Here is a 72,089-nt window from a genome sequence, read left to right as displayed (position 1 = left end):
GGAGGTCTTAATTAAGACTATAGCTCATAAGAATAAATTGTTATTTTTATTTTATTTAAAAAAAATATATATTTCTATCAACAAGTAAATATAACATTTATGAAAGTATAAAAATTGTAAAACCCATACACATTAGAGAAAAATTGTAAAAAGAAGTCTTAAGACCGATGTGGCACAATAAAACTTATAAAAATTAAATTAAAAGCTTATAAGATGAAGAAAAATATTTTAAAAAAAAGTATCTTCAATTTAACTCCTCTTAATTAGCTCATTTATGACATGCAAATCCACACACAGAAGCAATGCCAAAAACATTCATATTCAACTCGATATACCTTTAACTATTTTTCAATCCTTATAAAAATTAGGATGAATCTAATTTAGTCTACCAAAATTTTAAAAAAAATGCGTTTTAATCTCTTAAATTTCAAAAAGAAAATATTTAACATTAAATTTGATCAACTAAAATGGTTTTTCAAAACTAGTTCCAAAACGGTAAATATGAGGATTTTAAAAATCTAAAAAATGTTTTTTTTTTCAAAATTTTAAAAATTAAAACCCAATTACTTCAACATAAGGGTGTTTATGTTTAGAATAAAATATTTTCATAACATAAAGTTATTGTTCTTATAAGGGTCTAGAAACAAAACTTCTTTCTTTAAAATGTGTTGACTTCCCGATCTTCCTGATCTTTTCAGTCTTCTCTCTCGAGTTGGGCTTTCAGTCCACTGTTCCTTTAACTTGAGATTGGGCTTAGATAACTAGTTAACTTACTTAACTGGGCTGGATCGACTGGGTCTCTCGGTTTTTCATCTCGGTCTCTCGGTTTTTCATCTCGGTCTCCTCTCACGGGTTGGTGTGTACCTGCAAGGCGCTCTGATGTCAAAGTCATAATCAATTTGTATAATTATGAGATAAATTTGCTCTACTTACCTCTTAGGTTGAACATCTATTTATAAGGCTCTTTTATTGAGCTTAGAAGTTGCTTGGGTCTTTTCTTTTTGCACCTATATATTTGGGCATGTTTTATGGGCTTTGCTATAGTAACTAATTTAATTTAATTTATTTATTTTTTGTATTTAACCTTTCGGTACAACTTTTTCGTGACCTTTTGGCCTAGACAGTACACTAGCCCCCAGGCATAAGGATTTGAAAAAGACGTTATGCATATTAAGAAGGAAAAAATTGCATTTAAGACATGTCAGTAGGAATATTTTTTGGAAATGATTTTGATTTAAGACATGCCCCTATTCAACTTCATCCCAACGGTTGAGCTTCTATGCAAGCTTTAAGCATTTTGTGTAAATTTCTTTCATTGTCTCCTAGTTTGAAAGCTTTCTTGTATTATTATAGTTTTTTATCTGGCAAGCGACCTAGTTGGTTGTCCTTGATTAGTAAGTCAAAAATTTGTTTTCTTAAACCATTTACTTCTTCGTATAAGAACTTCAAAGGTGGTTTTTTCAAAATTTTGATCGAAGATAATGGCAGAAACTATTTCTTTGATGGTGATGTTCCAAATTTCCTTTCTACTGGACCAGCTCTCCTTTGAAGTTCAATTCATGTTTGTATCATTCGATGAATACCGAAGATCGTCATGCTCTTGAAGTACTCGGTCACTTATCCCATAAGATTCCTACTCGCGCTTTATTACGGTTATGTACTTCTAAAAGACCACGAAAAGATTTTCTTAGGTAGGTATTTTTCAAGTTCTTTCTTTATAACAAGAGATTTTTAACTTTGTTAAATATTTTGTTGGCATTCAGGTTTGGTGACAACAACTCATATGAAAGGACGTTCTTATTTTTCAAAAATTGTGAGCAAAGTTAGAGGTTTATCTCCTCGACCAGAAAGAGAAGTTAATCTGAAGTAGAAGTGGAGGTTGTCGAACCCATTTTCCGAGTAGAGGTTCTCGCTGGACCTGATTGTTGGGTTTAATAGTGTCAAAGTTCAAGAGGGGGGGGGGGGGGTGAATTGATCTTTTAAATCTTTCTCGCAGAATCAGTATTTATCACAGTGTACATAAAATAAATCGATTTATTTGAAATTGAACAGATTTATTTTGGCACTGTTTGTGTTTGAAAAACGTTTATACAGTCAAGTTGATACAAGATTATGCAGATCGATTTTCCAGATTCACACACACTGATATAATGAAGAAAACAGTGAATCACAAAACAACAAGCTTCAATTTTAAGCAAGTGATTAAGGTTCAATTGATAGCTTGACAATTACTTGAGTAACCTATTACAATCAACCTGTTCTAGTGGCTTTTAACAGATTATAGATGTTCTTCTCAAGATCAAACAGTTTTCCAGAAATTAAGAACAGTATGAACCGAGCCCAGAAAGAACAGATTTATTTCTTGGCAGTTTTAACAGATATGTAGAAATTTAAGTGTAGAGATTGAGGAAGAATGAACACGAGGCAATTATACTGGTTCACTCAACTGAGCTACATCCAGTCTTCACCTAAACCAAGGTGAAATTCACTAAATCACAATTCAAACAAACACAAATCCCACTGTTCTTGAACCCTACCAGAACTTAGATACACTAGCTGAAAAACCATATTTCAGCACACACACACACTCTTCAAGAAACCCTATCAAGAAGAGTGTACAACCAAACTTTTACAAGAAAAGAAATGTGAAACGACTACACCTGATTGAGGATGCAGAAATCTGCCTTAAACCAGTAGAACATATTGCTAGAACAGTAGCAACACCTCTCACCAAGATTTTGGAACCAAACAAGAACAAGCACTTTGTGATTTTCGAAATCTTTGAGGAACAAATGCTAATTCCTTGTAATCCTCAATTCTCTGATGCAAAACTTGTTTTTACAATTGTATGATCGATTGTTAAACTCATAAACAAGTTTTCATTTTATAGAAAACCAACTTATAACATACTTTTGAAAAACAGTTAAAGCTGTTATAAAATGAACAGATTGAAAATAAAATGAACAAATTTATTTTCAAAAACAGTTAGAGAATTTGTTATGTGAGGAGACTTAGTCAGCCATTCTGGTGCAGGGACAAAACTGAAAACCGTTTAAGATAGTCATTGCACCAGAGTCAAAAAGAATCTATTCATTTACAGATGAACAGATTTATTTTTCAAAACGAAAACAGAGAAAGCTTAATTATTTAAAACACAGTCGTTTTGAAAGGTAGAAGACTTAGTCAAAATACTTGATGCACAAAATATAATTTTCACAAGACTTAGCCAAGGCATGAGTTTAAAAATGAATCTGTTTATTTAGAAAAGAACAGATTTATTTTTATGCAGTAAACGTGTTTTTTGTAAAACATGTGAAAAACAGTTTAAGAAACCTTATGCTTGTTTTTATCACATGGCCAGGGTAGGAGGTGAGTTACTCAGCAAAAAGCCCACTCTTAAACAACCTCAAAACACTACCTAAGACACACTTAAAGGAAAAGGAAATATACATGAATTGTACATAGAAGTCTTCATCAAACACATGTCTTGAAGGGGCAGCAACCATCTTCAACAATCTCCCCCTTTTTGATGGAGACAAATCCCCATAGCTCTATTGCTTTAAGAACCTGCACTGCACCAAAATTAAACCAGAAAAACAGAAGCATTGCATAACAAGTGAAATTGTTTAAAGGTGCAGAATTCAACTCCCTGTTTTAGCTAGCTTCACCTAGCATGGTGAGCTATTTTTCTCCCCCTTTGGATTCATCAAACAGCATGTAATCATAGGGAAAAAAACAGAAGCATAACCAGAATAGTCCAAAAGATAAAGACAAATTGTTCATCATTACAGAATTTTAAACTGATAAAGAAAGCATGAAAAACAAGAGACTACTGATCCTTGTAGTATAACTCTGCAAGTTGTGCCTGTACCCCTTCAATCTGATCACCAAGGTGTTGAAACCTTGCTTGAGTAGTCTCAAAGTAAGCCCTTTGTTCTGCAGTCATTACATCAAGGCGATACAACACTTGCCTTTCAAACATGGACATTGGTTCTCCTCGGTATTCTGGAGCTTGATAGGCAACTATGGCATTTGCAGCAACTTCCTCATGCACAGATTGGGGAGCAGGTGAGTCTCCTCTGGCTTCTGCAGATGGAGAACTTGTCCTTTGATTTCCAGCATGTTCAGCAGATTGTTCTCGTCCATAGGAATGATGGATAACATAACGCGGACGTTCTGCAGCTTGAACTGTGTCATCCTCCATGGGAACAGCTTCATCCTCTTCCTCATTGTTGAGGTTTGAGGCTCCATGTTCTGCTTGAGGGTTATTGCCTTTGAGAACCACCCAATTGTCCTCTACTTTGTGAAATCCCATCTTTGTGAGAGTTGAATTGTCAATCTCACTTACAGCCTTGATGGGGTCGTTTCTCTCATTTGTAGCATCAATACCAAAGAAATCAATCAATTTTGAAACAAGTATAGCATAAGGAAAGCGATAATCAGCCAACCTTTTGGATTTCAACATGTGTTCATTGATAATGAAAATCCAGTTTACCTTAATCTGGTTCATGATGCAATATAGAAGGATTAAATCCTCTTCATGTAAAACAACATGATTTGTACCTCTTGGGATAAGTTGTCATGCTATGATGTAGGCAACAAGACGTGGAGTGAGGTTCAAATGGCCTGCATGGAACCTGTTTATACTCTCTGTAGGATTCCTCATACAGCTTTTATAATATTGCAGCTTGTTGAATTCTTGAATTCCACTGGTGTTTCCTTTTCCCACTTTCAGTCCAGCATACTTGATTCCAGCGATAGAATTCCACACCTCACTTGTGATCTTCATCTTGATCCCTTTTACATAAGAGACAATGTTCTTTCCATCCAATGTTAGGTTAGTGTAAAACACCTTAACCAAGTCAGGATATACATCTTGATCCCTTGTTTCTGTCAATTTTTCTGATTTCAGCCAGTTGAAATCCAGCACCTTGGGTATATTAATTTGCTTTCTGCTTGTCTCGTGGATGTAGGCATTGATTGCTTCTTCATTTCCAGCGAACCAACCTTCTAGCACACCTTGAAAGGTGCTTTGCTTGCCCTTATTTTTCTGTTTCTGTCTTGAAGAAGAAGCCATGGTTGAACCAGAATTTTTCTCTTGGTTTCAAATGGTGAGAACCGAAAATGGATAGCCAATGTGGGTAGCAGATATTCACACAGATTTATATAGAAATGAATAGGTTGATATGGCAGTTATGAGTGGATATGCATGAAGATTTTATGCTCTGAATTTGTGCAGAGAATTTTTGAAAATATGCAACAAATATTTAGGGTCACGATGCACACAACTCATACCTTCATTGAGCACCCAAACCATCAAATTGGTTACATAACCATGACCAAAACCGTCAAAGGTACAGAGGTTAATGCCCACTAGGTCAGTCAAGCAGTCAAAGATCATAATTTCTCTTTCCTAGTCATCAATGCATATCAGTACAGAAAATAAACACATTCAATTACGAATAAACAGATTTAATTTTTCACTGCTAGGCACAATTGACATTTATAATTCCCAATTCATTGAGCAGAAAATTAAACCTATCTTTAGCCAATGGTTTTGTGAACAAATCAGCAAGTTGTAAATCTGTACCAATGAACTTAATCTCACATGTTCCATTTGAAATGTGTTCTCTTAGGAAATGATGCCTAATTTCAATGTGTTTGGTTCTTGAATGCATGACAGGATTTTTGGTTAAGTTGATTGCACTTGTGTTATCACACAGCAGAGGTATATGGTTATGTAAGATACCAAAATCATTTAATTGTTGTCTTAGCCATATAGTTTGAGCACAGCAACTCCCTGCTGCAATGTATTCTGCTTCAGCAGTGGAGAGAGCTACAGAAGCCTGCTTTTTGCATTGCCATGAAATCAAGCTTGATCCAAGCAAGTGACAGGTTCCACTGGTGCTCTTCCTATCAATTTTGCAACCTGCAAAATCTGAATCAGAATATCCAGTTAAACTTAATGAAATGTTACCTGGATACCACAAGCCAACTTCTTTAGTTCCTTGTAAATACTTCAAAATCCTTTTGGCAGCATTGTAGTGTGATTCTTTAGGAGCAGATTGAAACCTTGCACACATGCACACTACAAACATTATGTCTGGCTTGCTGGCAGTGAGATACAGTAGTGATCCTATGAGTCCTCTGTATTTGGTTTCATCAACAGCAATTCCAGCTTCATCATGATCCAAGTGACAGCTTGTTGAGAAGGGTGTGTTGATTGGTTTGCCCCTTGTCCATTTCAAATTTCTTCAGCAGATCCTTGCAATACTTAGCTTGATTTAAGAAAATGTCATCCTTGAGTTGTTTGACCTGTAAGCCTAGAAAATAGTTCAACTCACCCATCATTGACATTTCAAACTCACTCTTCATGACTTTCACGAAAGCTTCACACAATTCTCCATTGTTTGATCCAAAAATGATGTCATCCACATATACTTGTACTAGAATTGAGTCATCTCCTTTCTTCTTGATGAACAAGGTCTTATCTGATGTGCCTCTGTCATAGCCTTGTGAGGTGAGAAAATCACTTAGTCTCTCATACCATTACCTAGGAGCTTGCTTGAGTCCATAGAGAGCCTTTTTGAGTTTGAACACGTATTCTGGATGTTGATGGTCTTCAAAACCTGGTGGTTGTGCAACAAATACCTCTTCATTTATATAACCATTCAAGAAGGCACTTTTCACATCCATTTGAAATAGCTTGAACCCTTTGATGCAGGAGAAGGCAAGTAGCAATCTAACAGCTTCTAGCCGAGCCACTGGTGCATAGGTCTCATCATAGTCTATCCCTTCTTCTTGATTGTACCCTTTAGCTACTAGCCTAGCCTTATTTCTGGTAATCACCCCATGCTCATCCATTTTGTTTCTGAATACCCATTTTGTCCCAATTATATTCATCTCAGGTATTCTAGGAACAAGAGTCCATACCTCATTAAGAGCAAATTGATTTAGTTCCTCTTGCATAGCTAAAATCCAGTTGCTGTCCTTGAGAGCTTCATTCAAATTCTTGGGTTCCACTTGAGATACAAAGGCCATTGCTTCACAGAAGTCGTTCAAGGATTTCCTAGTTGATACTCCTTTCTCAATGTTCCCAATGACATTATCAAGGGTTAGGTCTCTAGGGGTTTTCCACTCTTTTGGCAAACCTGCAGGCACAGTAGATTCTTGCATAGCATGTGTATCAGCAGTATCAAAATGAATCGATTCATTTTGATTTAAAACAGATTTAAATTCATTACTGTCAAGGTCATCAGTAGCAGTTTTAGATATGCTATGATCAGTTTCATCAAAAACAACATGCATTGATTCTTCTACTATGAGCAACCTTTTATTGAAGACTCTATATGCATGACCATTCAAAGCATAACCAATGTGCACACCTTCATCAGATTTAGCATCAAACTTACCAAGATTTTCTTTGCCATTATTCAATACAAAGCATTTACACCCAAATACCCTAAGGTGGCTTACACTAGGTTTTCTGCCCTTATACAATTCATATGGGGTTTTCTTAAGAATAGGTCTTATTAAGGTCCTATTTAACACATAAGTTGCAGTATAGACTGCATCAACCCAAAAATACTTAGGAAGTTTAGATTCATTTAACATAGTTCTAGCTAGTTCCTCTAATGATCTGTTTTTCCTTTCAACTACACCATTTTGTTGGGGTGTCCTAAGGGCTAAAAAGGTGTGTGATATCCCATGCTTCTCACAGAACCTCTCAAATCTAGCATTCTGAAACTCTCCCCCATGATCACTTCGAATTGATTTAATGCAGCAACCATTTTCATTTTGCATAATCTTTGCTAATTTCTTAAAGGCAGTGTAAGCATCATGTTTATGTGCAAGAAATAAATTCCATGTAAATCTAGAGTAATCATCCACAACAACTAAGGCATACAAATTTCCAGCCAAGCTATATGGTCCAAATAAGTCCATATGCAGTACATCCAAAAGCTTTTTTGTAGAGACAATATCTTTTAAATTGAAAGAAGATCTGATTTGTTTACCTTTCACACAAGCATCACAGAGCCTGTTATCCTGAAATTTAATGTTAGGTAAACCAGAAACTAAATCTTTAGATTTCAGTTTATTTAAGTGATTAGTGTGTATGTGAGCTAACCTCTTGTGCTACAGCCAAGACTCATCACTTCTAGACAGCAAACACTCATTTGAAGAGTTAGTTTCCATGATATTCAACAAATAGATGTTATTCACTCTCTTACCAGTAAACAACACTTTACCAGATGAATCACTTGAGATTGTGCAGCCATTTGACTCAAAATTCACCTTGTATCCTTTGTCACAAAGCTGACTTATGCTGAGAAGACTATGCTTGAGTCCTTCTACATAAAGTACATTCTCAATGGTTGTTGAGTTCCCTGTTCCAACAGTGCCTCTGCCCAAAATTCTTCCTCGGTTATTATCACCATAGGTTACATGTCCTTCTGCTTTGAGCTTTAAGCTAGTGAATTTTGTAACATCTCCAGTCATATGCTTGGAGCAGCCACTATCCAAGTACCACTAATTCTTCTTATTGCTCATCTGCAAAATAGAGTAAAAATAATACAAATGGTACCCTTTTCAGTATAAGGTCCAACACAGATTAAAACCTTCTCTTTGGTAGCCATTTTGCTAGATTCTTAGGAACAAGATGTTTTCTAGCAATGCAGGACCTAGAGGTATGACCAGATTTCATGCAGTAAAAACAGGTTACATGAGATGCCTTTTTGCCACTGTTAAAAGCTGAAAAACCTGATTTTGCTAGAACAAAAAAACTTGAAAGCTTTTTGACATTGGTTACATTTCCAGGGGTATAACCAAGTCCATTTTTATTGAAAGCAGCATTCTGTGAGCCAAGAAGAGACTCAAGGTTCTCTCTTCCCTTGGTGAAATTGGAAAGGGTTTTTAGCAAATACTCCACTTGTTTTTCCAATTTTTTGCAGTTTTCACAGGTTTTAATAGAGGCATGCAAGCATGTTAGTTCAAGGCTTACCAAATTTGTTTTGGCCTTATGCAATTCTTCTTCAAGAGTTTTTACTTTAGGTGCAAGCACATTATTTACCTTTTGCAGCTTATTGCATATTACAGCTAGCCTATTTGCTTCATCATGTGTTTCCTTGAAAGCAGCAAACAATTGATCATAGTTATCTGAATCCACAGAAAAATCACTTACTGAATCAAAGATTGACTCATCATCCTTCATCATGAAGCATAGATTGTTTTCCTCATCTTCAGTTGAAGAGCTGCTGGTTGAAGACTCTTCATTTTCCTCCCATGAAATGTAAGCTCTTCTTCCTTTGCTCCTTTCAACTCTCTTGCTGGCAGATTTGTCCTTTGCTTGATTGTCTGGACAATCCATTTTGATGTGCCCTGTTTTGCCACAGCCAAAGCAAGTATATTTAGAGGAATTTGAATAATTGGGTTTAAGATACCTTCTTTTCTGCTGGTTCCTATCTCTGCTTTTCTTCTTCAGGAATTTGCTGAATCTTTTTGTAAGAAGATTGATTGTTTCATCATCTTCAGCATCTTCTTTTTCCTCCTTGATCTTATTCTGTTCACTTGCTTTCAGTGCAAGACCTTTGGGTTTTCTCTCTGTTGTTTCCTGCTCTTTAAGTCTCTTGAGCTCTAGCTCATGCTCCATTAACTTTCCAAAGAGTGCAGCAGTTCCCAGCTTTGACAGATCACGACTTTCAGATATGGCAGTCACCTTTGGTTGCCAGCTTCTGGCGAGGCACTTCAATATCTTTTTGTTGAGTTCCTCTCTGTCAAATTCTTTTCCCAAACCAGTAAGGTGATTCACAATATGAGTGAACCTTTTCTGCACATCAGCAATGCTCTCCTCGGGTTGCATTTTAAACAATTCATATTCTTGGATGAGAGCATGTTTTCTTGACCTCTTCACATCTTCAGTACCCTCATGAGTGACTTCTAAGACTTCCCACATCTCCTTAGCTGACTTACATTGGGATATCCTGAAGAACTCATCCATTGTTAATGCAGAGGTTATGATGTTCTTGGCCACAAGATCATGTTGAGCCTTCCTCCTTTCGGTCTCATTCCATTCAGATCTTGGCTTTACCACTTCTTCATCCTTGACAACCTGCATTGGCACATAAGGTCCATGGACAACAGCTTCCCAGATTAATGCATCAATAGATTCCATGAAAATTTGCATTCTAATTTTCCAAAACACATAATTCATTCCATTGAACATAGGTGGTCTATTAACAGCAGATCCCTCAGCAAAAAGCACTTTAAACTCAGACATTATTACAAACAAACTTTATTAACATACAAGTCCTAACTCTTGATACCAATTGTTGAGTTTAATAGTGTCAAAGTTCAAGAGGGGGGGTGAATTGATCTTTTAAGTCTTTCTCACAGAATCAGTATTTATCACAGTGTACATAAAATAAATCGATTTATTTGAAATTGAACAGATTTATTTTGGCACTGTTTGTGTTTGAAAAACGTTTATACAGTCAAGTTGATCACAAGATTATGCAGATCGATTTTCCAGATTCACACACACTGATATAATGAAGAAAACAGTGAATCACAAAACAGCAAGCTTCAATTTTAAGCAAGTGATTAAGGTTCAATTGATAGCTTGACAATTACTTGAGTAACCTATTACAATCAACCTGTTCTAGTGGCTTTTAACAGATTATAGATGTTCTTCTCAAGATCAAACAGTTTTCCAGAAATTAAGAACAGTATGAACCGAGCCCAGAAAGAACAGATTTATTATTGATTGAACAGATTTATTTCTTGGCAGTTTTAACAGATATGCATAAATTTAATTGTAGAGATTGAGGGAGAATGAACACAAGGCAATTATACTGGTTCACTCAACTGAGCTACATCCAGTCTTCACCTAAACCAAGGTGAAATACACTAAATCACAATTCAAACAAACACAAATCCCACTGTTCTTGAACCCTACAAGAACTTAGGTACACTAGCTGAAAAACCCTATTTCAGCACACACACACACTCTTCAAGAAACCCTATCAAGAAGAGTGTACAACCAAACTTTTACAAGAAAAGAAATGTGAAACGACTACACCTGATTGAGGATGCAGAAATCTGCCTTAAACCAGTAGAAAAGATTGTTAGAACAGTAGCAGCACCTCTCACCAAGCTTTTGGAACCAAACAAGAACAAGCACTTTGTGATTTTTGAAATCTTTGAAGAACAAATGCTAATTCCTTGTAATCCTCAATTCTCTGATGCAAAACTTGTTTTTACAATTGTATGATCGATTGTTAAACTCAGAAACAAGTTTTCATTTTATAGAAAACCAACTTATAACATACTTTTGAAAAACAGTTAAAGCTGTTATAAAATGAACAGATTGAAAATAAAATGAACAAATTTATTTTCAAAAACAGTTAGAGAATTTGTTATGTGAGGAGACTTAGTCAGCCATTCTGGTGCAGGGACAAAACTGAAAACCGTTTAAGATAGCCATGGCACCAGAGTCAAAAAGAATCTATTCATTTATAGATGAACAGATTTATTTTTCAAAACGAAAACAGAGAAAGCTTAACTATTTAAAACACAGTTGTTTTGAAAGGTAGAACACTTAGTCAAAATACTTAATGCACAAAATCTAATTTTCACAAGACTTAGCCAAGGCATCAGTTTAAAAATGAATTTGTTTATTTAGAAAAGAACAGATTTATTTTTATGCAGTAAACGTGTTTTTTGTAAAACATGTGAAAAACAGTTTAAGAAACCTTATGCTTGTTCTTATCACATGGCCAGGGTAGGAGGTGAGTTACTCAGCAAAAAGCCCACTCTTAAACAACCTCAAAACACTACCTAAGACACACTTAAAGGAAAAGGAAATATACATGAATTGTACATAGAAGTCTTCATCAAACACATGTCTTGAAGGGGCAGCAACCTTCTTCAACACTGATAACATTGAAAATGTTAATGTTGGTCCTTCGAAGAGGAGCAAGAAACAAGATCGAAGTGTTAGAAGATCACATTCATCTTCTAGACATCATCGTCATGCTACCGGGAGTTCTTCTCGGCCTCTTCCAGACACAATTTTTGCTGCATCAACACGTTTCTCAAAGTTTGTTCAAACTAATCTTGATGGGCCTTCTCATCATATGCTTAAGATATCTGATATTCCTTCCTTAGCGGATTCAGTTGTTGAACTTGCAAATCGCGCTTTATTAATCGACAAGATTATCAAAGAAGAAAGTGCAAATGGTATTTCTTCTTCTGAGTTTGAGAGACTGAAAACAAAGTTGTCTAAGTTGGGTAAAAAGCTTGATTCTTTAACTTCTCAAGTCCAATGTGAATGTCCAACATGAAACCGAAAAGGAATCACTCAAAGATGAGATTGCTTATTTGACTGCCGAAAGATTAAAATTTCATGATGAAAACCGACAACTGAAGGAAAATTTATCTGACTTGTTTGTTGCAAAACAAATTGATGCCAAAATTATTCATCATTTATAAATGGAGATAAGTCAACTGAAATTAAATGTGGTTGTGGCCTGCTGAAGGGATTTATCAAAACCTAGCTTATGTTGCTCGATAACACAGCCTTTGGCCAGTTGCAGGTATAACTTTTCGATTGACTTTTCATCATAACTTTTCAACCTAGACAATACAATTATGATATGAGATTAACTTTTAAGAGATGAAATAATTACATATGTTTTCTTTAACAAAGTCTTTTTATATGCATAATAAAATATTTAAGAAATATTTTAATGCATGTATAAACAATATCTATTAATTTCTTGTATTAAACCCACTAAATCACAACATAACAAAAAAATCTCAACTTACAAATATAAGAGAATAATCTAAACTTTTTTTCTTCTCTCAATTTAAACCTCATAATTTTACAAAAATAAATTATTAAACATAATATCAATATTCTCTTACACCAACCGAATTACAAAATTACAAGGTGATTTTACAATAAGATATAATGAAAGCCAAAGTAACATAAATTAGTTTGATTGGTACTTATTCAATTGTGTTAAAGTTAGTTTATTATTATATCAAGATATTTTAGTTTATTTAATCTTACGTCTTACCTTTCCAAATTATTGGCAAGAATAAAAAGAAAAAAAATGGTCAAAAGGATACAAAGTGGAAGAAGATTAAATATGTGTCCCTATCGCATATAAATTATAGATTGTAAAAAGGTTGATGGACATGCTTTTATAATATGAACAACCACTCACTCGACAATTTTGTCGTTTCTATAGTTAAAGCATAAAACATTATACAATTCTGATCATTTTCAAGGTTTCAGAATACTGTTCTAAATAATTGATTTCGTATTTTTATTTTATTTTATTCAAATTACGTATTATAATATAAAAAAAATACTATAAGTGAAGTTATGGTATTAGTCAAGGTTTTAAAATTATCAAATAACATATTTGTTTTTCTATTTTTTGTTTATATAAATTTCCTAAAAACAAAATTCGTGAAACAAGCTGAATCAAACATGAATATAGTATATTATTGTATTAGGGCTCAAAAAGGAAATTTTAAAGCTTTAACAAAGAAAAAGAAAAGGAAATTTAAAGTTTTATTAGACAATTGCATCATTTTGAGTGATTGTCTCTATCATAAAAAAATTTCTAGGACCATCCATCATTTAGGAAACACATTAAGAATCTAATAAATTTAAATTCAATTAAATAAATAAATAAATTGTTAAAAATTGTAAAAAGTATTTTAAATGCAATTAATTTGGTTTCGTAAATTAAAACTTTACGTAGTTAACGTTTATTTTATTTTATTTTCATTATGTGATTCCATTGCTTAAAGTTTCCATATTATAACATACGTGTCTGATCAATATAACGTGAATGTGTTGTTTTCTTTATAGCTTTTTATTATTATTCCCAACAATGAGAAAAAAAAAAGATGATAACCATTTCTTCAAAAGTTAACTCCCACTTACTCAAGAAATTGGGTTCAAATTTAATATAACAAAGATTACATATAAAATTTGAATTTTATTTTCACATCAACTTTTTATTACAATCAAAATGACTTTATTTATGGGTTTAACTTTTCACATTAGTTAAATAACTTTATTAGAAAGTTTTGCTTTTAATATAAAGAATCGTCTTAGAAAGTTCTTTGAAAAAGTCATATTTTACCATTCTTACATCACTTTTTGTGATAATTATAAAAGAACCATCCTAGAAAATAAGTGTAATTGTTTTAAAAAAAGTTGTTTATTTTAATTATTTCCGTAATTAATAATATATTCCTTACATAACAAACAAAATTCTCAAAAAAAATATCAAGTAAAAGCTTAATAATTTAGATATACCTAAAGAATTCTAAATTTTACTTGAATTTAATGGTGTATTTAAGTACATAATAAATTGTTAACTATACTTAATCCTAACATAATATGTTATAGTAAATAGTTAGAAGAAATTGTTCCCATATTCTTGATCCTCTTGTAAGACTTTATGTTTTATTAGGAATGAATCACTAAATATTCATATAATTAAACATTTAATTTATTAATATTGAAATTTACTTTTAAATATTTAAATAATTGTATATTACCTCTCTCGGTAAATCACTAATATTTGTATATAGAATGGTATGCATAATTTTCGTTATACAGTACTCGCACCCAATTCTTTAATTGATTCAAGTACAATAAATTAAATATAAATAATGATAATGTACTTTATATATTACAAAACAAATAACTTACATTAGTTGAAATATATTGTAGATTTAGATAGATACATGTGTGAGTGGGAAACTCTAATAATTTTAAAATAAATTAATATCAAAAGAAATTTGAAAGTAATGTGCTCCATAGTAAATAACCAAGACTTTATTAGGAGGATATTTATGTGGGTCGTTAAGTCACCATTTTGACTTCTTTATTATTATTATTTTTTATTTATCCTAGTTACTATATTCCCCTATTATAAAAAAAATTGTATATATACACCACATTTACTCCTTATTCAAACAAATATTTATATATATATATATATAATAATAATAATCAATTACCACTATTGAAGGTTAAAATTTTTGTTAAGTTTTTTTAAACACCAAGAAAAGTTAGTATGTAACGAGGGTTTCAAAACCCCTAGTTAACTACCATGGATTTTAAAACCTTCATAAAATGTCATGGTTTCAAATCTCGTAAAGTATCATATTCGCAAAATATCATAGGTTTTATAATCTCCATAAAATATCATATGGGTTTCAGTACCTCAGTAAAATATCATAAGTTTCATAATCTTTGTAAAATATCATAGGTTTTATAACTGTGAACATTTGTTTTTTTTTTTTTACTCATTTATCATTAAGTATTCATGTGTTTTTACAACCACAACTATTTACATTGATATGCAAATTGAGGTGTTATGGTAGATTGTGGTGCAAATGGAAGTTGAGTATGCACTTGAGGTGGATTATTAAGTCTAGGAGGATGAGTATGTATTTCAGATGCTTTTAATAATAAAAATATGATATGCATTAGTTAAGTAAGTATCATTTTCAAAATTAGAAAGCAGACTAAACATTTTTAATTTAACTTTGTTGTACAAATGGCTCATATTCATGAAAATTGGCATCATTATTTTCATCCATGTCATGTTAAATAGAAACCAATTTTAGAGACAAAAAATAATTAGTTATTATATTGACTAAATTAGTTTAAGTTACCAACTATTTAAGATGTAACGGCACTTTTTTTAAAGAAACAGAAACAGCATGCCACATTCTTCTTCACACCACAGTACCATCTTTTCTTCTTTCTCTCTCTCTCTCCAATTCTCTTCTCTCCCTCTCTCTTAATTTCTCTCCCAATCTTCATCTATTTTAGAATCTGATCATACCACGCTGTAGCAGAGGAGTTAAGGAACATTTCTACCCGATCAGATTTTCAAACAGAGTAAGTTCATTTTTACTCTAAATATCCTTTGTTCTCTGTTTTCCTTAGGATTTAATTATCAATCTTGGTGGGGTCAGTTGAGAAGTTTAATCCTCTCAACTTATTCTATTATATACTGAAATTTTGTTCTGTTTGGATAATTTGCATTAGGCCCGTAAATCTTGAAGCTTATCCAAACGGTGGGGGAATAAAATTCTAAAAGTTGCTTGAAAAGCAAGCAATTGAGGTAAGGGAAGCTAAATTTAATTTTTAATAGTACCATAGGATAGAAGATCTGAATGCGAAAGGGACGTGGTCCCAATATTGAATTTCTCTTATAGGGGTGTTATTTGTTTATATATTGTGTGTTTGTTTATATATTATTTAAATTTGTGGAAATATTGGGTTTTGATGATTTAGTATTAAAGTGTATTTTTTTTATGTCAAATAAACTTTTGAATATTGTGGATAACTTTTGAAATAATATTGTATGAAGAAAGGGTATGAAATTGAATTCATACATTTGGGATAATGTATGAACTGATGTTTGTTGTGTATTAAGTATTGATGTTGAGATAATGTATGGACTGATGTTTGTTGTGTATTAAGTATTGATGCCTATGTGGTAACAGAGATCTCCGAGCTTCACTGATGATCTAAGTCACATAGACTAAGATATCAGGTGGTGAGAAGCTGATGGGGGAGTTCATGCACACCGTGACATATGAGATACACGGCTTGGGTTGTATTGAACTTACCCTGATCCTTTCTGTTGGATTCGCTGGTAATCTTTAGATCAGGTGTTAGTCTCTGGTAGGACTTACTTAATACGGGTCTTCCGGAAGACGTTGTTTGTTGAATATTCTGGATGTGTAGATCCATGTGAGATCTATGTGATTGTTTTAATGTTGGGAATTGAAGAAGATTGTGTAATTTGAGAAATTGATCATGTAACTTGGTTTTCTCTTTGGATATAAGTGTGTATATTATAAAATTCTATTTTCAGTAGCTTACCCTTGCTTTTCTTGCTGTGTTTGAACTGCGATGACTGTACTATGTACATGAGCAGATGACCATACAGGTGCAGGAGAGCCTTAGAGGTTACAGAGTTTTATTTTGAGCTGTGGATATGTAAATATCTGTATTTCTATAAATCCTAATCATGTATTAGGAATGTTATGAAAAACTCCAAGTTTGTATAGAAACTGGTAGAACTTTTATTGTAATAGTTATATGTAAATTATGGGGTGTTACATAAGATTCTAAAGTTGACAGTTAAAATCTTGGTAGCTAATTAGACATCAATTTAAAAACTAGTTTATAATTTTTTTTAATAATAGAAATTACTTAGATACCAATAAATTTTTTAGTCTATAAAATAACATTTAATTTAGTCAATATAATAATCAATTATTTTTTGTCTCTAAAATTAATTTTTATTTAATTATTTTCTTGTAGTGCGAAAAAAAAAAAGGTAACAAGGCAATCATAGAGGAACCAAACTACAAAATTCCAAGTCCAAGCATCAACCAATATTGTGTCTTTATTTTTATTTTATTTTTTCTCAACAAAAAATAAAATTAATAAATGAGACATTTAAGGAATGTCTCAATCCCTGTACACAAAAAAAGATGGTGTTTGATAATTAAGATTCTTCATTACATAAATCTTTTAAAAAAACTACACATGTACCTAATAATTTGGCTTATAACCCCACTACAGACTATTCCTATAGGCCCAGATATAATTATACCAGAAGAAGCAACACCAAGTGCATGTCATGTATTTCATTTAACTGGACCTGGAAAAGGCCAAAAGACTCAATGAGATTCTTACTTATTTCAGCAAGCATCCTTTCATATTATTACATGCTTATTTCTTCTCTATGTCAACCTTGTTTGTCTCTGGTTCTTTCTTGAATATTTACTCTGAAAAAATTATTAGCAGTGTTTCGTCTACCAAAAATCCAAATTTGTTCCCTACCCTCATTTCCTTTATATCCAATGTTCAATTTGCTTTCTTCCATGATTAAGGCTACATGTTTGACAATAACCCCTATGACAATGTTGTTATTGTTGTTGTTTAAATCCCATGTTCTTCCAAGCTCCAAATCCTACCAGATTTCAAAAACATTTCCTAGTTTGACCAAGGAGTTAATACTATTATATCTTGTTGAATAGTAACCACATCCAATATTTTCATTATATATGATTCCAAATAATAAAAGCAGATAAATTGAGAACCATGATACATACCTTCTCATGAAAACTTCCTACACCATGATACTTACCTTCACATAAAACTACTTGATTGATATAAGACATTGATTTGGACACAAAAGCCAATCAGAAAAGGAAAATTTGACAACAAAGAATTTATTTTTCATCCACATTCAGACCTTCAGTTGAGTCATATGGAACAAGTTTTCCTTGTCCATTGTTCCATCTTTAAACACTACGGAATACCTATGGGTTCCATATGCTCCAAATCATTTCTATCCACACAACTTTTCATGCCTTATTTTTTGTGTTCAAATACAGAAGCTGAAATTGTATAAAATGGTTCCCCATATTTATATGTTGAACTAATTGGATTCCCATCTAGTTGCATAAAGTGTTCTAGACCGAATAAGCTACTTTGCAAGTTAAAAATATATGATGCACAGATTCTTGGGACAGATGGCGAAAAGGACATAAGGTATTATTAATGTGAACCCTTCTTCTAACTAAATTAAGTCTAGTCTTGAGGGTCATTGGGTAAAGCATTCACCTTCGAAAAGACCTTAAACAAATTATTGTTTATAATAGGAGTTGTGTTATGTAGTACAACATATGATGAACTCACATAAAAAGCGTCATCTTCTTCACCTAACCATCTCCATTTGTCAATTTTTGTCATGTACAAGTGTATTGAATTTAATTAACTCATTAATTGTTGTTCTTGTTCTCTTTCCCATTCAAACATATACCTTTTTCACTGCAAATTTCACTTTCAACCAAAATCTGACCAATAACTAGCGTCCTCCATTGATCTTCCATAACCGTCTGAGATAGAATATTCAAAATGTAATCATATTACATGACCCAAGTTCGCAATGTGTAGTTCTATAGGACGAACTATCATTGTCTCCTTCTTCACATACTCTGCCCAAGTCTCTCCACCTTCTTGATTAGTACTTTAATGCACACCTCTTATGCCCTTAATCATCTATCACATATAACAAGACATCTCTTCATTTTCCTTTTGTTTAATTCAACATTCTCCACTTCTAGAACCTTATTAAATTTACCTGTCTTTAATTTTCAAATCTCTTTCCTCTTTAGTTCTACACAAACTTTCTCAACTAAAATTCATGATATTTTAGAATTCTTATTCCACCAATCCCACATTTTTTTTAACAGACCGTTGACTTAAAAAGGAAAGAAAGTATATTGTAAATACAAATTTAACAAGACAAATCCTCCATATATCTACCTTTCCACTTAGACAATGTGCTCCTTATCTTTATTTTTTGTGTTGCCTTTTTAGATCGACCTTATTGTATATTAAACGAAGGTTTTGGTTATTTCTTACAAACACAAATAATATCATATGATAAATATAAGGTTGTGTATAAATTTTCTAACCCATCTCACATATAGGTATTAAATAAATGAAATTTCTAATAAAATTATTGAAAAAATAAAAAACACATATAGTACCTATCATTTGAGAGAAAAAATTTGCCCAGAAGAGTTAGCTTCCAAAAAAGAAAGTCCTTATCGTGCAAACACGTATTTCATATTTGGCTTGCGTGCATCCCTTTCATGATAAGCCTCATGCAAACAATCACAACCCTATATGCTGCTTTTTATTTTATTTTTTGAAAGCAAAATGCACCAAAATTCTACCATATTTGTACCATAAAAATGATGCTTCACATCAAATTGCCTCATCAGAAACCACGTTCCTAGCATTTGGTGAGTTTCTTTTTAATGACAATAACTTTTGCAATACATGCATTTGTTCAAATCTCACTCAAAGGGAACAAGAAAAAGAAATGAAATATCAACAAGCCATGTATCATGCATGAAAATCATAGCAGGTCTGGTCCTACATTTTAAAGGCATTCCTATCATGTAAACACGTAAATATTTCTAATATTAAAATTAATTTTTTTCTTTAACTTTTTAATAATATACACTACAAATAGAAATCAAATTTAGAGAAAAAACAATTACTTACTATAGTGATTAAATTAGATACTAGTTTAGAAATAAAATAAAAAAATTAAATTAGTTTTTATTATCGTTAAATTGGTATCTAATTAGCAATTAAGGTTTTTCTACTAAATTTAGAATTTAAATAATTGGTAGCTAATTAGATACCAATTTAGAAACTATTTAACAATAATATAAACTAATTTAGAAATTAATTTTTTTTAGTTTTTAAAATAGTCTAATTTAGTCACTATAGCAACTAATTATTTTTTATCCCTAAAATTAGTTTCTATTTATAATTTTCTTGTAGTGATATAGTGGAGATCCATATCCATTAAAAATTAAAATATTTTATAATATATAGATAAGTAGAAATCTTATTTTATAGTTGATTTTATAAAGTAGAAATTCATTTTTAAAAGTATAATAATATAAACATTGTGTGTGCATATAACTTTTAGCTTTAATGAAATAAAATTAAAAAGATTTTTCTTAAAATATCAAAGTTAATGTTTACTGGAATCTTCTCCCTAAAAAAAGAGTGTCATGACACCTCTAAATTATCTTCAAAAAATTTATTATAGGAAATATCAAAACCCAATAAAAGTTAATCTCGTGTTAACATTTATAGGTGAACATTTTTCATCAATTTTTTTTTCATTTTCTAAGTTTCCTCTTACTTTATTAATTTTCATTTATTATATTCGTTTCATTTTATATTTTTCTATTGTTGTTATGTTTTTATAAAACAATCATTAAAATTGCATTACTTATGCCTTTTTTATCGAGAGAAAAAAAAAGATTCAAAGGGGTCAGGGTTTCAAATTTGGGAGAAGGCTGTAAGAGTATTTGGTATGGAAAAATAGAAATATGTGAGAAATATTTTTTATGGAAATAAAAATAAATAAAACGAGTGAAAAAAACATATGGATTTTAGACTAGTCCTCATATTTTTGTATTTTCTTTTTTTTTAATAATATTTTTTTTATGTGATAGTAAATTATTGTTATTTTTGATATGTTAGTTTAAGTGGGATGTCAAGTAGAACAATGATGTCTAACATAAAAGCTTTTTAATAAAAAAGAGTGAAAAACATAAAAAAAAAAATGAAAGTTAAAATATGAATGCTTGATTTAAGAAATTGTCAAAAGAATGATAATGAGATTACTATTATAAAAAAATAACCTTTAGATATAAAGTTCACCCTTTTTTGGTATCAACTTCAACAATCACACAAATTATTATAATTGAAGTACCCTTAAATAGTTCTATTAATTTTATTCATTTTGACCAAGTGAACCAAAATTGAACCACACCTTCCATTCAATTAATTTTGCTCTATTAGTTTTGAGTTTTAATTTTTTTTTACTTCATACAAAAAGAAAATGGCAATTGCTTCCTGCACCATCAGTGCATCCGATTCTAGCGGGAAAGACGAAACTGTTCTTAAAAAAATATTCTGAAATATGTGTTCCGGATTTTTTTATCCAGAACGAAATTTTATATTACAGATTTTTTTTATTCAGAATGGGTTTTTCATTTTAGTTTCTGGATTTTTATTTCCGAAACAGAATAATCTCTTTTCCAGATTATTTTTTTCGGAATGTATTATTTTTAATTCCAGATTTTTTTGTCCAAAATAGAATTTTAATTTTTTTTCAGATTTTTATTTCCGAAACTCAATAACCATTTCTAGATTTATTTTTCCAAAATATATTATTTTCAATTCAGAAATTTTTATTTCTAAAATTAAGGGTACTTTTGGAAATTAAAAAAATATGTTGGGTGCAGATTAAAAATGATCGGTGTAGGGAGCATTTGCCAAAGAAAATCTTTTAGAACGGGCCTAGGCCCAAATAGTTTAATCATAATGGACTGGGGCTCGTGTGAATATCTTTATACAAATTCTTCCTACACCCAATATTTTTAACCTGCACCCAACACAATTTTAAAATTTTGAAAATACTTTTTGTTCCGAAAATGAAAATTTGAAATTAAAAATAATATATTCTGGAAAAATAGATTGGAAGAGCTTTTTGTGTTCCAGAAATAAAAATACAGAAACAAAATCAAAATCCCATTCCAAATAAGAAAATCCACAATACAAAAACTTTGTTAAAAAAAAAATCTGGAAAGATATTCGAGAAAAGGGAAGTGTGGAATGTATTTTTATATTCATATGTACCCCAATTTAAAAGGGCATTTTATTGCCATATCTTTATCTCAGTTTCACAATTTAAGAATCTTTACCATAAGATTGCACCTAAACACATATTTTAAGTTGATATACAAAAGTCTTAAAGTATTACTACTATAAAAGAATTAAATTATTTTAAAATGTAAATGAAATGCACTTGAAAAAATTAAAAAATATGTTGGATTTATTAGAAAAATCATAAATTCTTTAAAAAAACATTAAGAATTACGGGTTGAGGAATATAAAAATAGAAAATCAGAGAACTTTTGAAAAGCAAATTGTTAGTTATACCTCAAGATACATAAAAAAGAAGAAGAATATTCTCAGTAAAAGATTAACTATTATGCATTTACTTACTTAACAAATAAAAAAAAGCATAAATATTCTTAATGAAGTATTTAGTTTTTGGATTACATAGAAATTCAAAAGGCAGTAATGGTCTTTGTGGACTTGTTTGCTTCCACCTCTTTACTTATGTGAGAAAGAGAACTCTATGATTTGCATAGAAAGTGCTAGTATGGATTGGCTAATTAATTTTGATTTGTGCAAACCAATCGTCGAGGGTTTTCTTGCAAAGCCACATTGGCTTATGATTTGTATATGCAAATATAATATAATAGATTAAGTTACACCCATATTTGATTATGATTTTTTTTCCCTTTTTCTATTATAAAGTACCACGTTTATTAAAAATTAAAATGCATTCGAAAAATTAATGTGAATAATTTATGAAAACTCACAACTGAACCTGTATGGATGACGGGGTCTAGGTAATATTTATCCACTGGTACAAAATTTGCTAACGTGCTCGTAGTCTCCTAATTTCTTGAAGCTCTCTCTCTCGCTGTGTGTGCTCCGCCGGTCGGGTACCTGCGATTGCACTCCGACGCTCAAAGTCAGTGTTAATATCTTTGGTGTGTTCTCCTAGGATATGAAAAACGTACATCTTCTCCCTTCAGAAGTCCTATTTATAGGTTGACTTGGGCCCCCACTTGCATGGGCTAGGTAACCAGTTCACCAGAATGTGTGTAGTGGTCATCAGAACGTGTGTAGTGGCTTCCTGAAATTATGGGAGTGTATCTTTCGGTTACATTTGAGATATTTACCCGAGTATCTTGAAGTATGTCTTTGACTCATTCAACTTCAATTACAATTGTCTCTTTATTACGCATTTATTATATTGTGAATGTTATTTGACTCGGTCTTCGATCGTGTCCGACAAGTACAACAACCAAAAATACAAAAAAAATGCATTAATATTCTTACATTTTAAACAAATTTTAAAAAAATCAACATAAAAATAAACAATTATATATTTACCCGTACAAATAAAAAGCAAAAGTATACAAAAAAAATATATATTATGTTCTACAATGTAACATAAATTAATAATAATTATAATAATAATAAAACAGTTAATAATAATAAAAGTTATAAAATAATAATAATAAAAGTATAATAAGAATTGTAATTGTTGTTCGCATTGGAGTTTAAATTTCCACGGACGGAGTCAATGTTCTAATCTCAAATCCATTGAGATGACATTACTAAGGTCAATCACCACATTTGAGAAATTGTCCTTCACGGTTTTATAAGGTTTTGTCCTTATAAAGTGCCTCAAAAGATTAAAGAATGAAAATGTATATAAATTAACTTTGACCTTGATTCTTAAGCGATGTGGGACTATTGGACATACCAAAATAATAATTATGTAATTTATATAAAAAAAATTCAATAAAACATTAACAAATTATACATTGGGTTACACAATTATTTTTATAAAAATTAAGAGTTATGCGTCAATGAAAAATAAAATAAAAATTATATTCTTGATAAAACATATATAAAAATAAAAATAGAGATTTTCCAAAAATCCAATGAGTTATACATTAAATTTTATAAAAAGAAAGAAATACAAATATTTTTAAGTAAACATTGACAACTAGTAAAAAAGAACTCGTTCCTCCTTCCTTACACCTTCTCACACCCTTCATCTCCTATCCTATCTATTATTCATAACTGCATTAGTAAGAATTAGTGAGGAATGTGACATGATGGAAAAAAAAGGGGAACAGAAGTTGTGCTTACAACTTAATTGGAATATTAATAATAAAAGCTTCATTTAGACTAAATTATAAGGAAATAAAACAAACATGTCATAGTCATGAGCTCACTACAATGCCATTGCACTGTTCTCCACTTTAAATTTTTCATTATACTTAGAATGATGATGTAATACGTTTTCTTTTGCAATGATGGTGCTTAGTATTAGTATTAGTAAACCTATTTTTATCATACTTTCGTGTTAATCTCTTATAAACACAGAAACTTGCATCAGAATGAAGAAGACCTAGATATGCAGAAAACAGGAACCTTTATTAAAAGTTTATTCATCTCCTTACACAGCGAACAAAGCCTGAAAGGGCTTCATCCTTTGAGAGAGAGCTTACACAAGACTCCTTCACTAGTTACCCGAGTCATCATCATGACTGGGCTTGCAAGGTTCATAGCAGAAGTCGTTTGTGTCAGTACAAACACACTGCGCAGGAATGGAAAGTGTGCAGATACATGATTTGCATTCTGAATGGCACGAATTCAACCTCAAGTCTGAGCAGCGGCATTGAGGAGGTATTGACTTTGTGCATGCGCAGTGATCACAGCATGCTTTTGAAGACTCAGAGGGCTCATCAGTGGACTCATGATGATGACCACTTTTCATGAGTAGGCCTAGCTCAGACAGCTTCAAGCTAGCAGTGCAAGTTCCCAGAAGGAAGAGTAGCACGAAGCACACCTTTAGCACCATCGTGTTGTTGTTCTTCAAACCCATCTTTTGTTCTTGCTGTTTGCTGTGAAGAGAAAATCCCCTCAAGAGGGTTATTTATGTAACAATATTTTCAGATGGAACGAGTCCATGACTGAATTATGAAGCATTAATAGTGATGTTTTCGTTGTTTTCTGCATTGAAATGTGAAAGGTGGCGCACATGCACGATACCATGCTTGAGTTTGCTTACACGATTGCTAAATCAGAAAAGTGAGGTGTCACAACTACCCATATTTTTGTTCCATTTCTTATTTACCTATAACAATCTCAACGTAGCATGTCAGTAAAAGTATAACTTTGAATTATAACAGTGAAAGTTTATTAGTCCATATATATGTCTTGTTTCACTATGTGAATTTTTTAGTACAAACTTGTGATTCATCCTCCATCCATATGAAGTCATTAATTTCCTACTGCTATTAGTTTAATACTTCTTATTTCCTCCATCAGCTGGTTCAACTGAGTTAATTCCCTTGGTACCAGCTTCTTCTCTACAGAAAATCAAATTTTAAACTACTACTTAAATCTGTAATTGAAGTATCTTTCTGAGAGTTGAATAGTAAGAATTCCATTTTTCCTACACCAAATCCTTGAACCTGGCTCCATATGCCAAGCATCGATGATCCTAAAAGGCTTTGATTCCCGGTCGATAACTAGAGACTTCACCACTATAGCATAGTGGTCTAAAACCACTCTTTGTTGAATATATTGCTTGCTTAATGGCCACTTAAAAAGTCACTCATCAGAGACAAGCACCCTATCTAATCTGTTCTTAGTTGAACCATTTGTTTTGTACCGAGTATACTTCTTGCCAACTATTGGTAATTCTACCATATAATTCCTCTCAATGAAACTATTAAACCCGGTGATTTCTTTCTTTTGGCAACCCCTTGTGCTAACACCTTTCATTTCATTCGTATTCCTGATGACATTAAAGTCACCACAAAAACACTAAGCAAGATTCGGATATGCATTTTTAACTATCGTCATATTTTCCCACAGGGCAACCTTATCATTCAAGTTGCATGCTGGATAGACATTGATCACAACACATTTAGAACAAGAATTAATATGCTGACCGAATATTACTATGTACCCCCTTCCCACATAATAGCTTGCATAGGAAAAAGCTTCTTTGTGCTTGTACTGGGCAGAGTGCTCAAGGCTCAGTGATCGATGGTCGAGTTTTGGTTCATGGTATAGGTAGGTCAGCTCAGTTGTTGGGCCAACAAAGTTGCTCATGTGATTGGAGCCAGTTTGGTTAGTAAACCCGTTGTGGCATAATTAAAATAACCTTTTATACGTTAGTATAAGGCTACTAGTAAAGGGTATTTTTAAACCTAGGGGTATGTATAGTACATGTGGTGTCTAGGTCAAGTAAATGTTTCTTTTAACTTAAGTACGTTTGTTCTAGGGCACATAGTGGTTAAGTTGCATGCGTGACAAAAAATAGCGTTACACCATGAGTAGGGTGTCCATTTAAGCAGAATATTCCTCGGATGTTGGCGCATAAGTTGGTGCCCTCCTGTGAGGTAGTTGTTCTGTTATTATTTTATACTCTCCTTAGAGATAAGATTCATTTTTGTTGCAGCACCTTGAGAGAAAGTGCCCATAAACAGAATGTTTTCCTGTTGAGTATGCTTTCAATTGAGACTAGATTCTTATGAGAGAAAGTTGTTACAAGATATAAGCTATAAAAGGGGGTTTGAGACCCTAGGTAAAGGTACGTTGTTTCTAAGACTAAAACTCAATACTTCTTAAATTCTAGTAAGCCCTTACTGACTTGATCGTCGGAGTGCAATCAACAGGTAGGACTCCCTCTATTTCAACGAAGCCACGTTCCAGTGCAACAAGAGATAGAACAGATTTCTGAAGAGACAGACGGAATTAGAGCTTGTCACCAAAGTCAATAGGCGAGAGCGTCAACCGACAAAAACAGTGCCACATAGTTAAAATACTCCCCGCACCATTCTCACCTTCATTATAATTATAATGATGATGTAATACTTGAATCTCTTTTCCATGAAGACAAAGGATGCAAATAGACAAGGCCTAGTAATCATGGAAGCAACCATAACATGCATGTGTGCCACCTTTGTAATGTAATTCAGAAAAGAGTACAGAGTAATGGCATTAGGCTCCAAGCCAAAATATAAAACTGTTCAGAGTAAATATGTCGGCACCCTTCAATATCACCTTTTTTTCTCCAAAGAAAATATGGGTTTGCAATGTAAGTGATAGTAATGACCAACATGGTGGCACTGATTGTTATGTTCTGTATTTGTATTAGAGTTTGATTATTTTTTTGAAATGATTCATAAATTTATTTTTTTCATAAATAAAATGGTGGCCTAGTATTAGTATTAGTAAAAGCTGTAATATGTTTTCTTTTGCAATCGAGGTTTTTTATTATCAGGGAATTGTGTGGCATATAGGAAGGTGGGAATTAAGAATATATTAAAATCATTCAATAAAAAATAATTTTTAAATATAAATAATTAATTGTTATATTAATTAAATTATATATTATTTTAAAATTAAAAAATTATTAATATTTAAATTAATTTATATGATAAATAGTTTTTAAATTGATATCTAATTAGTTATTAAGATTTTAGTTATTAATTAATCTAAATAATTAATACCTAAAACTTTAATTGTTAATTATTAAATATTAGAAACTATTTATCATTATTAGAAATTAATTTAATTATTAATAAATTTTTTAATCTTTAAGTTAATATAATAATTAATTAATTTTAGTTTTTAAAACTAATTTTTATTTAATAATTCTTTAGCAGTGTATTTAAGCATATTGTAATTTATACTGGGAAAAAAGAGAGTAGAAACTGCACTTATATTACTTGTACTTTTTAAATGGTTGGAGCCCTTTAACAACTTAGATTTTGATTTATAAATTTTGTTATTGTTGATAAAAAATATATTTAGTTGTAGATGGGAAATATATATATGTAAATAACATATTCAATAAATATATTATTAATATGGGTGAAAAAAATTTATAGTTTCTTTAAATATTTAAAAGATAAAGACTTTTTTTTATCGGCAATAAACAATTAAATTAAATCGGTTCACTTAGGGGTGATCCAACCCTCATACAGAGAATAAAAGATAAAAGTTCATTTTCACCTTCATATCTAAAATTCACAGATTAATCCTCTACTTCTTTTCCAACTCTAATAACTGAAGAAAAAAATCAATGCACCAACATTAAATCGAGTACATACATACCAACGGTTCAAGACACCATTCAGAGAATGAGAAACTAACTGACGATATCTTTGAGTTGTTCCAAGACCAAACCTTGACCTCTTCTAGAGAAAAAACTTCAGTATGATTAACCACTCCTCCTTTAAACAAACAATTATTCCTGTGTCTCCAAATCTCACTGACCAAAGTTATCCAAATATTACACATAGTAAGATTAACTAAATTAGGTGCATCCAAAATTTTGAAGTGTTCAAAATGTGACCCGAGAATGATAAGATCAACTGAATTCAATCCTAACCAGTCATAACATAGGTTCCAAATTAGTCAAGCTACCCTGCAATCGAAGAATAAATTATTTGTTGACTCCTTTGATAACCTGCATAAGCTGCAAAGATTACACTCAATCTGTATCCCCCGTCTCACCAGATTTACCTTGGAGGCTACCTCGTTTTCAATCACCCTCCAAGTTGTGACATAAGCTGAAGGCAACGCTTTAATCTTCCAGAAAAATTTGTAAAATCTCGACTTCTCCTTCTCCCTTTAATAGCCCGTAAGCAGACTTGACTGAAAACACTGTTGTCTCACTATCCTTCCAGACCCATTTATCCCCTATCTCCGACTCAATCCTCTTATTAGAAATTGTTTCTAAGAGCTGGCTTACTTGATCCTCCTCCCAAGCAAACAAACCTCTTCTCCACCTTAAGTTCCACTCCCATACCTCATTAGCCCTTGATCCACATTCACTTATGTTTGCTTCCTTAAGAACAGATAAAGAGAATAACCTTGGGGAAAACCCAATTATCTGACCAGAACAAAATGTCTTTCCCATTTCCAACCTCCCAATTAACATAATCTTCAAACTTCCTTCCCCACTTCTCTTAACTCCATACCTTCATCAAATCTCTCCACCATAAAGAAACTTTGCTATTATCATAATGAAGTTCCTTTAGGCCTCTCCATCCGTCATACTTAGAATCGATTACCTCCCTCCATAACCCTCCTTCATCCGAGTTCAGACGCCATATCCATTTTCCCAGTAATGCTATATTAAAACTTCTAATATTAATAATTCCTAGCCCACCCCCGTCCTTGGAATTGCAAATCTTATCCCAAGCAAGCCATGCAATCTTCCTCCCTTCTGACCCCCAACCCCATAGAAAATTCCTCTGTAAACTCACAATCTTCTTCAACACATTAGACAGAATCTTAAAAAGAGAAAGACAGAACAAAGGTATAGACGATAAAACGGACTTAATCAAACATATCCTCCCTGCCATCAAGATGCATCTACCCTTCCTACCTAGTCTTCTTTTTATTTTGTTGACCACTTCGTCCCAAAATTCGCCCCTCTTATGGCATCCCCCTCCAGGTAACCCCAAATACTTAAAAGGAGTTCTCATTATTTCACAATTTAATACAGACGCGAAACTTAGAATTTTCGTCTGTTCCACGCCAACCCCACCAATCCTACTCTTGAGGAAATTCACCTTGAGACCAGAAACCAACTCAAAACAGCTCAACATGACCTTAATGTTAAACACACTTTTGATATTTGCCTTACAAAAAAAAGAAAGTATCATCAGCGTATTGTAGCATATTTACCTTAATCGACTTTTTGCCGATCTCCAAGCCTTCAACCAATTCTTTCTCGACTGCAATCCTAGACACCCCTGCAAGACCTTCGACCACTATTAGAAACAAGAACGGAGATAAAGGGTCTCCTTGTCTCAAGACCTTCGACCACTATTAGAAACAAGACCTTCGACCACTATTAGAATAAATTCCTTAGTTGGACTCCCATTTACTAAAACTGACATCAAAGCTAATTCCAGGCAAGCCTTAATCCAAGATATCCACTTTTTACAGAAGTCGAGTCTGCCTAACATATAATAGATGAAATCCCACCTCACACAGTCATACGCATTCTCATAATCCACCTTGAAACACACACAACTTTTTTTCTTCCTTTTCATCTTTTCTATTACTTCATTGCCAACCATAATGTTGTCCAAAATTCCCCTTCCTTCAAGAAAAGCGGACTGTCTGATATCTATTACTTTACTAATCACTTTTTTCAATCGGATTGACAAAATCTTCGAAACGATCTTATACACACACCCTACCAATGAGATAGGTCTATATTCGCTAAGATGTTGCGGGTTATCGTTCTTAGGTATCAAACAAATAAACGAAGCATTAGTCCCCCTAGGCCACCTACCATTGACCACTTAATGTAAAATAATAGTTTTGTATATCTTTTAGTGTAAAAATTTCCAATTATTGGATAAAGTTAAAACAATCTAAAAATAAGTTAATTACTGAGTGAGTTTCTTTATAATAGAATTAGACATTATTCAAGTATTTCATATTAATTTATTTATTAGTTGTCAATAGAAAAAAAAAGTGTTTCTTAAGAATAAGCATGTAAAAGTGTTTGAACTCACAAAATGTTCCCTATTGCTAATAACAAAAATCTCTACATCAATCAACTTTTTTTTTTATCAGCAAAGAATTAATAAAATTAAAAATGGGACACTTCAGAGTGTTCCAACCCGTATACATAAAACCATCCACCCACATACAAGGTTCACACAAACCTGCTAAATAATACAGTTACATTTCCTATAAAACTTCTGAAAACAAAAGCACACTTTCCAGCAAAATGCCATTAAGCTAAAAACCAGAAACAACCAGCAAAGAATAAGCTGGTAGCTTCAAAACTAGATGGAGGCAAATGGAGAATTCATCCCAGCCAAATTCCAAGATTCCCCCAGCCGTGCCGTTTGGCATTGTGATAGCAGCAGCACGTCAATCTTAGATGTGCTGAACAAGCATCCACTCTTCAAATTTTCAACGTAGGAATTTAAAGTTGCACACATAAATTCAAAAAAAACATGCCCTGCAGCAACAAAACTAACTTCCTCAAAATTGTTTCTCCAAGACTAAGTAGCTGCTGCGGACTAGAAATTTATGATAGATGGAAATTTTGATATTTAAACATTTATACCATCTATATATGTGAAAGACCAAATCACAATCTAATGGTTACTAAAGAATTGACTTACTCAAAATATAGGAAAAATCCACACCTTTATAAACTTTCATTTCATTACTTAAAATAGCTTCTAAAATTACTTCTTTGAAAAGAAAAAAATACAAAAACATTCCCAATAGAAGAGACAAAACCACCCAAAAATTCTCCCCACATCCTTCAAACAAAATATAAGACATTCTATTGTTAAGAACTAATTAATAGATAGATATCAATTTAAACCACCAATTATTTTTATGGAGAATTAAGTTAATTGATATATAGTTCACACTTGAAACTGATTTAAAAACAAAAGACTAAAAACTCAATGTTCTCATTGTTGTAATCACGAAAAACTATTTAATAACTTTTGAAAATGATGAAGAAGAGCAGCCCTTTTACTCATATATATATATATATATATATATATATATATATATATATAAACGATAATATAATTTTGTTTAACACGTCAGTAATTTTTTTCAAGAATTTAACTGAATTTTAGCCTTTTCTCGAATAAATGAGAATCTGATTTTTATTAGAAACTTGACCACTCAACCAATCAATCCCGATGAGAAGGTCATCACATGACGATACGCGATCAGCCGACCCATGACGAGAAGTCATGAGTTGACAAAGTCAGCAGGGTTAATCCACGATTAAGGATTGTTTAACACATCCCTAAACATGAACCAACTTCCTAATCCGGTCCATCATCGAAGGCTCATTAAAGTAATATAAATAGCACACACTCCAAAGAGAAAGATACGACATTATCTACAGAGTGTCGACACTCTGATTGACTTGAACATTTGAGAAAGATACGACATTATCTACAGAGTGTCGATACTCTGATTGACTTGAACGTTTGAGTGTCCTACTGCAGGTAAGGTAAAGGCCAAGAGGAGAAAGACCGAGAAAAAAAAGATGAAACAGGAAGCTTGGAAGTAGAAACAGAAACAATAGTTCTCTATGCCCAAATCCAATCAAGAAGAAATAACCCTCTATTCTCTTTTAAATTAGCCAATATATAGGTAAAAACAAGAAACTCAAGTAAAGTTTCCTCGTAAAAATCAACAATATTACTGTTGATTTTTTTTCTTTTATATTGAAAGTTATACGAAAAAAAAAATCTGAATAAAATGAGTACGGTTGAGGAAAATTTGATAAATTTTTATAATTAAATCATCCATTTTATAAGTCATGAATTTTATAACATAAAATTTACATTCATATATAATTCATTTATATATTAAAAATATCACAATTTTCAATTTTAATTTTAATCGATTGTACATTTTTAATATTTCTACTTTTTATTTATAAATCCTAAAATCACATTTTCTATTTATAAATTCTAAAATCGTGGAACCAAACGCAAGCCAAAATTAAAATTCACTAAACTAACTTTCGTGTTAATCTCATATAAACACAGAAACTTGCATCAGAACAAAGAAGACCTAGATTTGCAGAAAACAGGAGCTTTTATTAAAAGTTTATTCATCTCCTTACACAGCGAACAAAGCCTGAAAGGGCTTCATCCTTTGAGAGAGAGCTTACACAAGACTCCTTCACTAGTTACCCGAGTCATCATCATGACTGGGCTTGCAAGGTTCATAGCAGAAGTCGTTTGTGTCAGTACAAATACACTGTGCAGGAATGGAAAATGTGCAGATACATGATTTGCATTCTGAATGGCACGAGTTCAACCTCAAGTCTGAGCAGCGGCATTGAGGAGGTATTGACTTTGTGCATGCGCAGTGATCACAGCATGCTTTTGAAGACTCAGAGGGCTCATCAGTGGACTCATGACGATGACCACTTTTCATGAGTAGGCCTAGCTCAGACAGCTTCAAGCTAGCAGTAGAACTTCCCAGAAGGAAGAGTAGCACGAAGCACACCTTTAGCACCATCGTGTTGTTGTTCTTCAAACCCATCTTCTGTTCTTGCTGTTTGCTGTGAAGAGAAAATCCCCTCAAGAGGGTTATTTATATAACAATATTTGCAGATGGAACTAGGCCATGACTGAATTATGAAGCATTAATAGTGATGTTTTCGTTGCTTTCTGCATTGCAATGTGAAAGGTGGCACACATGCACGATACCATGCTTGAGTTTGCTTACACGATTGCTAAATCAGAAAAGTGAGGTGTCACAACTACCCATATTATTGTTCCATTTCTTATTTACCTATAACAATCTCAACGTGAAGCATGTCAGTGAAAGTATAACTTTACTTTTCCATAGCATTATAACATATCAGTTTATTCGACCATAGATATGTCTTGTTTTTCACTTCATATGTGAATTTTTTAGTACAAACTTGTGATTCATCCTCCATCCATATGAAGTCATTATTTCCTACTGCTATTAGTTTAATTAATACTTCTTATTTCCTCCATCAGCTGGTTCAACTGAGTTAATCCCATTGGTATACCAGCTTCTTCTCTACAGAAAATCAAATTTTAAACTACTACTTAAATCTGTAATTGAAGTATATTTTGCAGAACCCTATAAAACAAAATCAAAGAGTTATGTATAAAGAATCAAGAACAAACTATTACGTGTCAAGTTTATTTTCCTTCTAATTGGCAATTATATCATAGACAAAACAAGATTAATTAATTATGTTATAATGCTTAGTTAATCCATTTTGCATGCTGAACATTGAAATAGACACGTTATATAGCAATCGTGTAAGCAAAACCAGGCATGATATCGTGCATGCTTGCCACCTTTCACGTGCAATGCAGAAAGCAACAAACAGATACTGTTCACTGTTCCATCTGCAAATTTTATATAAATAACCCCTCGTCATGGCTCTTATAAACATCTTCACTGCAAAAACAAAATATAAGTTTTAAGAACAAGATGATGGTGCTGAAGGTGTGTCTGTTACTAGTTTTCCTTGCAGGGGTTACCACTGCTCGCATGGATCTGAACCACCTCATCGGAAGCAATCATCATGACTCAAGCGATGAGCCTTCTGAGTCTTCAGAACCATGCTGTGATATCTGCGTGTGCACGGCTTCAATACCTCCTATATGCCAATGCACAGATGTTAGGTTGAATTCATGCCACTCAGCTTGCAAATCCTGTATGTGTACGCGATCAATGCCAGGCAAGTGTCGTTGCCTTGACACCACTGATTATTGTTACAAATCTTGCAAGTCCAGTGGTGAAGATGATGACTGAGAAATAGGAATGAACTCTCTCTCATGAACAAAGCCCTTAGACTTTGTTTATTATGTAAGAGAAGACAATAAAAGTTGGAATAAAACCTCATTTTGCATTCAGCAATTTTATGTGTGTTCTGATAAACACTGCCATAAATGCTTAATTTAGGATCTTAAATTAAGCATGCATAGTTTCCACTGATATTTCAAAATGAAAAATCCTTTTTATATTCTCCTAAATGCAACTTGGTATGAAAGCAATTAAAGAAACAAGCACATGGTGAAAGTTTAAGGTTCTTAGAACAACTTAACCTACAAGAATAATCATATTTAACATGTTTTATACTTTGTGGAATTTGTGGGATTTTTACGAACATGCATTACAATAATTTTTTGTAGTTTGAGATTTTTTTTTAGATTTTTTCTTGTGGACGTGGAATTTTTAAAATTCTAAAAACTCTAAATACTAAAAATATTATTATTAGTGACAATTTTTTATTTATATATTTTTATTTATTATATTTTAATTAACCTAACTTGTTTATATTTTAGTTTAGTTACATTTTTAATTAATTAACAAAGTTAATTTATATATTTTAATGGTCTTTTTATTTATATATTTTAATTTAGTTATATTTTTGTACAAAGATGATGATGACCTCTATTATTTATTTGTGTGCTTTAATTTAGTTATATTTTTCATCAACGTACATATTTTTCGCTACAGAAAAGTATATATTTAGATTTTGAACTTTCTAAGATTGAACACGTCGAAAGTTAGATATTTAGAATTTTTTTTTTCTTTTTTTTTTTGATCGAGCATCACCTGTGCCCTCAAAAATTAGATATTTAGAATTTGAAAAATCTACTTGCCATTCGATCTTTTTTCTACGTATAAAAAATTAGATTTCTCGAATTTAAACTTTTCAAATCTAAACATCTACTTTAGATATTTAAACTTTACTAGATTGAACTAGTCCGATAGAGATTCAATCATAGATCTAAAACAATAATTATTCGATAGTGAGTTGATCATAAGTTCAAAACAATAATTATTACCATATACTCATTTAACCATAGTTTCAAAATAAAAAATAAAAATTAGGATAGTGATTTAATCATAAGATTAAAACAATAATTATTCTTTTATGACTCATGGTTTATTCAAGTGATTTGGTAGTTCATTAATTACGATCATCTTGATTAATCTTCTAATTTCTCATAATCATGTTAATGTTACTGGTTGTAGTAATCTAGCAGACTAAATAGATCAAATGTGCACGTTTGTGTTTCTAATAGTGATTTGTTCGATATTTTGTCTATAGTCTCCCACTTTCTATTCTTGTTATCCTGCATATTAAATCTACAAGGCATTGGGGTAAAGATAAGAGGTCTATACCATGGGTAAGTTGGGGGAACATTTGTAAATCCCATGAAGAAGGTGGGTTAGGGATCAAAGAGGTCAAGAAGTTTAACTATGCTTTAATGGCGAAATGGAAATGGAGATTAATGAGTGATGAGAAGGAGAAATGGAAAGATATCCTGGAGTCGAAATATATGGAGATAAATGGGACCAATCACACTCGATCGTGTTACCAATCTTGGTGGTGGAGAGACCTAATTAATTTTTGTGGGGAAGGCGAGAGTGTAGGCTGGTTTCAACAAGCTTTAGTGTGGAACGTCAGATCTGGGAATTCAGTCAGATTCTGGGAGGATTCTTGGATTGTTGAAAATAAACTCAAGGATATTTATCCTAGATTATTCTCTTTGTCCGTAAATCAAGGGATGACAGTGGGTGAGTCCGGTTTTTGGGATGATTATGGTTAGCATTGGAACTTAAATTGGAGGAGAAGGAGGTTTCAATGGGAGTCGGTCATGGAGGAAGAACTTCTATCTATTTTATCTACGGGAGTCCTACATAGAGGATCCAAGGATTTTATTACTTGGAGAGGGGATGTCAAGGGGGTTTTCTCAGTGAAATCAGCATATTCTATCTTGGTCGACCAAAGAAATGGATCGGGTAATGATGTTTTTAAACTTCTTTGGAAGGCCAAAGCTTTACCAAAAGTTTTAATCACTGCTTGGAGAATCCTTTTGGACAGAATTCCAACCTCCAAGAATCTTATGTTGCAAGGTGTAGATATGAACTCCCCTCTCTGTGCTTTGTGTAACCTCTCTGAAGAATCCACCCAACATCTGTTTCTGGACTGTGATGTGGCATATAGAGTGTGGATGTTGTGTTTCAGATGGATAGGTATTTTGGGAGCTCAAAACAAGGACATATGTAATCACTTTCTGAACTTTCATTTATCTAATATGTCCGAAAAACAGAATCAGGTTTGGAAGGGAGTGTGGGCAGCGATTGTACGTTGTATATGGGAGCACAGGAATAATATGATCTTTAGACAAAGGGTTCCTGACTCTGAGGAAATCCTTCAAGTTGCTCAGTTACTATCCTGGCTATGGTTGAAACACAGGGAAAGTACTTTCTCTTACTCTTTCTCCGACTGGTTATTGAATCCAATCCAATGTCTCCTTTGTGTAAGATAAGCTTAGCTCGGAGCATAAGGGTTCATACGATTACAATCATGTTTTGAGTATGCAGGTATCTTTGAGGGGATAACATGCTGGTTATCAACCTCGGAGATAGGTAGGGCTGGAATGTATGTAGGAGTTGTTGAAGATTGGAAATTTTCCCTGAAATATTGATTATAACATGGTTGGTTTATGCAGAGTTCAGGGTGGAAGTGTTCTCTATTTTAAGGGAAAGAATTTTTGGTTTGTTTGGTGGTATTACGGTTCTGTTATGCAAGGTACTAGGCCTAATAGCCTTAGAAGTAGTTGGTTGGCGCTTTAGAGATGGAGGAAGAGTCGTACGTGCTTTTTTTCTATTCGGTGAAATGTAGAAATACACAAAGCAATTTGGGGTCTGTTGTTGAAGATACTATATAAGCAATAATGGAAGCATAATGGTAGGAATTGGTTTGCTAATATGGTTGAAGGAAAGTTAATAAGGGTGCAGGGAATCTGGTGCTGGTTATGGTTATGAAGAAAAGAACGGAACACTTCCAAATGAATTCTGCAGATGGCCATGTAAGGGATTGGACACTTAAGTTCGTTGTTGGGTCATGGTAGTTGAACAATGCCAAGACACTGCATATCAGTAAACTTATATGTGGAAGGGAGACACTAAGCTAGATTTGAGTTATTGATATGGTCAAAGAAGCTTGAAACAAATCGGGTGCATCATGATAGTGAGTAAGGGAGGTTTGAAGTGTTAGACAAATATCTCTGCTGGGTATGGTGCTGGGTATGGTGAGTGAATGAAGTGTTACTGGAGGAGCATTTGTAGGTAGACGCTGTCACAATCTCTTTTTTTTATATTCTTGGTTTATTGCAAATGTGCCATAATGAGTGTTGTTTTGTGATATTGAGGGACCTTAATGTGTAGGCTTTTGGCTCATTGATTCTGAATGAGTGCTTTATTTTTTTTAGTAACCTATAACTTGGTTGGTCTGGGTATCATGGTTCTGTATACGGGTTGAGATACCCCTGAAATATCTCTTTTATTTTATTATATTTTTTGCTGATCAAAAAAAAAAATCTACAAGGCATGCCTATTAATCAGCCTCTTCCCTGTTTTGGCCACTTCTAATTTACTGCAACATCATTGTTTTTGTGCTTTATATCTTAGTTTTTTAACATTGTATAAGGGTTCCTTAGTTCGTTGTTGATTAAAAAAAACATGAAAATAGTGATTTAGTGTACTTATTATTAATCCAAGATCATGCATTAACATGTGCCAGCATAAATACTTTCTCCATGTCTACCATTGCATTTCTAAGTAAAACCCCGTTTCTGTGTCCAAATTCCTTAAATAATAGGGATGACAGCAGGTGGACCTATCTCGCATTTGACCCACAAAATATATGTCAGTGTGTCATGTCCAACGTAAAATATACGAGTTAATTTTACTAGCATGCCCCATATAAGGGTTGGCCAACATAAAAAATATTTTTTTTAAATTAACAAAAAAAAAATTAAATATAAGTTTTGAATAAATTTAATTATTTTTCTTACCTAGATGAATTGTGTAAATTGTCTCACAGTATTATTCTCATGATACATGCGTAATAAGATATGAGTAAAAATTTTAGAATGTGAAATTTAAAGATTTTCAAGGTTAATATAAAAGTTAAAATTTATGTTTCGGATTGTAAAGTATTTCAAATTACACAATCTATAATACAATAATGATAAGTATAGGACACTATCCATAAATCACACAACTATCACACCCAAGTTGCCCTACATACAAAAAATAAGTGTACAAGATATAGACCATTTCCCACCCCGACCCATTTCTTTTGTAACTTATAACATGCGGCTACCTTTCCTCAAATTACCCGTCATGCAAAAGCTTGAGTTGAAGGTAGTGCATTAGATTTCAAAATTCATCATATATGAATCCAAATTGGACATTACTTTGTACGCATGACTTTCTATATGTAAATTTCTATTATAAGTTTGTGATTGATCATTCATCCATATCCACTCATTTTCCCTATCTTTGATTGGGAATATCTTAGTTTCCTTATGAGTTGTGTCTTCATTCCTTTCTCCCAATCAAACCTCTTCTTTCTCCATTGTAGTCTCCATTGCCATTGATCTCCTATCCTTTCCCTGAATTGTTCCAAATTTCCTTCCATTAGTAATATCCCCTAACCACTTATCGCCCCAAAACTTAATTTTGTCTCATTTGCCTCTATTCTAGACTATATTACTATCAAACCAATGTTGTTCTTCATCTCCCACAAACCTTCCTAATGTCTTTACAATACGACGATTCATAACTTAAGTCATTCTTAGTATCTAATCCTCTCCATAGCCCATATTTTTTAATCTAAGATTTGTTTCCATAGGCTTGTTTCACCCCTTCCTGTTGTTATTGTAGAATAAAAGGTAGACAACAAAATAAAGGAAACACAATACTAAAAGAAGAAAATATATCAAGTGAAATAAAACAAAGCATAATATTCATTATCTTTGCTAACAATACATTTATAATGCTTGCAGTAACTGAAATGCTTTTGCCTAAAGTTTAGGAACAATTACTTAGAAAGACTTATTCAACAATTGAAATAGAAAAAAAAACAAATAAAGATTTACGTGCAATTCAAAAAACAAAATATCTAACACTTCCAAATCTTCATTTTCTTTTGCCCAAAAGATCATATTAAACATTTTTAAGTCATTTATCCCTAATTCACATTTTACCTTAGGTTTACACATATGATCCAATTTTATCCATGATATTTTCCTTTGTTCATGGCCTCATCCCCAAAGAAAGTTTCTTTGTAGACTCCTAATAACTTTCTCCACACATACTCACATTTTGAACAAGGAGAGATAATAGAGTGGAATAACACACAAAACTAATTTAATAAGGGTTACCCTACCTGTAAAAGGTAGATTTCCTTTTCATACTACAAGTCTCTTACAACCTTTGGATATTATATTTTTTCAAAACTTTTTCCTTCTAGGTTTTGTCCATGTTCCTGCTAGGGAGATGGGACCTAGAGAACTATTGAAGTCTTCATCTTCCTCCTTGGGTCGGGCAGGCTGTTGGGTGCTTGACTGGGGTCCTTCTCGTCTTCGTGCTTCTCCTTCGATTCTCGGTCTCGGGTGAACACCGAATGGGGGTACCTGCGGAAAGCACTCCGACGCCCAAGTCAGTAAAGCGGATGATAGGTACTCAGGTAGGTGTACAGTAATAAATGACGTACCTTTCTTCTTGTGATGTGTGCTATTTATATTATTTTAATGGGCTTACCTTATTGGGCCTGATTAGCGGAGTGGATCTCACTCAGGGTTGCATTACCTAATCCTTAATGACGGATTAGCTTCACTGACCTTCGTTTAAGCGTTAACGGTAGTATGGGTCAGCCGACCGTGGCGATTCCCCTCGGCCAAGTCTCTCAGGTCTCGGTCAACTCTCTCAGGTCTCGCGCAGCTAGGTGGGTCTCGGTCAGGGAGACCAAGTGTCGGTCTCGCCCATACCGGTATAGTCCCCATGGATACATTACAAGAAAATATTGTATTACTAACAAAAACTTATCGACAAATTTATGTTCGTCAGTAATATTTTTATTACTAACAAATTTATGTCTATTGATTTTACCAATGAATTTGTAATCGTCAATAATTATCGATGAAACTAAAAATTTAAATGTGAATCAATACCATAAATTTTATCCGTCGAATTGAACGTGAATTAATATTTATCAATAAATTTTACAATAATAATAATATTAATAATATTGATAGTAGAAATAATTATAATAATTGTAATAATAAAAAAAATTAATATTATTATTATATTAATAATAATTATAATACTAATATCATACCAGCAAATTTAGGTCATTTTTGTTCTAAGTTTCCAAGAAAACTAACGTAGATGTTTTGGTTTTCTCTTGCATTTGATTAGTTTTAGAAATTTACGTATTAAGCATAATTTCCTCTAATATTTGTTTGAGCGCATCTTCACACAAACTTTCCTTTTATTAGAATTTATAACTAATTATAGAAAAGATTATCTTGATGGCAATAATATAAAGCCAATAGCTTCTGGAAACCTTTTTCTTCTGTTTGAACTGGTATGTTATTATAATTTATTTTTTAAATAAATTAATTGTTTTCATTAATTTATTATTAATTTCTATTAAGTAATAATTAATTGTTCTTTTATTATTGAATTACATTAACTATTTTTTAATTGATATAATATTTTTTTTTTAATAATTAATAAGTTTCATTAATTTATTATTGAATTGTATTAACTAATAATGAACACATTAACTATTCTTTATTTTAATTGAAACAATACAAGTTTACCCCCTTCATTTATATTTTCCATTTATTCTGCTAAAGAAACCAAGCTTCAGTAGTTTGACTTTTTTTATATATGAATTTATTTTATTATTAATTGTTACACATTAAATTTCATGTTAAAATAATCATAGTATTTTTTACTTTTTATTAATTTTTAGACCATTTAAGCAAATTATAGTAAAATAGGTTATTTATATTCACGATGACAGTAATATATATATATATATATATATATATATATATATATATATATATCGATATAAAGAATGAAAAATAAATTAGATCGGAAATTATATATATGTAAATGTTTGGGCAAATTCATGTAATTTTTTTCAAAAATACTAATGTTATATATTGTATAACATGATGTTTGATTTATTCGATCTAAATTAATATTTTTAATTGAGTTTATTTTTTTTAATTCTATTTAAATTAACAAGGTTTTAGCTGAGTTGATCTAATTTGGGTTATGTAAAAATGATAGAAATTCAATGAGTCTAAATTTATATAAATTAATTGATTAAGATTTATTTTATAGGTATCTAATCTAAACACATCCATCAATACTCTACTATGTATTACAATTTATGGTTACTTTTTGGACATTCTTATAATTTTTTTATCATGACAAAATTTATACATTTATATATAAAGGTTTCAAAAACACGTAGGAACGGGTCGGGTCGGGTAACTCACCCACCCACCTCGCGGGTTTATAAAAGTTGCATTCAGTATTTTAATACTGATCTCTATTATTGGGGAATTTTATCAAAGTTGAATAAATTCATTACATGTAAATTTAAAACAATTCATATACTAAATTATTTATTATATTTTAATTCAAACATAAAAATATAATTTAAATAATTTTTAGATTATATTTTTACTTAATTTATATTTCTGAAGTTTAAAATATAAATATAATTTTTTAAAATATTCTTATAAAAATATTAAAATTTATAATATTTTTCTCCTTATATATGATATACATCTCTGTCATCTTCACTCTCTATAAGATTCTCAAATATTCCACACTTCAAAGGTTTTAAAAAATATAAAATAATTGTTTAATGCATAAGTTAAATAACCTCTCTTAAGTTTTAAAAGGCCAATCATAATACTACTATGACATTTATTAGTTCGATATTATATATAGAAATTAAACACGGATTCACAACAATTCATCTAAAACAATTAATCTAAAGAATATTAACATCCATATTGAACTTTTATTAGTGAAGAGATTTTTTTTAGATAAATAAAGAATGTTTATGTTTAATGTTTTAAAAAACATCATTCTCGAATTTTGATGTATTTGGATGGATGAGGGAATGTATAGAAATTTGAAGGAGTGAATTTAGAGTGATGTGAGAGAAAAATGTGAAGAAAATAAGATTGTTTTGATTAAAGTATATTATAGTGGATTTATAAGAAAAATTTATTAAAATTTATGAATGATGTAATGGTTATACAAGAATTTTTAATTTTTTCAAAAGGTATAAAATGTAAGTTTACAAATTTAGTCTTATATTTAAAATTTAAATTTTAATAATATTATTATTATTATATAATTTTTTTATATATAAATAACTATATTTATTTTTGTTATATTATAATTTTATTTGTATTATTAATAATAATATTGTTAAATATTTATTAGAAAAAAAAAATAATTATTATGAATATTATTACTATTTAATAGACTTATTTATTTTATTTTATTAATATATTATTTTTAATTTTTATTAATTATTTACAGAAAATTTCCTAAAAAAAGATTGGATATTTTAGTATTTATGTGTCTATGATTCATTCACTCTCTCTTATTTCCGCACAATTTCATAGATTCAAACTTGGTTCCATTACACCTTTCCGTGCTCATGAACAATTTTTGACCTGAACAAAACAAATTCTTGAAAAAAAAAAACATATTAGGATTGACATTAAATGACGTTGAAAACATTTTTATGAAGTGTCTTATAAAAAGAAGGTAAAAACAACATTATTAGACACTAAACTTATGTGTTACTTAAAAATGTTAAAAGTAAACTAAAGAATTTTGGACATTCATCCATCAATTGTTCACTAATCGAGAATAAGTGGACTAAATACAATCAAATCATTGTATTTCATCTCTTAAACTTTTAACAGAAAGATTACAATTTTACCATCAATTATAATATTTAATCTAATGATAAATATCCAATTAAACAATATTTTACTTAAAAACCTTATGTATTGTAAGATACTTTAATTTTCAACACTCTTAATTGATTCAAAATTAAACATATTCGTAAACAAACACCACTTTTTTTTAAGAAAAAAATATTATAATTAATGATAAAACATAATACCTCTAATTTAAAAAAAAATACTTAATTAAACCACAACACCGTATAAACATATTGTATAAACTACCCAAAAAAAATAATGTATATCTTATACTCCATTTATTTCTTAATTAATAAATGACGTTTAAAGTTAGACTAAATATATTAATAAGACTATTATCTTTCGTAATTTTCAATAAATTTCTTAATTTCTTTCCAATAACACCGTATTATTTTCATATTTTCTTACAAAAATAATTACTCAGAATACCTTATCTTATATATTTAAATAAAGTGCAATCAACTTTTTTTCTCCTCATAAAATAACTTACATTCTTCCCTTACAAAAACTGCAATTTTTTTTTCTGTCACCAAAGAACCACCTATGAAATAAAACATTTGAAGCATTTTTAATTCCCTTTAAATTTATCAAAAGTAAAATATAATAATGGTTACAAACACGTATAAACGAAATAAAACATGAATTAAAAATCGAAAATTAAAATAAATATTTATTTATTATACTTATATATCAATTATGCGCCCTATTCCAACCAAATAAATAAATCTTAGCTATTTAGTGAAACATAGTATAACTAACATATGTTCCATGTTTGAAGATGGACGAATATCCTACCTCAATCTCGAAGTTAATAAAACCAAACAATAATAAAATTGAACATTATAGTTTTTTTATTTTTTTATTTTTTTTTATTTCCTATGAATTTATTCTAGCACAGAAATAGGAAGGGTGGAGAATTAAATATGTCAGAAACTTTTAATATTTTTTATCATAAAAGATTAATAATTATAAAAAGCTACAGAATATGTTCTTGTATTTTGCTTCATAGTTAGATTCGTAGCTACTAAACATTTCATTTTGCAGTTTGGTGTTCAGTGTTCCTTCTTCACTCTGTCCAGAGGCACGCTACCGGAGTTGCTCCCTCCGCCATCAATCGCCACCACACTTCTCTGCTTCTTCTCGAACCTTCGCCGCCGCTATCTCACCACTGTCTCTCTCGGCCAACGCATCAAAGGTATCTACTCTCTCGTACGCTCAATTTTGTCTATTCATTTTTCCTTTCTTTCATCCAATTGCATGTTTCTTTGCGTTTGTTTATGTGTTGGTGATGACTTTTGTATAGGGTTTTTTATTCATTCTGCTTATGAATGCGTGTTTCTTATGGTTGATTTTTGTTCTTGTTGTATTTCTTTGATTCTTCTTGGTGGTGCTTTCAGCTCAACTCCTCTTTTATTTTTATTTTTATTTTAGGTTTCAAGGGCCTTGGAAAATGCCTGTCATGTTTTTTTTGTTTGATATAACTATGTTATTGATACGAATCATTTCGTCTGGGAAATATTCTTGACCGCTGTTAATTGCGTCTCCAATTTATGTTTTTTTTTTCTTTAATCAATTTAAGCTTTGGCTGGAGATTGTCAACGGATGGGGAGGGGAGAATTTGAAAGGTAGAAGACTGCGAGCATTTGGTGGAGAAGGTTGAATTTGGGTCTGTTTATGGTAGGAAGGATGGATGATGAATCTCATGGCGGTTCTTTCTGGATGGAGGAAATTAATGAGAATGTTCAGACACCCGTGAGGAGGAAAAGGAAATATAGGACGAAGAAAAAGGAATATCTAGGATGGGGATCGACTTCCCTTATTTGGTTTCTCCAATCCATTGGTAGAGATACAAATGAGGAGATAACTCAAAGCGAGGTTGCAAATATTGTAATGGAGTATGTTAAGCAGAAAAATCTCTTTCACAAAACAAAAAAAAAGAGAATTGAGTGTGATGAGAAGCTTCACTCGCTGTTTGGAAGGAAGACCATTAGCCGGTTGAAAATCAATGACTTGCTTGAGTCACACTATGCGGAGAATTGTGAGGAATCCTGTGATGATGTTTTGTTTGACTCAGAAGAGGATGAGAATGCATCTTCAATGTATGATACCCCGAGAACAACACCATCAGAGAGGAGGAGTCAACCGAAGAAACCAGTTTTTGAAAAACCAAGGAGCTGTTTTGCCACCATAGTTCCCGCTAACATCAAGCTTGTTTATTTGAAGAGGAGTCTAGTTGAGGAGCTTTTAAAGGACCCTGAAACTTTTGAGACTAAAGTAGTTGGAAGCTTCATAAGAATCAAACGTGACCCAAATGATTACCTTCAGAAAAACTCACACCTGCTTTTGCAAGTCACAGGTAATCTAGCCGCTATTCATTAATTATGACATTGCATTCAAATAAATGCTATTTTTTTTCTTCTAAATGTACAGTTCACTTTGAATAGGTATGTTCATCAACTGCTTAAATTGAATTCTTATGTTTCTAACAAGCGAAGGGTTCTAACAAAAAAGCAATCTGAAATGTACCTATTCTCTTTTTTACATCATTGGTTTAGATCACATGTGTATGATGATCTAGCAAATTAGTCAAATTTGCTTGATTGAAGAATTGAGAGTGTTTACAATGATAACAAGGAACAGAATATTCTAATCCTGTAACATAACTCTTGTTCGGGTCCTCCTGGGACATAACTCATAAAGCAAACCCTTATTATTATGACAGCAAGCAAACAACCTAATCAACTCTCGAACACACTGGCATGCAATTGACAATTGAATTTGACAGATATAGAAAAAATAGACAATGACATTTATTTCTTCTAATTAGCTGAAATGTAATTTTTTTATTTTTCCGGATTATCCAGGTACCAAAAAAAGTTCTGAAGTAAATGGGGAAATTCACCTTCTGGCTTCTGGTTTCATTAAGGACATCAGAGTTCAAATGCTTTCAGATGATAATTTCTCTGAGGTACGTTTATCTTGCTACCTTGTGCTTTATTTAGCAAAAATAGTAGTAGTCATTGCTTGATTCTGGTGCTAAGCCAAAAGTTCCTAGGTATCTGTATGTAATCATTGTTCTTGATTAATTTCTATCAAATTAATGCTTGATTACTGCAGTGACAGTTTTAAATTAGCACATGTTAACTAGAAGTTGATGGTGGGTTTGAGATTGTGTGACTTTGGTTTCAGGAGGAGTGTGAGGATTTGCGCCAAAGAGTAAAAGATGGCTTGGTCAAGAGACCTATGACTGTAAGCTCTTTTAATTGCTTTGACTTATTTTTAAAAAAATAGTGAAATTCCTTCAGCACTATAGCAATCCTTTTCCATAGATTGTGAACTGGAAGGAATAAAGAGTAGTGTATTCTGTATTAATGCAAGTATGTTTTGCTCTTGATACTGTGTCTGATGCTTTAATGAATGTGTATAATATGACATTTTCTTTTATACTTGGTAGGTGGATATGGAACACACAGCGAGAGTATTGCATGAGGATGTGACTAAGCATGTATGTACTGAACTTTAGCTGAACCTTGTTGTTTTAGTTGCTTTGTTTGTGTTTCTGTTCATGATTTCTTCATAAGTTGTCAAGCTAGTTTTTGAAACGTGAATATAATCAAATTGTAAGATTAACTAAAAATAGCTTGAAATATATCTTATAAATGACAAATAATGTATAGATTTCAATTTAACAAATTTTACCAATAATAAATTGACAAAATAGCTTGATCACAAGTCTCAGTAACCAAATCCCAAGCCATAATTAAGTGTGTGAAGCTCTCTTTTAATTGATCAGTTCCCAGCACTGACACATCATAAATAGATTTTTCCATTCGGTGTCACATTCTATCACCTCTATACAGTACTCTTGGAAATATAGAATACTTGAGTTCAAGTATCTGCCAACTCTTGGATTCTGTTTATAGTGTTTATTTATACATGCTAGCCATACCTTAGATATTTTTTCCCATTCTTGTTGATGTTTGGCTGTATGTCAATTATCAATTTTTGCTTAGGTGTATGTACTTGTCCTGTTTGTTCTGTGTTTACATTGAAACTGTTCATGTACTTTACATCCTTTTCATATCTGGGTTTATTTTCGCCTAACTTTACTCTAATATTTCCTTATTCGTGCTTTCTTCTTATCTGATGATTTTGTTTCAGTGGCTTGCTAGAGAACTTACTCTGCTACAAAATCTTATTGATCGAGCTAATGAAAAGGGTTGGCGTAGAGAATATCCTTTTCTGTTATTCATTTGACAATTTTTTCTATATTGTGGTATGTCTTCCCATCCTCTTCTTTCATCAGAAGATGGCAACAACCTAGTTAGCACATTACACTACCCTTGTTACTTTGTACATTATTAACTGTACTATTTGTCATAAATTAAAACCACGGGCTATTTATGGCAATCTATTATACATTACATAGTAACCCGTTACAACTTCATTAACTCATGATCCTTGATAGTTGGATTTATAGTTCTATTGATTTTGTTTTTGCAAATAATAACACTGGTATGCTTATTCAACTAATAAATAAACAATAAAAAAATCAGATCCAATCATTGTTTTTCAGGACACAATTTTTTTACACTTGTTGATAATGGGAAAAACTCAAGTCCCACATTTATTATAGATATCTAAATAATGTATATAAATGGAGGGCATCCTCATCTTATGAAGTGACTTTTGTGGTTGAATTTGGCCTAAACCCAAATTATACTCTAGTATTGGTGTTTATTCTAGATATATTATTGGACTACTTTTGAGCTTGAGGGGGGTGTATTGACAAAAGCACAAGTGTTGTTTTAACTAGAAATAGTGTTGGAGTAGTTTGTATATATATGGGAGGGGGGAGCTAGTTAGTGTTTGGGATTGAGTTCAACACAGACCCAAGCTGTTAGAGTTGGTCAGACCTAATTGATTTGATTGATCAAATCAATTAGTCTTTGTTTCATCTGACACTTGCATAATTCTTCTTTAATTGGCTAATATTTCCAGCATTAATTCTTTCAACCTCATATTGTTCGATAGATTTAGGGTGAAGCATTTCTCTTCCTAATCACATCACATACCTTGGATATTTACTCAATTGCTCTCCAAACCCCAATCCCTTGAGTTATGCCCAAGTGACAAGTGAAAGGAGGGGGGTAGCTTCTGTGCTTCTCTTAAATGCAGCATGCAGACTTATCTGTTGTGTAATAAAACTAAATACCACCATAAAGATGCTACTCCACTCAAAGTCAGACTGACTGATTACATTACAATCCCTTCTAGTTAGTTCTCACCTTTTTTTCAGTACTGTAGTACACATCTGATTTAGAAAGCAGTCAGTTGTGGTAATCAACATTGTGCATTAGAATTATGTCTGATCATGTATATAATGCTGTATGCTTTGTTTAGTGATCCTTTTTAAGTAAAATTTTAAGAAAGGTTTTGTTTGAAACAAAGATTCCTTAATCAATTTGAAGTACACTGGATGAATACCTACAAAGAAGAGAGAAGCTTCAGAGACCTGATGAGCAGGAACGGTTATTGTCTGAGTTTCCTCAAGTTATTGCAGATGATCAAGAAACAGAATCTCTCTCTCCAGATGATCGAGATAAAAAAGTGGAAAACAATTTACAGGAGTTCTGGCAGGCTACCAGTACAAAATCATCTTTAGTGACTGGGTTTGCAAAGGAAGTTACAAATCCAAAACTGGATATTGCTGATCTTGTAAAACTGCAAGGCAATTCACCAAAGTCAATTCCCATTCTTCGAAGATCACCAGATGTTCCTCTTTTGGATTTCACAAAGAATCGCACCATGTTGAATTGCACTTCAAATGACACTGCAGGTTTGTTATAAACATTTTCATTTTCCATGGTTCACCCTTTTACTGTAAGCAAGTTTTTTATCTGTGAATGTGTTTGATGGTAATATTGCAGGGCTTACTCTTCTAAGCTTATGCTAATGTCATTCTTTGATGTTCTTGGCGTATTTTGGCAGAGCACCAATCCTGTGGCTTACCTGTCCAACAGCCACTAGAGCAACAAACAGAATTTGCATATAAGAATGACATGTCTAAGCCAGCCAAATCACATGAAGCAAAGATCTCTCAGTCACTGCCCGACAAACAGATATCGTCATCTCAGATTCATATAAGCAATGACTTATATGTCCAACAGCTGCAAGAACAACCAAGAGACTTTGCATCTAAAAATGGCACACCTAAGCCATCCGAATTACATGAAGGGAAGATCTCTCGAGCCTTTCCCAACAAACAGATACAGCCATCTCAGGTTGAGGTTTTAGAGCTAAGTGATGGCTTATCTATCCAACAATCAACAGAGCAACAAACAAACTTCTCGTATAAGAATGACATGTCTAAGCCAGCCGAATCACATGAAGTGAATATATCTCAAGTACTGCCCAACAGACAGATACGACCATCTCAGTTTGATGCTATAGAGCTAAATGATGACTTAGCTGTTCAACAACCGGAAGAGCAACAAACTGACTTTGCATATAACAGTGGCATGTCTAAGCCAGCTGACTCACATGAAGCGAAGATCTCTCCATCACTGCCCAGCAAACAAATACAGCCATCTCAGGTTCAGGTTACACTGTCCAGCAAACAAATTCAGCAATCTCAGATTCAGGTTACGCCGCCCAGCAAACAAATGCAGCCATCTGAGATTATAGAGCTAAGCGATGATGAAGAAAATGAAAAGGCAAGTATTACAAACCAGTTGGATACCTTGATTTGGCATTACAAAGATCCCGGGGGTAACATACAAGGACCATTTTCCTTGATTTCTCTGAAACGTTGGAGTGATGCTGGGTACTTTACTAAAGATTTCAAGGTCTGGAAGTCAGGTGATAGGCAGAATCAAAGTGTATTACTGGTGAATATATTAGCCCAACATTTTACCATTTGATCAAATTTCTTTTGATGCACATTGTAAAATCCTGCTGAATAATTTGTTGTGATACCTAGGCAACCAACCAATTTACTACTTAACTGTAACTAAAAACTTTAGATCTCTAATTGAATTCATTTTCCTCCTCCTTGCTGCAGTCCATCTCTTTACTTGTTCAAGATGGATCATTCTGTCAGGAGTTTTATGTTGAGTAAAATAAACTACAGGATGAAATACTTGAGTCAAGAGACTTTTTCTTTTAGTGGATTAGTCATTTGGGTTAGATTCTCGTCTTCTATGATGCATAATGTTATTTTGTTCGGATCATGTGGAGCGATGTTGCAATTCTGCAGAGGCTATGGTTGTCCAAAGAGGTTGATGCCATAGACATTACTTCACGATGAGAGTATTGTGAATGCGCTAACATGAGATCTTTATAAAGTTTGGATTGCAAACATCTCGGTGCCAATATTCAAATTCATAATTTTATTTCATCATATTTCTCTTTCTTTTCTTTTCTAGACTATTGTTTATTTTTACTTTTATGGATTATTTTATATATATATATAACCCTATTCGTAATATTGGCAATTGCTTTCTGCACCCAACATTTTTTAACCTGCACCCAACACAATTTTCAAAACTCCGAAAATACCCTTTAATTCAGAAATGAAAATCTGGAATTAAAAATAATGCATATGAAAAAATAGATCTGGAAGAGATTATTGTGTTTTGGATATAAAAATCCAGAAACAAAAATTAAAATATCATTCCAGATAAAAAAAAATCTGAAATTAAAAATAATACATTTTGAAAAAAATTTATCTAGAAGAGATTATTGTGTTCCGGGAAAGAGTCCGAAATATAATTTTAATTTTATATGTACCCATTTTTTAAGGGTATTTTCGTCTTTTCTCCTATAATTGAGTGTATGGTGCATGAAGCAATTGTCCGTAAATTTCTGCCTCAAACATTGTCCTCCCTATTTACCCTTATATTTTTCTATTTTCTTATTTTTACAATTAATATGAATTTAAGAAAAACTAGATCGTGAACATATGAGATGCCCCAAAAACAATTACGTAAATTATTAGTTTATTATTTTTTATATATTAATATTTTTTTAAAATAATAAAAATCATATATGACATGAATTGTCGAAAAATCATTTGCTTTCTTTAGCTCAATAAAAAAAAACTACATGATATGTAAATTGAGATCAATCAATATAGTCAGCAAAACACATCAAAAATATACACACGAATTATTTCAATATTATTGTTCCGCATAGTGCCTTTGAGATAAAAAAAAAAAAAAAAACTTCCATAGACAAATTATTTTAAAAAAATATATAATAATCTTGATATATTAACCTTGTCTTGATTTATCTTAATGTCTTAAAATACTACTATTTAAAAAAAATATCTTATAAAGTTGAAGTTAAATAATTAGATTTTGTAATTAATAGAGTCAAAGTTGAAAACTAAGTTCATATAAAGAGAATGGCCAATTTTAGTAATGTGAACAATATCGACTTCACTTTTTGCACAATTTATTTTTGTAATTATTAATTAGTATAACTTTTAAAGATATACAATTGTATTTACTATATTAATATTATTCAATAGACCATTTTACTTTTATAATTAATTAGTATAATTTTAAAAACTAATAATCACATTTATTATTTTAACATTGTGAAAGAGACTACCTTACTTTTATAAGTGAGGTTAGTGAAACAATATTATATTATTTGACATGTCAAGAAAAATATAGTTTATAGAAACTAGAAAAATATAGTTTTAGTATGTGGATCCTATTTTTTTTTATTATTACTATATTGTATATTATTATGTATTTATATCTTTTAAATATTGAATATCACTAAGTAAAAGTAAGATAGAAACATTTTCTTTCATTATTTATGAGTTTTAACTTACTATTTTAATAATTAAGTTGCAGTACAAAATATATTAAACATATTTAAATTTATAACACAATAAACATAACCAATTTTGATTTGTTGTTATTAAAATAAAAAAAATATAATAATGAAAAAAAAAAAATAAGATGAGAAATTCCGTAACAAATCTTAAGAAAATATTTATTTTCAAAAACTTTATCCTGATAACTGTTTTAATATTTACAAAATAACTAAAAATAAAATTAACTTTTTTATATATAAAAAACAGTTATATATATCAAAGGTATAGATATATATATAAAAAAACAGTTATGGAGTATAAATATATATAAAAAACAGTTATGGGGTATAAATATATATATATATATATCAAAATTAGTTATGGGAGGAATCACTTTATATATAGGTATAAATTTTATATATATAAAAAACAGTTATATATATAAAAAACAGTTATGGGAGTAAAAAAACTAAATTCAAAACTGTTTTACGTTAAAAACTCCATCATGATAACTATTTTAATATTTACAAAATAACTAAAAATAAAATCTAACTTTTATTTATATATATATATATATATATATAAAACAGTTATATATATATAAAAAACAGTTATGGGTATAGATATTTATCAAAAAATAGTTATGGAAGGAATCACATTATATATAGGTATTGATTTTATATATATAAAAATACTTATATATCAAAAACAGTTCTCGGGTATAAATATATATCAAAAACAGTTATGGGAGGAATGTCCGTTATATATATATATATATAGATGCAAGTTAAGTTAGATTGTTGTTTTTATAGTTCCAAACATACATCACATAAAAATAAAAATAAAACTTTAAATGCTCAAGACAACTCATAAATGATCAATTAATCACTTTTTTTTTCATTTTACTCTCTCATATATTGACTATTTTTACAATTTTTTTTTTATAATAAGAAGGCTAAAAATAAATAAATAAATTTACTAGACCCTTTTGATTCAACTATGTAAGACATAAGAAGATCTTACATAAATTACACATAATAAGAGTTTAGCATGCTTACCATTCCTTCATAAAAATATAGGTGTATTATACAAAATTCAAATTTAAATATTTTTCATTAACAAGTCATTACTTTGACGACTAATTAACTCGATCTCCTAAATAAAATCTTAAATTTGAATATGTCGGACGAACAAATATAATTAAAAAAGAACCATGTTAAATATACTAAGTGAAATTCTATGAATATTGATTAAAAATAAAGTTATTGTTACTAATTATAATTGTTTTGAATATATTCATAGTGTAAATTTACTAATAAATATTTTTTTTATACAAGTTTTAATTCATTATTTAATCCACTAATTATTTCCCACTTTATAGAATGTTAAAAATAAATTATTGGTAGAATTGGAAAATATAATGTATGTAGAACTAAAAAAAAAAAAAACAGAAATAATTTGAAAAGGTTAAGAATAAAATAAATATAATGAGGCGCTGGGAGGTTCAAGGGTTTTTCTAGCACATTTTGGCGGAAAACCTCAGCGCAGTTACTAACACTTCACTCTTCCGCTCGATTATTTATCGATCATTTTTGTGTGCCCTAGCGCCTCTTCTGCAGCCGCTGCCGCCAACCACCGTTTCTCTTGCCGCTTCCGGTACCGATCGAACCTTCTCCGGCCAAGTTCAGGTAACACACATTCCTCTCTGATCTGGTGCTGCTTGAGGCGTCATTTACTGCATCGCCACCGTCGTATTGTGATTTAGGGTTCTGCTTTTGGATTCATTGATAATATGTTCAATTTGTCCGTTTTCTACATTAGAAGGACGTTTGAATCTGTATCGTTTTGTTAAGAGAAAACTGTTTTTGAGTTTGAAAACTAACCTGCTTTATTTCTGGATTCCTCGTTAATATTTTCACTTCGCGGTGTTTGAGTTTGAAACTAACTAGCTTTGGCGAACTTAGATTCTCGCGAGCTTCCTCGGGAGGACATCCTCTGTTGCTGGATTTAGTTCTCGCCTGTGAAATTTTCGGAATATTTTGAATCTAAGAAATCATGCACGCGCCAGTTCTCGTTCTCCGTAAGCTATTTATCATCTCTTACGCTCATAATTTATCTTTTTCTTCTTTATTTTTAAATAATTTTAGTGTTTTTTTTCGCATTTTATTGGTTTTAAGCGGCTTTCTGTTGTGTGTGTTTCTTCAATTTATTTTTGCAGAGGACTCTTTGAAACGAGAGTCTGGATCTAAAGTGCGGTATGCTGTTATTCAGGCAGCAAAGGTATTGGATTTTACCAACTAAGACTCTGTTTTGATAAATTTTGTATATGCACTTATATAGGAGAAGAAATAAAGTAATTTTCTTCTATAATTGTTTGGACTTAACTTTTATAGAAGTTATCGTCTAACTTTTTTAAAAGCTAAGGTTCGTAAGTTGATTTAAGTAGTTATGAAAAAAATTATTTGAACAGAACCTAACTTGTCTCTACAAATGTTCATTTTTTGTTTCTAATCTAATATTTTTTACGAGGGCCAGGCTGTTGCTGATGTAGTCCGTACAACATTGGGACCCAGGTCCATGCTAAAAATGCTTCTTGATGCTCAAGGAGGTTAGTGTTTTCATTTTTTACATCAAACTACAACTAATTGAAGACCCATGTATCCTTTGCATTTATATTGTGCTCATTCATTCTTTTTCTTACAAATCAACAGGAATTGTTGTTACCAATGATGGAAATGCTATCTTACGTGAATTAGACCTTGCTCACCCAGCTGCAAAGGTATTTGCTGTATCTTTTGTGTCACTTCATTGATATTGCTTTGTCATACATACGTTATACATACATTATACATACTGCATTCCAAACTTTGATTTCAGTAAGCATCACTTCTGTGATTTTGTTGGCTTAGTTTCTCTTTATTGTGAAACTTTCTAACAGTTTTCTCTTATTGGAACGTAAACAGTCCATGATTGAATTAAGTCGAACCCAAGACCAAGAAGTTGGAGATGGAACAACATCTGTCATCATTCTTGGTATGTTTCTGTATGATTTAATAGAAATTTCTGGATGTTGTTATATTGTCTTCTGAATGCAGGATCAGATCTTACCTGATTTTTTGGGAACCATATTGTCTTACAATATTTTTTATTTTGTATTTGGGTGCAGCTGGTGAGATGCTTCATGTTGCCGATGCATTCATTAACAAAATTCACCCTACAGTTATTTGCCGAGGTAACGAATGAGTATACTGTTAATGAGTGTTTCTCTCTGAAAATCTATAAAATTGTTTACATACATGAATGCTACAATTATGTATTCTGCAGCATATACCAAAGCTTTGGAGGATGCTCTTTCTGTTCTTGACAAAATTGCAATGCCTATCGATGCTCAGGATCGTAAGTCTATTGCCAAGTTCTTACCTTTGTGTTATAAATTTTGTTCCTCGCAATAATAGAAAAAAAGTTTACTCTATGAGATCCTTAAGGAATTGGTCAAGTGAAGCAAGACAGAGTCTTGCATTTGACAAGTTGCAAATTCGAGTTTCCACTCATTTTTATAGGATGAGATAAAATGAATGTCCCCTTCAAGTGCAGAGGCATTTTCTGGGGCACCATCTCTTCCTGCAATTTTTTGTACCCTAAAGGTTTATGTTGTGCTAAACTTTTTCAATCCTGTTCTCCAATTGCTTGTAGATGAAGAGCCTAGGTAGGTTTTATAAAATAAAAAACAGTTCGGTAACAGGGATGTGAATTTTTTAAAGTTTCCCAGTGCCTTGTTGGATTAAATTTTGGTGCAAAATCTTCTAGTAATTTGAGTAATATTCAGTAACCGTGCATCATGGCTCCATTTAATTACTTTATGTATAACTGAATGCTATGATTAATTAAACTGCAGGAGGTATAATGCTGGGGCTAGTAAAAAGTTGCATAGGTACCAAATTCACAGGTCAATTTGGGGATTTAATTGCTGTGAGTTTTCCTCTATCTCTTGGGCTAGGTTTCCTATTTTTTCGTTTTTCTTTTATATAATTGTTTAGCTGTATGTTTGTTCTGGTAAAAATGGTTATTCTTTAAATTCTGTTACAACACAGAGTCAAGATTTCTGTCAGGTTCTAGATTGTGCAGAAAGCATCCCAAAATGTGGCTTCTGTACTCTAGGAGAAATTTGGAAATAGCAGGCCAGAATTAGTAATAGGTAGTATAGGACATTTACGAAGAAGTTATTTGTGTAATAGGGCATTCATATGGTAGGACAATTTTGTAGCAGTTATTCAGTTATATGGGTTGTATTTTATCTATAGGAAGGCTGTGGTTAGTTTCTGACATGTCTGTTGTGAGTCTGAGTATTTTCCCTGAAGGAGAGGTTTGGCCTGCCTAGTAGGAAAACTCATCTATTTGATTTGTGTTCAATTCAATGTGGAATTTGATGTTGTTTGTTGTAAACCCAATTATCCTGCATAAAAGGAAGTCTAGTCTTTTCAGTGTTGATGATGAAGAGGGGTGGCTCGCAGCTAGTTATGTTAGATGTTACCTGTCATCTATACATTGTTTTTTGTACGAAAGTGTGGCTTGTTATTTTGATGAATACAATTTAATTTTTCATTATCTATATTATTTTAGCTTCTAAACGAATATGTTTTAAGTTATCTTCATTTAGTTAGATGGGCCTCTTGATTTAGGTGATTTGTCTATGAATTCATCAAACTAATATATTTTCATTATCTTTAAATTTCTACAGATTCGTGAAAACTTAAGTTTTATAGTGATTTCATTTCATTTAGCTCCTGCTCTTTAGTTTTGTTGTTTACTGCCTGAGTGAGTAGGTTTTAAACCTGATGCTGCTTGATTGTTGAAAATTACTATATCCTTCTGCTATTACATAGCATTTCTGGATCTGTTGAGTTATGTATCATATATTCTTCCTTGGTTACTTCCAGGATTTAGCTATTGATGCTACTACAACAGTAGGTGTTGATATTGGCCAAGGTTTGAGAGATGTAGATATTAAAAATTATATTAAGGTTGAGAAGGTCCCTGGTGGGCAGCTGGAGGATTCTAGAGTACTCAAGGGAGTTATGATAAACAAAGATGTGGTTGCCCCTGGCAAAATGAGGAGAAAGATTGTCAACCCACGCATCATTCTTCTTGATTCTCCCCTTGAGTATAAAAAGGGTGAAAACCAAACAAATGCTGAACTGCTCAAAGAAGAAGACTGGAGTCTTTTATTGAAGATGGAAGAAGAATATATTGAGGAGCTATGCATGCAGATATTGAAGTTTAAGCCTGACTTGGTAATCACGGAGAAGGGTCTGAGTGATTTGGCTTGCCATTATCTGAGCAAGCATGGAGTTAGTGCAATCAGGAGGCTGAGGAAAACTGATAATAATAGAATTGCTAAGGCATGTGGTGCTGTTATTGTGAACAGACCAGATGAATTGCAGGAGTCTGATGTTGGTACTGGTGCTGGGTTATTTGAGGTTAAGAAAATTGGAGATGAGTACTTTTCATTTATTGTTGATTGCAAAGACCCCAAGGCCTGCACTATACTACTGAGGGGAGCAAGTAAGGATCTCTTAAATGAAGTTGAAAGAAATCTACAGGTAAGCTATTCACATTTTCTAAGAATTTAGATTTGATCATATCATACTGCTTACTGAAACCTTTTTTTTTTTCAGGATGCCATGTCTGTTGCAAGGAACATAATAAAAAATCCAAAACTTGTTCCTGGAGGTGGTGCAACAGAGTTGACAGTGTCAGCTGCCTTGAAACAGAAGAGTTCTTCTATCGAGGGCATTGAAAAAGTGAGTGTAGTTTATATGAACCAGCAGCAGCAGTGCTGCTTTATGTTAGGTGGATTCTAGTTCTATCTCTTATCTGTAGCAGTTTACACTGGTTCTCACTTAAGATTCTTTTTGGCTAACAGTGGCCGTATGAAGCTGCTGCGATTGCTTTTGAATCCATCCCACGAACTTTGGCACAAAATTGTGGAGTAAATGTCATCCGGACTATGACAGCTCTACAAGGAAAAGTAAGAATAGTTTGATAGCACTTGTTGTATACTGTATTTTCTATGAAGGTCTGGTCATTTTTAACGTTGTGTTCTTGAAAATACTAGCATGCAAATGGAGAAAATACATGGATTGGTATAGATGGAAATACTGGCAGCATCACTGACATGAAAGAGGGCAAGGTACTTCACTTTCATCCCATTCTGTTGCATATTGTAAATGATACCAAAAACCGCCATTTGTTATTTTGCCAGCGGGAGTTAATCACATTAGACTTAGAATTAACATTTCTCAGTTACTCCCAGAAGAGGCAATTTGTGTTTATTTCCTTAGCAGAATATTATCTTGTTGTATTCTTGCCTTGTTACCGAACTTCCCTCCTGAAATTTGAGCCTTTATGTTGTTTCGAAGTATTCATACTTACGTCAGCAAGTGACCTCAAAATGTTCTGCTCTAATGTTATGTTTAGATCTGGGATGCCTACAATGTGAAGGCGCAAGCTTTTAAGACTGCCATTGAAGCTGCTTGCATGCTTCTGAGGATTGATGATATAGTGAGTGGGATCAAGAAGAAGCAGGCCCCTGGAGCTTCAGGTTCTTCAAAACCCAAGATTGAGACCGAGGCAGATGCTGACAATGAGCAAATCCTTCCTGACTGAGAATCTAGGTTCAACTGACATTGCTTTTTGATAGAGTTGATGACGTACTAGGTTCTTGGTCTTTCATTAAATCTTATTACCATTAGAAGTTTTGGGTCCTTGACTGGGCTGTTGTTTTTTTGTGCCTTGTACTTTTTGCAAGAGCAAATTGTGAACTTTGTTTATTTTAAATACTATATTAACTGGTGTGTGATTTATTGGGTGTTTTCGGTCCACTGTTGAGATTTTGTGCCGGGGTCAAACATGCCATCGATTTTGTTGAGCTGTTTCTGGTTTCTCTTCCTATTCGTTTTTGAAATGTTTTTTGCATATTAATATCCAAGCACTTCCTTAGAACTGTGTAAATTATGGTGAAATTATGTTTTTTTTGTGTGCCGATAATAGTGTTCTATTTCTGAAAAAGCGATTGCATAAAAGCTGTCCTCTGCCAGTGTAACAATGTCAATGGAAGGTGTTCGCCAGTGATTATCTAATTACCACGCCCTTTACTAAAGTAGCAAAGATTTATGAAATGTTTTTTTATGGGTATTTGATGTTGCAACGTCCGATAATTTTAGCTCGACAAGGAAGAAACATTTACTCTCAGAAGCCCATGGTTATGACAGAGACGGGTGCAATGTTCAGTGAAGTTGATAGGCTGTGGAAGGGTTGTAATATATTATGTCTTTCTACATAATGGATTAAATAATTACTAACAAATTTGTTTTCCTTACTGAAATATTTTACTTTACGTGATAATATTGTATGCATAAAACAAACACAAATATATATATATATATATATATATATATATATATTTAATTTCACTTATTTAAATTAAATAATTAATAGTTTTATTTTCTAATCTTGAACTACAAACTTTCGACTCCCTTTTTATAAATTTAAATATCCTCACTTTTTACTTTCTTTTTTCCTTTTTCATTCCGTTTTCACCCTCAAAACATAGCATTTCATTTCAGGCTGCAAGTAATGGAAGAAGAAAACTATTGTTAAGGAGTACGAATTGGAATATTTTGTTGTGTAACACTAACGGAAATAGATAGTAAAATGTAGTAAAAAATATTTACAATTTAATTAGAAGTAGGAGTTTTTTTTTTCATCATCATATAATCAGCAATTATTCTGCGTAGGAATATCATTGTTTAAATTCTGTTAAAGTGATATTAAAATTATTTTTAATATGAATCTTTGTATTGATAGTGTTATAATGATTTAATAATATAACTAGAGCTCCAGCTAACTGATTTAAGTGTAAAATAGCGTATTTCAAACCTAAAAAACCTAGGTGTGTGCGAGGAACTAATGATGCTAACTGTCACGAAAATAATTTGAGGAACCGTCGTGACTTAAATTTCTGTTTTGATTTGTGATCAATTCACATTCTCTTTCCCATTTTTTTATTATAAAAACTTTAAGCTCTAAAATTTTGAAATATAATTTTATATTTAAAATATAAAATTTAAAAGATATTTTTTAAACAAAATATATTTTAAATTTTAGATATTTTAAATTTATATTTTAAATAATCAAAAATTCAAAATACAAAATTATATTTAAAATTACTTTTTAAATTTAAAAATTTAAAATACAATTTGGGTTCAAATATACATTACAAACTTTATAACTCCAAATAAAAAAAAATATTTCAAATTATAAAATTCAAAAAATTTATAGATAATATAATTTAAAAATAAAATTGAAAGATTTATTGAGCTGGAAGAAAATATGGACGTGGAAGAAGAAATTTGCCAAAAATTAATATTGCCTTAAAAACAGTCCAAATTTCCTAACCTTTGGGTTATTTTCATTTATGTGGTTGTAATTCTCAACATCCTTGATGGTGTTGGAATTCCAATAACCAATTAATACTTGCCACAATATTAAATCTAAATTAGCATACAGTAAATTTCATGTTTTTGACAATTCTAATCAGCCAAAAAATTGCCTTATTCAGAGTTTAGTGTATAGATTTGTCATAAAAGAACGTAAAATATGATTGCTTTGAGTTATCTCAAACAACTATTTAAGCTGTCAACAGGAGAATACATGCATTTGTGCTTTGAGTTATCTCAAGCAACTATTTAAGCCGTCAACAGGAGAATACATGCATTTGATCTGTGTATAACGAAGATCACCAGATATTAGATGATATCACAGTTAATGAAAAGTACAACCAGATGGGAACAACATATATGTCCACACTACGAAAGCAAACTATAGCCAAAACTTACATCTTAACAATCAGCAGTGCAATATCTTGTTGCACAAAACAAAACATTATTACTAACACAGTTCACACATAGGTGTCAACGAGGGATTTCCTCATCTCGTCCACAATGGCACTAGGCTGAGCTTCTCTCAGCTTGAAAACACTCTCAATTACAGATAGCTCTGTTGCTGTGGTGTCTGAACCACAAAATGCTGTCCAATCATTAACTGTCATTCCAGCTGCTATCACTTCACTGCCCCGGTTAACTGTCCCAGCCACCAATGGAACCTGAAGAAGTGTTGAAAGCTCATCCAAGTCTTCTATGGAAGTATGAGGGTGGACCTGCATAGAGTGTATGGTCAAAAGACAGTGTATATAGATGTCTAGATTCTAAATTTCTAAGAGATAATATATTTTACTTACCAAACCACCCCTATTGGAGAAGGCACAGTAACTACCAACAAGAATGTTGCCTGCAATGGTCTGCCTGAAAACTTCTACTCCAAGAACATCTGCAATCATCTCTTCAGTTTCCTGAAAAAAAACTTAATATTGAAAACTCGAGCTAGCCAATATTTATATATAAAATCAAAGATAGATAGATGCAAATAACGATGATGGACTAACAAGGTTTGAAGAAAAAATTGGATTACTATAAATAAAAAGATTAGTGTTAATATTGACACCTATATAGGAAATTACCTTCATATGCATAACAATAAGAGAACATGTTTGGCAGAAAATAGGCTTAACAGGAAATTAGCCAGTTTAGCATTTTGTGAATCAACAAAAAAGCAGGCAGCATTAGGTGATCAAATTCCCTAGGCTTTGATACATGCTAAATATTGAGTTGTCAAAACTTAAGGCTTTCAGAGATAGAAATATATATGTGATAATTAGTCCATTCACTTTCGTGCTTCACATCAAAATATAAGTCTCTCAAAATCAATTTTTAATTTTAAACATGAATTATGAATAAACAGTTACAGAAAAAAATAATTAGTCAAAAATAAGGCAATACCTTGTCAAGATCAGTGTGTGTGAGGGCCACATGGTCATTACATGCTATACAATTCCCCAGAGCAGATAACCTTTCGTCTATACGCTGAACAACAACTTGATCAGGTAGACTGTTCCTCAAATGCTGAAGTTCTACAGCAACAACAAAGACAACAAAATCAAATACCAAATCAGAGATCATGAAAACCCAGTGAACAATGTGGAAAAAAAATTAAAGGCATAGAGACTAGATGTTGATAAAGATGAGATACTAACAAACAAAATGAACAGAATTCAGAATCTTTATGAAATCAGTCAAGTTCACAACCACAGACCCAACAAAAACACCAAGTCAATCATTTGGTATTTAAACTAGTAAGTTTGTTAGGATCTTTTCAATTACAGCTATACAGAAGCAAATGTAGTGAATTCTTTTTTATCAAAATCAGCTATTATTCATCCAATGTGCTAAGAGCCACCAGAATCACCAGTCAGATGTTGAGTAACAGTTTGACATGTTTTATTCACAAAGTCAATAGGAAGAATTTTTGTTTGGGAAGACAGGGAGTTTAAAAGCTTAACAGGCCATAGCACATGATATTAAAATTGCATCATAAAGTACAGAAAATCAAAACCAACACAACAGACACATGAATCACCTTGATCTGTGGTGGTATGGGGCAAGAGAAGCCCATTCTTATTTCCTGCAAACCAATTTTAAGAAAAATTAATTAGTTCCAATAAAGAGACAACTACTAGAAAGAAGAAACGAGTGTAATTTTTTGGGTTAAGTAGAAAAAGAAAATAATTATATATAAAGGATGGAGCCATCTCAACATGGACTATTACTACTTGACAAATCAAGAGAACAAATAAAGACAAGAAAAACTTTACCAGCACAAAGACGACCAATAATACGAGTACCGCCTATGGATGTCTTGACCACAGGGATAACATCAGCTAACTCAGTTTCAAATACACTGTGGCAAACACATATTAAATTCATCTATAAAACTATCATAATAAATTGTAACTATATATATATATATAAGCAATGTTTTCAATAGTTCATAAAGAATGAAAACCTGTAAAAGCTTTCAGAGCCTCCAATGGCAACCAAGCAGTAGGCATTGGTAAGTTTAGAGAAGACTCCAACTTCACAATTATTTTCAAACTGAAGTCCTGCACGAAATTCATAGTCATCCGATATATTAATTTAAAAAATAAAAAAAATTCCTGCCAAAGAAGACAATAAAGTAATATACACACAAAAAACATAAATGATTTGTAAAGTACCAATTAAAGATAGGGAAAACATAAGTTTCACTTACTAGTTGCCATGATTGAGAATGACAGAAATCTGACCCAAGTAATCAAATTGAAGATCTACAGCACTAGAATTCAAATCAGAAAAACAAATAAAGGTTCCATATTTCATATGAAAATGAATTTAAACAATAAACACCTCATCTAAAACATGTAATCCTCACATACTCTCAATCTGTGGATGCATTTACATTAAGGTATTGGAATTTGAATATTAGATAGAACTTTTTATGAAAAAAAAAAAGAAAAAAAAAAAGAGGGGTCAGTGCTCAAACAACTCTTCAGTGTGGACATTGTCAGATTATAAACACATAAATTAACAAACTATAACTAATGCTCACCAAAATACAATTAAAAAAAAGAGAAATAAAGAGACAATGAGTGACTTCTCCACTAGAAACTCCTTCATTCTAATGCCACATAAAAATTGTGTATTCTCTACTGCTTCTAGCATTTCGTAGACATGATCAGGCGCAGTAGAACACAACAAGCAGATCAAGTTTTATGTTTGCTACATTAATAATATTTAACATTCAAAAACTCAGGTGAAAGTGATTCATTCTTGTAATAGAAATACAAATAGTTTGCACTTCTTTATTTTGAATTTTTTAAACATCATAAAAAAATCCTTTAAAAAACTTTTGAAAAAGATATTCTTCCATGAAAAAAGTAAACTGCACAAACATCACTTAGTTTATCCCATTCTTGTTGATTAAAATATGAAAGAGGAATATTATATTGTGTCTGAAACCTTCATGATAATTTCAGCTCAGCAACGAAATCAAATAAAGATAATAAATTTAAAAACAGAGGGAATCCCCAATTCGCAAATCATCCATAACCTAATTTTGGGTATTACGAAAGGAAAATTAATTGGATGTGCGAACATGAAGATAAGAATACCTGGTGCAGCGCTTAGGGATAGAAGGTCACGGCGAAGTTAGAAGGCGGAAATAGCGACGGCGCCGGAAGAGAAGTTGCCGGAGCTGAAAACAGGTAATGAGAGTCAGACAGAGAAATTAGGGTATTGTGTTGTTTTTGTAGTTGTGCATACCGTGACCTCCACGTTCTTTTTTTATTATTATATACACACATTTAATTTAAATTTAATTATAATTGAGTATTAAAATATTTTTATTGTATAAAACACCGAGTTATAAGATTAAAATTTAAATTTTATAAAAAAATAATAATTGGAATATACTAACATGATATGAAAAATAAGATTTTTGGTAATAAAAAAAAATAAACCTTCCTTCTTGAAAATATATAATTTTTTTCAATAACCATATAAAAGGATAATGGGAATGTGAATCTTACTAAGATATTTATATTTGGTGTAAAAAATATAAAAAAATCTTAAAAGATAAAAATTAAATTATAAAATTATAAAATAACTCTTGCAATAGAATTGTCTTTATTGATTTAATTAATTCAAGTGACTCACTAGTAATGTTTTTAAAAAAAAAATTATAATTCATTAAAATAAATGTTATTTATTTACCTTAAAATCATTTTTTCCATGCTACCAAAGAAACCAAGAAAAATAGTAAGGTGGTTTATGTCTTCACTTGCTCCTATTAATTTAGTCCACATGAACTTAGGACGAGTTTGAATTTTAGAAATTATATTTAATTAAATTTGAATTATAATTTAAATTATCTCAATTTCATTCAATATTATATACTTGTTTGAAAAAAAGTAATTGTTTAAAAATTATGTATAAATAATAATTTGTTAAACATTACATTATTTATTTTAAAATATATCATAATTGTATTTGTATATTTTTTAATATTATTATACATATAAATATAAATATATAGTTAAATTTAATATAGGTAATGACACCGATTCAATTTCAACCATACAACGTGAAATGATGAAAATATCTTAAAAAAGAGTTGTGATAAAAAATAATATTGGATTTCTTTTTTAGGACGTGTTTTTCTATTTGAATTTTGAAATACCATTTTGGTTTTCATAAAGGTAATTAGATGCAAGTAATTATTTATAAAGTATTATTATTTTTAAATATATTTCGAATTTCTGAAAGTTATTTTTAGATTTGATATTACCTTCTACATTATATAATTTTTTGGAATATATTTTTTTATTTTAAATTGCTTCGAATTTTATAAATCTCTAAAAAATATTTTTGAATATAAAAATATTTTTTTCATGTAATCAAAATATAAAGAATGTAAGATTTTAAAGATTAATTTGTTTTTTAATAAAAAAATAAGAAAATATTTTAATATTTAATATGGGGTGTCTAAAGGATGTATGGAGGTGCAAGAAGAAACAATGAGTTTTTCTTTTCCTTTCTTCTCATCCCTTCATTTTCTAATTTATTTTAAAAACCTTTCATTTTCCCGTTTCTCCAATTTCTCTCCAAATATGATTTTGTTTTTCATACGCGTATGGTACCTTATAGTAGGGATGCTGGTAAAGAACATGGGACGAACTTACCTTTTCAACTCGTTAACTCGTATTAGCCTGTCTCGCATAATTCGTGGCCTGCATGAGCCAGCAACCGGGCGGGGCGGGCTGACCCGCAAGCCCGCAAACAAAAAAAATGACTTTGGCAGTAGTAGAGTAAATGTTTTGTTTTTTTTTTCCTTTTTCATTTTGAGGGTAGAAAATTACAAGGATGATTGGAGTTATAATTTTCTTAAGACTCATTTTTTGTTTAGTTTTGGGGATGAAAATACAGATATGATATTTTTCATGTAATTTGGAATAAACAATAGTGGATATGTTAGGTAGTAGGTAAGTCAAGAATATTAGAAGGTTGATATTTTGATTATGTAACATTCAATTAATGTTTATTATTGTATTAATCCTAATGCCTTTGTTTTTTATGACAATTTTTCAAGAGACAAAAAATCATTGAATTTCTGAAAAAAAAAATTGAATGTGGGCTGACCCATAAACCCGCAGATCTGCCCTTGTGCAAGACAGGACGGAAAGTCTAGTCCGCACTCACTTTACGGACCAAGGGCAGGACGGGCATATATAGGACGGGCTGCCCGGTTTGCCATCCTACAACCTTGTAGTAGTAGATCATTTAGAAACTATTTTCTTTTTATATTAGAGTAACTTCATGTTTACTTAAAAAAAAAATCAAATTTCTTTTTCAGTTAAATTTTTAGCTTAATATTACTTAACTTAATTAAAAGAAATTAATTATTTCAATTAGTTTAATTTTTAATTAAATTTTAATATGTTTAAATTTGGTGATGCTAACTTTTGTATTTTGTGAAATTTCATAATCCAAACATTTTCATTATTCTATTATATTTACATTACTATGTTTCATCTCTCCTATGATTATTTTTATTATATTTTTCATATATTCTTATTTATCTTTATATTTTCATTTACTTTACAAGGATCACATATTTCTTCCTGCACCGTAACAAATGTCTCCTACATCTCATCAATTTTGAAAAACTATTTTATTCCTTTTAAAAATTATTTTGGATTAATTTTTTCAGAATATATATTTTGAAATTTATATATTTCTGGAAAAAAAATTTAAAATAGAATTTTTAGAATAAACTTTTCATAACTTATTACAAATGTGTTTTCGAAAATAAATTTTTTAAAGTATGTTTTGAAAAGAGTTTTCCAAAATGATAACAAACTAGATAAAGCATTTTAGTTATTTTACCTAATTGATGAGTACAAGAAAAACTTGATGGGGGTGCAGATAGAAAAAATAGCCTTAAAACCATTGATTTCAACTAATCATATAGAAGAAAGAGATGACCAAATTGTGAATGCTGGTTTTGTTGTAACTAAACTTTTCAACTGTCATTCTACCAACTACCCTCCAACTCCTGCACTACTGTCATACTGTTAAAAGGTAAAACTATTTTGTTTATCCCTTTTATTTATTTAAAAAAAAACATTTTTATCTTCAATTTTAAAGGGTTGAATTTTATTTCTTAATTTTAAATCAATTCAATGTTATCATTTTTGGTCTTAACCAAGCTGATAGCTGAAGATTATAATCAAACATTTCGGAATGATTTGAATAAAGAGAATTTTAAAAAATAAAAAAATTAATTAAAGCCTTAAAAATTGAAGGACAATAGTTTTAAAAATAATGAGGATAAAAAGGTAAATTAATTTTATTAAAAATTAACAAATATATAAGACAACCACATTTATGATGATATCAAGTACTATAAGCAATGACCCACCGATTCATGTAAGACTTTCAAATAACACCAGCAAACACTGTCCTTGATTCATGTAACTCCTTCAAATAATATCCTCCAGACCTATTTTAGTTTAGTTACTATAAACCAAGAGAGAGAAAAACATTTAGTATTTCAAAATATAACTTAAATATATATATATATATATATATATTTATTTATTTATTTTTTTGCAAAAAGAGTAAAAAAAATTCTAAACTCTTTCATACATTGCTCATGTACATATATCCATATCTGGTTTACAAGTTATACTATATTATCACACAAAACAACATATATAAATAAGTTATTGAAATAAATTTCAACATGAGAAGAATGTATATAAAATGAAGCATTTTAAGTATCAATTAATAAAATGGTATGCACTATACTCTCTCAATAAACAATGTTTATTAGGGAGATTCATGAAATTCTCCATGATAGCAAGTGAAATTGTAAAGAGAGAGAAGAGAGAGAAAGGAGAGAAAAACCAAAAGCAAACGAAAAATGGAGCATGAAAATTTATCCACTCATTGTAAAGAAAGAGTCAAGGTATGTGTATATATATACAACGAAAACGAAAGTGAAAGTGAAAGAAAAACAAACTAAGAATGTAACTAACTAGCAAACAAGATGATTTAAATAGTCTGTTAGCAAACTAAACAGTCAAGTGTTAAATATACAGATTAAACGATTTAGACGGTCTGTTAACGGACTAGACAGTCTAGTGAGAACAAACAAACTAGATGATCAAACAAGATGAACAAATAGACAAAACGGTCTAGATCGACTATACAAAGACTAAACAGTTTAGAAAAAGACGGTCTATATAAAGACTAGATGGTCTAGCAGAAGACCGACTATACAAATATTAAATGGTCTAGTGGAAGGTTGTGTATATACACGAAAACAACGCACAAAACAAAGTTTATCAACAATCTACAAACAATTTGATTTCATCAAACACAAACATATAAAAATTATATATAGCACACATGGACATCAAAGGATATTCAACAAATGGAATATCAACTAACACCTTCCGAAACCTTCATATTAAATATGTTCCAGCAAAAACTAAAATTTTTAAAACTTAGATTAACAAGTGAACCCAAGAGTAATGGATTAGGATAAGCTCATTACAATCCATGTCATACATCTACACATGTCATGGTGTGTAGAAACTCTCCCTTTAGTTTCTTACCACTTGATATCTTAGTTTACGTGACTTAGACCATCAGTGAAGCAAAACTATCTCTATTACAACATAAGTGTTGTTACTTAATACACAAATTAAATAATGGCTCACATACCATCCTAAATTTGTGACACCAAATTCATAAAATTTATATAATTCTCAATAATCATTTTCTTACAATTTTAAAAAACCAGAAATATATTAAATATATAAATTAATATTCTATTTATATATATATATATATATATATATAATTAACATTCGCATTTGATATGATCCAACTTTATAAGAAGATGACCACGAGCACTAAAGACCATTCACGGCTAGGTCAGTCATCTCAGGTTGAGACACAAGACCTCACCATCCATTAGAGGATCCTCAAGAGAAGAACACCCGGGCATGGACCAGAGTATCAATTGTTTTTTCTACTAGTATTTTTAAGACAAGATTAAATTGTAATCAATTTGGCTCACATTGGTCCAATTATAAGAGAATAATTTAGGTTAGGATTTTATAAACCCTAACTTCTAGAAGATCATTCCCATGTGCCGCCCTCCCATGTGTCTCACAAATTACCCTAATTTCTAGAAGTCTCCATTCATGTGTGACATTTTTGTTGAAGATGGTTGCTGCCCCTTCAAGACATGTGTTTGATGAAGACTTTTATGTACATTTCATGTGTATTTTGCTTTGCTTTAAGTGTGTCTTAGGTAGTGCTTAGAGGTTGTTTAAGAGTGGGCTTTTTGCTGAGTAACTCACCTCATAACCATTGGCCATGTGATAAGAACAAGCATAAGTTTTCTTAAACTGTTTTTCACATGTTTTACAAAAAACACGTTTACTGCATAAAAATAAATCTGTTCTTTTCTAAATAAACAATTTTTTTAATACTGATGCCTTGGCTAAAGTCTTGTGAAAATTAGATTTTGTGCATCAAGTATTTTGACTAAGTCTTCTACCTTTCAAAACGACTGAGTTTTAAATAGTTAAACTTTCTCTGTTTCGTTTTGAAAAATAAAGTTGTTCATATATAAATGAATAGATTCTTTTTGTCTCTGGTGCCATATCTAGCTTAAACGTTTTTCAGTTTTATCGTTGCACCAAAATGGTTGACTAAGTCTCCTCACTTAACAAATTCTCTAACTGTTTTTTGAAAATAAATCTGTTCATTTTATTTTCAATCTGTTCATTTTATAACAGCTTTAACTGTTTTTCAAAATTTTGTTATAAGTTGGTTTTCTAAAATGAAAACTTGTTTATGAGTTTAAACATCGTTCATACTTTTGTAAAAACAAGTTTTACAGCAGAGAATTAAGAGTTTACAAAGAATTAGCATTTGTTCTTCAAAGATTTCGAAAATCACAAAGTGCTTGTTCTTGATTTGGTTCCAAAAGCTTGGTGTGAGGTGTTGTTACTGTTCTAGCAATCTTGCCTACTGGTTTAAGGCAGATCTTTGTATCCTCAATCAGGTGTAGTCATTTCACTTTTCATTTCTTGTAATAGTTTGGTTGAACACTCTTCTTGATAGGTTTTCTTGAAGAGTGTGTGTGAGCTGAAATAAGTTTTTTCAGCAAGAGTACCTAAGTTCTTGTAGGTTTCAAGAACAGTGGGAATTGTGTTTGTTTGTACGGTGATTTAGTGAATTTCACCTTGGTTTTAGGTGAAGACTGGATGTAGCTCAGTTGAGTGAACCAGTATAATTGCCTTGTGTTCATTCTCTCTCAATCTCTGCAATTAAGTTTCTTCATAATTGATAAAACAGCAAAGAAATAAATATGTTCATTCATTAATAAATCTGTTTTTTCTGGGCTCGTTTCATCCTGTTCTTAATTTATGAAAAAGTTGTTTGTTTATGATAAGAACATATAAAATTTGTTGAAAGCCACTGTAACAGATTGATTGTGATAGGTTGCTCAAGAAATTGTCAAAGCTATTAATTGAACCTTAATCAATTGCTTAAAATTGAAGCTTGCTGTTCTGTGATTCACTGTTCTTAATTTCTGGAAAACTGTTTGATATCAAGAAGAACACTCATAATTTGTTAAAAGCCACTGGAACAGGTTGATTGTAAAGGTTACTCAATTAATTGGCATGCTATCAATTGAACCTTAATCACTTGCTTGAAATTGAAGTTTGTTGTTTTGTGTTTCACTGGTTTTTGTTCTAATATCAGTGTGTGTGCATCTGGAAAATCTATCTGCATAATCTTGTGATTAACCTTGCTGTATAAACGCTTTTCAAACACAAATAGTGCCAAAATAAATCTGTTCATTTTCACATAAATCGATTTATTTTCTGTAAACTGTGTTAAACACTGTTTCTGCGAGAAAGTGTTAAAAGGTCAATTCACCCCCCCTCTTGAACTTTGGCACTATTAAACCCAACAATTTTTGCATAACTGTAGATTCTAGAATACTCTCCTCGTGGGCCGCCCCTCTCCTTGCCTCTCTTGCTCATCAAGGCATCTTAAGCTATATAAATAGAGTTCTTTGTGTTGGGTTTAATAGTGCCAAAGTTCAAGAGGGAGGGTGAATTGACCTTTTAAAACTTTCTCGCAGAAACAGTGTTTAACACAGTTTACAGAAAATAAATCGATTTATGTGAAAATGAACAGATTTATTTCAGCACTGTTTTTGTTTGAAAAGCGTTTATACAGCAAGGTTAATCACACGATTATGCAGATAGATTTTCCAGATGCACACACACTGATATTAGAACGAAAACCAGTGAGCCACAAAACAACAAACTTCAATTTCAAGCAAGTGATTAAGGTTCAATTGATAGCATTCCAATTAATTGAGTAACCTTTACAATCAACCTGTTCCAGTGACTTTTAACAAATTATAAGTGTTCTTCTTGAAACAAACAGTTTTCCAGAAATTAAGAACAGTGAATCACAGAAACAGCAAGCTTCAATTTTAAGCAATTGTTTAAGGTTCAATTAATAGCTTTGACAATTTCTTGAGCAACCTATCACAATCAATCTGTTCCAGTGGCTTTTAACAAATTTTA

General features: G+C 31.5%; 6 protein-coding genes across 8 annotated transcripts; 3 read left to right on the top strand and 3 right to left on the bottom strand.

Annotated features, from left to right (window-relative positions):
• Positions 1-24,669: 24,669 nt before the first annotated feature.
• On the bottom strand, positions 24,670-25,186 carry LOC137838882 (Bowman-Birk type proteinase inhibitor). Its single transcript, XM_068648095.2, has one exon. The coding sequence runs from the start codon at positions 25,137-25,139 to the stop codon at positions 24,777-24,779; it is 363 nt and encodes a 120-aa protein (XP_068504196.1). The 5' UTR covers positions 25,140-25,186; the 3' UTR covers positions 24,670-24,776.
• Positions 25,187-32,865: 7,679 nt separating this feature from the next.
• Positions 32,866-33,378, bottom strand: LOC150028122 (Bowman-Birk type proteinase inhibitor PVI-3(2)-like). Its single transcript, XM_090301848.1, has one exon. It carries the CDS (start codon positions 33,335-33,337, stop codon positions 32,975-32,977), a length of 363 nt encoding a protein of 120 aa, XP_090157974.1. The 5' UTR covers positions 33,338-33,378; the 3' UTR covers positions 32,866-32,974.
• Positions 33,379-34,209: 831 nt separating this feature from the next.
• Positions 34,210-34,699, top strand: LOC150028121 (Bowman-Birk type proteinase inhibitor 2). Its single transcript, XM_090301239.1, has one exon. It carries the CDS (start codon positions 34,271-34,273, stop codon positions 34,592-34,594), a length of 324 nt encoding a protein of 107 aa, XP_090157365.1. The 5' UTR covers positions 34,210-34,270; the 3' UTR covers positions 34,595-34,699.
• Positions 34,700-44,386: 9,687 nt separating this feature from the next.
• LOC137837786 (uncharacterized protein At5g08430) lies at positions 44,387-50,694 on the top strand. Of its 2 annotated transcripts, none has more exons than XM_090301237.1 (8): positions 44,387-44,836; positions 45,221-45,997; positions 46,506-46,609; positions 46,831-46,890; positions 47,096-47,146; positions 47,803-47,874; positions 49,117-49,480; positions 49,633-50,694. In XM_090301237.1, the coding sequence occupies exons 2-8, from the start codon at positions 45,316-45,318 to the stop codon at positions 50,562-50,564; spliced, it is 2,265 nt and encodes a 754-aa protein (XP_090157363.1). In that variant the 5' UTR covers positions 44,387-44,836; positions 45,221-45,315; the 3' UTR covers positions 50,565-50,694. The 2 variants fall into 2 exon arrangements, with proteins under 2 accessions (XP_090157363.1, XP_090157364.1); XM_090301238.1 differs by having other exon boundaries at positions 49,572-50,694.
• Positions 50,695-53,916: 3,222 nt separating this feature from the next.
• LOC137837785 (T-complex protein 1 subunit gamma) lies at positions 53,917-59,334 on the top strand. Its single transcript, XM_068646915.1, has 14 exons — positions 53,917-54,159; positions 54,436-54,551; positions 54,690-54,751; positions 55,007-55,079; positions 55,183-55,250; positions 55,435-55,504; positions 55,638-55,703; positions 55,796-55,867; positions 56,367-56,440; positions 57,409-58,071; positions 58,147-58,272; positions 58,395-58,499; positions 58,587-58,661; positions 58,949-59,334. The coding sequence occupies exons 2-14, from the start codon at positions 54,527-54,529 to the stop codon at positions 59,135-59,137; spliced, it is 1,668 nt and encodes a 555-aa protein (XP_068503016.1). The 5' UTR covers positions 53,917-54,159; positions 54,436-54,526; the 3' UTR covers positions 59,138-59,334.
• Positions 59,335-61,217: 1,883 nt separating this feature from the next.
• Positions 61,218-64,741, bottom strand: LOC137837784 (eukaryotic translation initiation factor 6-2). Of its 2 annotated transcripts, none has more exons than XM_068646913.2 (8): positions 64,575-64,741; positions 63,677-63,739; positions 63,431-63,527; positions 63,240-63,325; positions 63,005-63,049; positions 62,368-62,498; positions 61,770-61,880; positions 61,218-61,688 (listed from the first exon to the last, which is right to left on the bottom strand). In XM_068646913.2, the coding sequence occupies exons 2-8, from the start codon at positions 63,684-63,686 to the stop codon at positions 61,431-61,433; spliced, it is 738 nt and encodes a 245-aa protein (XP_068503014.1). In that variant the 5' UTR covers positions 63,687-63,739; positions 64,575-64,741; the 3' UTR covers positions 61,218-61,430. The 2 variants fall into 2 exon arrangements, with proteins under 2 accessions (XP_068503014.1, XP_068503015.1); XM_068646914.1 differs by having other exon boundaries at positions 63,677-63,731; positions 64,575-64,736.
• Between the last annotated feature and the right edge of the window lie 7,348 nt (positions 64,742-72,089).

The sequence above is a fragment of the Phaseolus vulgaris genome, chromosome 4 (assembly GCF_051622355.1).
Source record: "Phaseolus vulgaris cultivar YP4 chromosome 4, ASM5162235v1, whole genome shotgun sequence".
Lineage (NCBI taxonomy): Eukaryota > Viridiplantae > Streptophyta > Magnoliopsida > Fabales > Fabaceae > Phaseolus > Phaseolus vulgaris.
Note: the sequence above shows the minus strand (reverse complement) of the source record. Positions and strands in the feature narration are given on the sequence as shown.

Coding starts and splice junctions, on each gene's coding strand:
- LOC137838882 (XM_068648095.2), bottom strand. CDS start 25,139: ATGGGTTTGAAGAACAACAACACGATGGTGCTAAAGGTGTGCTTCGTG.
- LOC150028122 (XM_090301848.1), bottom strand. CDS start 33,337: ATGGGTTTGAAGAACAACAACACGATGGTGCTAAAGGTGTGCTTCGTG.
- LOC150028121 (XM_090301239.1), top strand. CDS start 34,271: ATGATGGTGCTGAAGGTGTGTCTGTTACTAGTTTTCCTTGCAGGGGTT.
- LOC137837786 (XM_090301237.1), top strand. CDS start 45,316: ATGGTAGGAAGGATGGATGATGAATCTCATGGCGGTTCTTTCTGGATG. Junction 47,147..47,802: donor ATGAGGATGTGACTAAGCAT/GTATGTACTGAA, acceptor ATTTTGTTTCAG/TGGCTTGCTAGAGAACTTAC. Junction 47,875..49,116: donor AAAAGGGTTGGCGTAGAGAA/TATCCTTTTCTG, acceptor ATTTGAAGTACA/CTGGATGAATACCTACAAAG.
- LOC137837785 (XM_068646915.1), top strand. CDS start 54,527: ATGCACGCGCCAGTTCTCGTTCTCC. Junction 55,080..55,182: donor GCTTCTTGATGCTCAAGGAG/GTTAGTGTTTTC, acceptor ACAAATCAACAG/GAATTGTTGTTACCAATGAT. Junction 55,505..55,637: donor AACATCTGTCATCATTCTTG/GTATGTTTCTGT, acceptor ATTTGGGTGCAG/CTGGTGAGATGCTTCATGTT.
- LOC137837784 (XM_068646913.2), bottom strand. Junction 63,326..63,430: donor GGCTCTGAAAGCTTTTACAG/GTTTTCATTCTT, acceptor TGTTTGCCACAG/TGTATTTGAAACTGAGTTAG. Junction 62,499..63,004: donor CCATACCACCACAGATCAAG/GTGATTCATGTG, acceptor TTGTTGCTGTAG/AACTTCAGCATTTGAGGAAC.